Source organism: Nicotiana tabacum, chromosome 5 (assembly GCF_000715075.1).
Source record: "Nicotiana tabacum cultivar K326 chromosome 5, ASM71507v2, whole genome shotgun sequence".
Taxonomy (NCBI): Eukaryota; Viridiplantae; Streptophyta; class Magnoliopsida; order Solanales; family Solanaceae; genus Nicotiana; species Nicotiana tabacum.
The window spans coordinates 146,406,496-146,478,584 of record NC_134084.1 but is presented as its reverse complement, the minus strand read 5'-3'; the positions used below and the strand labels follow the sequence as shown (position 1 = coordinate 146,478,584).

The following is a 72,089-nucleotide window of genomic DNA, read 5'->3' as shown; positions in this document are numbered from 1 at the left end:
TAGAAGAAAATAGCTATTGGCCCAAAATATTCTATGTGGTCGCGTAAGGAAGGATGCGATCGCTAAGAGTAAAATTGGTGGACAGTATGTGATCGCGAACAAACCAATGCAATCGCATAGAAGGAAAATGTTGTTGTCCAAATTTGTGATATGCTAACAAATCAATGCAATCGCGTAGAAGGAAAATGTTGTTGTCCAAATTTGTGCTATGCGATCGTGAATGAGTCAATGCGATCGCATTAAAGGAAAAAATGGCAGGTTGACATTGTACTACGTGATCGCGGCTAAGCCTATGTGATCACATAGAAGGAAATACCAGATAGCAGAACAACAGTTCAAACATAGGTAAAAATGACCTGTAGCCCATCCGAAACACACCCGAGGCTCCCGAGACCCCGACTAATCACACAAACAAGCATATAACCTAATACGGACTCGCTCGAGGTTTCAAATCACATAAAACAATACCAAAACAACGAATCAAACTTATGAGTTTCCAAATCTTCAAATTTCAAAATCTCATGTTGAAGCCTATCAATTCAACTCGGAATAACGCCAAATTTTGCAGACAAGTCCAAAATAACATAATGGAGTTGCTTTAACTCTCGTAATCGCATTCTGACCCCGATATCACAAAAGTCAACTATGGGTCAAACTTCTCCATTTTCCAAACTTCAACTTTTCCAACTTACGCCGAAATGCCTCAATTTACCCTACAAACGTCCATATCTGAATCCGGGTGCGCCTAAATCCAAAATCACCATACGAAGCTGTTGAGATCATCCACGACCCATTCCGGGGCCGTTTACCTAAGAGTCTAATTCCGGTCAAATTTTCACCGTTTAAACTTCCAAATCTAGTTTCCTTCTTCCAATTTGACTCTGAATCATCCGTTAACTGAATTCAATCATGCGCGCAAGTCAATACATATATTATGAAGCTACTCGAGACCTCAAACTACCAAACTGGGCACAATTGCTCAAAACGGCCAGTCGGGTCGTTACATCCTCCTCCACTTAAACATACGTTCGTCCTCGAACATGCCCGGAGTCGTTCCAAAACCATTGAACCACTGCATAAGCTCACCATTCATACACTTGAGGGTGTTTCCCCATCATCCAACCTATGAAGAACTGACAATGCCACTTAACGGAAGGTCTCATCTCCTCTTTAGTCCATAACCTTAGAAAAGAACCCAACCCTCAACATCTGAAATTCCTCATAGGACCCGAATTCCACATCATCACACTGAGCACACCCAAACAAGATGAATCGAGCCAAAAATTCCAATCCCGAATGCAATCACATGCTGCTCGACACAACTTAATGCTCGAAGCAATAACCTCTGACCATCATAGTTGTTCAAATAACACCCTGGATGCCGGCAACACACCTCACATTGAATATAACCTTATTCCGGACCTCCACAACATTGTCCATGATAAAGAAACATGCGGGAACTCATAGCCTCCTATGAAGTCAACAAGTCAAGAAACCCTTTCGTCAGCCAGGGCCATTATCCAAATCTTAGCAGAAATACCTACATACTTCCAAACACTCCTCACCCCCAATACCATAGTACCACTCTCAGGTATAAGAACCACATCTCGACCAATACAAGCAGCCTAACGGATGACTCATCATGGAAATACACAAATTCTCACACTACACAGTTCGTACACTGAACCAGCAATACTCAATTACGTAACACAAATAAGGAAAAGTAAAGTAGAAAAATTTTCTAACAAGTGTAACATGTGCAACAACAAAAATATAGTTTTCAACAAATTGTTCCACAGAGGAAAAGTAGAACCCCAAATAAACACAAGGAAAGGGTATCTCATATAACATCTGATGCGGCGCGTAGCCCGCTCCCAAATACTCATCAAGCCAAGATACTCGGGTCCACTGATCATATGAATACTGATATCAAGCACAACATTGTGCTCAAGTATAACTGTGGGAACAATGAATAGGAGTAATAAAATAGGAGAGAAGGAAGCACATATAAGGTGCAATGAGCAAATCAACATCACGAGGGTTATCTCACCTGTATCTCCATAAGGCCTGAACAAAATTATAACATGCGAGGGAAATAATCATACAACCTCACTGCCTAACACAGTATAGAAGAGTAGCACATAACATAGACTAGGGGCGCAAACAGTATTCACTCTGCCTGATAACATAACCATGATGACAATTCACAGGAACACACAAACTCGAATACAAATTACATATTCTCGCTGATCTTCCAAATAGGCCCAAACCAAATCCTGATCTTTCCCAATTAGGTAAATATTCTTCAAAAATCAAAAAATAACCTATCGATAATACATGCTATTAGTTACCCCATTCTCAACATTCCTTCACAATCCACTAACAAAAAATAGCCCACATACGGGTACACCTAGTCCCAAAACCTCAGGAATACTAAAAATTCCATACCCGAACTCAACTATGTAGATCAAATGGTTGATACATCACTCACCTTCCATCATCCTGTCTAAGCACCCCTATAAGATTCCTGCCGCGCAACAAAACATGAATCCTCGAAAACTTCAGAAACGAGTAATCACCATGTTACCAGCCACGCACTGCAAACTAAAACACAAGGTCCTTTCCAAAAATTCACACTCTTCACATATGGTAGCCAACAATGCCAACACTCTATTAGCTTCAGATACCGATTCAGGAGAAACTGCAATGTACCACATATTCTTTATGCCCATAGTAGATACCCAACTCAAGCCGTAGTCAAACCATCGAGATCCGCCCGCATGCAACTAAGCCATCAGAATTGCACCACTCCAACTCAAGTGAGTCGCACAAACCGTCCAATCCAATAGTGCTGCCATAATGCTAGTAGATAATTCCCATTCAAAAGGACCATTTACTTCCATTGTTATGCTGATCCAACACTACTGAACTGACTCATTTCTTTGGATAGTCGATATACAATAATCCCAATCAAAGTCCCAAATACAGATAATCCCAACATGAACCACGTAGCCAGAAGCTCATAAACCACTGAATTCCTCTGAAGCACCCCGTCCTGCCGCAACTATGGCACCCACACTGAATAGACCTTCTATGAATCTGAAGTTGTCCCTCTGACTCCCCTTGATGCTGAAATATAGATCCATTATTGACGTAGAAATATTGCAAGCCCCAATATCATCTCATGCAAAATCTCGATCCTTGGTCAAATGCAAAATCCGAGAATCTACCAATATTACATGTATACATGCCTCCAGCCAAACTGATATAAGTCTTACTCTGCAATCTGAATGCCGCTATTGGACTCCTCCACTTGGTGCAAAGCCATGGAAAACAACATTTGATAATCCACAAAACTACTCTTCACAGCTCGCACAACACAAATCACAAGGTACTCCAATATTGCCAACTACTCCCAATCAACACCCACCTCATGACCTTGCCAAAAATTGTGACTACTAGTCAACCAATTAAATCTTCCCAGCTCGCACTCATCAACCAGATATCGAAAACCGTTGCGTCTCTATACGAACAACTAAATAGTCTCTCAATACCTCTGGGTCTTCAGTCTGAACAACATATTGAGACAATGTCTGAGTATCCCTGACTCCTTCGCAGTCCGTTTGTAGCATTACGAACCACCGGCGTATGGAGAACGCTAAGAGCATAATATTATACACGAGTGGATGTAAAGGAACATAAGTTATATACTTCGAGCTGAATCAATATCGCATGATAAGGAATGAAAGAAGGGGAATTTCCTAACAGTTCTGTAGCCTCTCGAAGATAAGTACAGACGTCTCCGTACCGATCTGCAAGACTCTACTAAACCTACTTGTGAATCGTAGCACCCATGAACCTAGAGCTCTGATATCAACTTGTGACGACCCAAAATTCCCTCCGAAGGAGTTATGATGGCACCTAGTCTCTAAACTAGGTAAGCCTATCATAAACTGAAATAACATTGATACTCACTAACTTTAAATTAACCAACCCAGAATAAATCAAAATTCCCAAAACCGGTGGTAAAAGTCATAAGCCTATCTGAGATAAATTACACAAAATAATACATCACTGCCCCGAAACAAAGGAACAAATAGAAATAAATATAAATGAAGGTGACTCCGAGACCTGCGAACGCTGTAGTAGGTTTACCTCGAGTCTCCACCGCGATGACCCGCACAGCTACTATCAATCCACCTAGATCTATACACAAAAAATATACAAAAGTATAGTATGAGCACACCACGGCGGTGCCCAGTAAGTATCAAGACTAACCTCGGTGGGGTAGTGACGAGGAACAGTCAGGACACCTACTGGTCAAATGAAATGATCAGGATATGGTAATGAAACATCAAGATAAAGATAACGAAGTAATATAAACTGCAAAGAAAAAATCCAAGTACAAACAGTATAACTAATAAAGGGAAAACAAGAATAGTAAAGAATGGAAACCAAGTAAATCAGATAACCCAAGCAATTCAACACTGACATAACAGGGACGGAGACAAGTAAGAATGTATCCAAATAAAGAAAACAATGCCAACTCAATCAATCACATCATGTTTTATACACTATCCCGATCATTTCAATCCTCGATTTCTCATATCATAATCTCATCTTTCGAACTTTCAGCACATATGGTACCTTGAGCCCACATATTTTTCCATCTCACCCTTAACAACCAAATTCACATGATATACAATACAAAATGTCCTTACAAATGCACTTAAGATGTTCAAGAAGTCCTATTTACATAATATAAATTAAATTACAATTTCTAAATAAATTTGGAAAAATCGGCGTGAAAAGAATAAGTTGTTCTTAGAAATCATTCGAGTAAGAAAGTACCCCTTTCAATTTAAAATACAATATCGGAAGAATTGTTACCTTTAACAGGGGAGTTAATAACTTAAAACTTAATAGAAATTCCTTTTTAAGAAAAATTCAACCTCAGACTGTTTAAGGGGATATAATTGAGAAAACTAATTGAATTAAGGATGTAACAATTATTGAAGTTTGAAGTATTGGAACGTATAAATAAATATATATAAATACGGTGAGGTATTAAAAACATTGTGGGTTCTAACACAAAGCATCACAACAATAAAGTAGTTAAGCAGTTTAAACATTTGAATTGATAACAACAAATAAACATAGCAGCAGAAAGTGCACGACACCAAAATACAATTACTAACAAGGATAAGGAAAACAAACACAGAATTTCACTTTCATTTCATATCTCGTTGCAGGCATGCAACCCGATCCCATTTCATATATCTCGTTGCAGGCGTGCAACCTGCTCCCATTTTATTTATCTTGTTGCAGGCGTGCAACCCGCTCCCATTTTATATTTCTTGTTGCAAGCGTGCAACCCGCTCCCATTTCATATACCTCGTTGCAGGCGTGCAACCCGCTCCCATTTCATATATCTTGTTGCAGGCGTGCAACCCGCTCCCATTTCATATACCTTGTTGTAGGCGTGTAACCCACTCCCATTTCATATATCTCGTTGTAGGAGTGCAACTCGATCCCATTTCATATATCATCATCAATCGTAAAAGAATCCCGACAAGGGAACAAGAGTATAACAACAACATCCTGCAAGGGAGAAAATATCATAAACAATAACATCCTGCCAAGGGAGACAATATCATAAACAATAACATCCCGGTAAGGGAGACAATATCATAAACAATCACATCCCGGCAAGGGAATCAACAAGTACATAATAAGGGTCATGAGAAAACCAAGAAGCACGATAACCTCAACAAAACAACAAGACATAATAAGCACGTGATAACTACACCGGTAACCACAATAATTGGACATGTTACATATTCGCACGAAGTCATAGAGGAACTCACAATCAAGAAGTATCAAAACAATAAGGAAGGCAATCACCTCAGTTGAGACAATTAAGGATCAATGTAACACGTAAGAACTAAAGGAAAGCTAACAACGTCATATGGAGCATATAGAGGCAAGTGAAGCAATTAGGAAACCCAATCATAACGGGATACTTTCCACATAAGGACCTAAGAACCCTAGAGGTAAATTTCCCGGAAATAAGTCCGAGCACACACTCGTCACCTCGCATGCATGGACTACAATTAGCATAGAAGACTTAATTCCTAGGGGGAAGTCCACCACACAAGGTTAGACAAGATACTTACCTCAAAGACGACAACTCGATACTCTATAATGGACTTCTCGGGCGAAAAGACCTTTGGACAGCTCAATTCCAACTATAACAACTCCAAAACACACTTAAATCGAATTAGTAACTATTCCGAATAATAAAGTTTCAATCTTTACAAAAATATATAACTCGACCCAAAAGTCGACCCCCGGGCCCGCACCTCGGAACCTGTCAAATTTTACAAAATCCGATCACCCATTCCAAAATGAGTTCAACCATATAAAATTTATCCAATTCCGATACCATTTGGTCCTTCCAATCATGATTTTTCATTTTGAATTTTTTCTTCAAAAACCAACTCTTTCCCAACCCAAAACACAGTTTAAATGATAAAAATAAAGACAAATTCATGGAATATATTTAATTCTAGTTGAAGAACACTTACCCAATAGAATTTCGTGAAAACCCCACCAAAAATTGCCAAGAACCAAGCTCTAGAAGTCAAAATATGATGAAAATGGTGTAACTCTCGATTTTGGAGTACATTCTGTCTGCCCAGGTGTTTGTCATCGCGATCGCGGGAGAAGTGATGCGATCAAGTAGAAGAAAATAGCTACTGGCCCAAAATGTTCTATGCGGTCGCATAAGGAAGGATGCAATCGTGAACAAACCAATGCAATCGCATAGAAGTAAAATGTTGTTGTCCAAATTTGTTTTATGCTATTGCGAACAAATCAATGCAATCGCATAGAAGGAAAATGCTGCTATCCAAATTTGTGTTATGCGATCGCGAACGAGTCAATGTGATCGCATAGAAGGAAAATATGGCAGGTTGACATTATACTACGCGATCGCAGCTACGCCTATGCGATTGCATAGAAAGAAATACCAGATAGCAGAACAACAGTTCAAACATAGGGAAAAATGACTCGTAGCCCATCCGAAACACACCCGAGGCTCCCGTGACCCCATCTAATAACACAAACAAGTCATATAACCTAACACGGACTCGCTCGAGGTTTCAAATCACATAAAACAACACCAAAACAACGAATCAAACCAAAAATCAAACTTATGATTTTCCAAATCTTCAAATTTCAAATCTCATGCTGAAACCTATCAATTCAACTTGGAATAACGCCAAATTTTGCAGACAAGTCCAAAATTACATAATGGATCTGCTCTAACTCTAGGAATTGCATTCCGACCCCGATATCACAAAAGTCAACTATGGGTCAAACTTCTCCATTTTCCAAACTCAACTTTTCCAACTTTCGCCGATATGCCTCAATTTACCCTATGGACCTCCAAATCCGAATCTAGATGCACGCCTAAGACCCAAATCACAATATGAAGCTATTGAGATCACCCAAAACCCATTCCGAAGACATTTACGTCCAATTCTGGTCAAATCCTCACCGCTTAAGCTTCCAAAACTAGATTCCTTCTCCCATTTCTACTGTGAATTAACCGTTAACTAAATTCAACCGTGCACGCAAGTCAATACACATATCACGAAGCTACTCGAGACCTCAAACTGCCAAGCCGGGCACAATTGCTCAAAACGACCAGTCAAGTCGTTACACATATGATGCAAACAAACGTTCCTACTGGGGATCCGACATGAGGCTGAGTTATTCTAGGTTTTAAAACCTGGGTATATTATTCTAGACTTGGTGCACCCGAGTGGACAACTCGAGCCGAGGGGGGCTACGTACCAGGAACCAAAAGGTCATCCGGTTTTGTAACTTGTCCGAGCCTTTTTCTAATTTAAGGTATGACACTAATAGAAAGAGGAGTCACGCCAGCATGCACATCCCCGAAGATGAGAAGAGAAGGGTTTCGTAATAGTTTATATACAGTTCAAATAATATCAAAGTGCTAAAAAGCGACATTAAGCACATTAGGCCCAAACATGCAATAAAAATCAGATAATACATAAAAGCCAATTATAACAGTTATTCTAAGCTCGAATTCTTGAACCCTGAACCAGAGATTCTGGGTTCAATCCCCAATAGAGTCGCCAGAGCTGTCACACCTCCTTTTTACCACCCGAGGGTATATGGGAGTTTTTCCAATTAAAGTGGCATTATTCGAAATGAGATTATTTAATTTAATTTATCAGAGTCGCCACTTGGGATAATTTATTTGGTGTCCCAAGTCACCTGTTTATTTTTAAATCCCAAATCGAGGAAATTTTGACTTTTATTTAAAAGTTTGCGAACCAAAAATTCTAAATAAGGAATTCTGTTAACTCGGGAGAAGGTGTTAGACATTCCTGGGTTCCGTGGTTCTAGCACGGTCGCTTAAACTATTAATATTTGGCCTATTATCTGATATACTACATGTTTTAAACCTACTGTGTGTTTTTAACTTTATAACCACTTTTTAATTATTTTATAGAATTATTCAGGAACAAGTCACGATTGTCGTACACTTGTTTGTTTGATACACATTATGAATCATGTCATGGGAACCGTACCCACGATCTACAACATGTTTAATTTATTAAAGTTATTATAAATTGTGGTGGGGTCTCATAAATATACCCCCGAATTTGGAAATTAGGTATCACAGCTACGTCACGGGAACCGTACCCGTAGTTATGATGATTTTATTATAAACACACCTAAAGCATTTCTATGAATATTTAAAAGTGTTTTTACACTAGTTACGATATTGATGTGAGGGCCATGGGTTATGGGTTTCATTTGTGGATGACACACCTAAATTTATTTTAAAAGGTTTGTGTTCAAATTAAAGAGAACAACGGATATTCATACTTAAAACTATTTTGAGATTAAGTATCATAACTACACCACGGGAACCGTACCTGTAGTATGATGATTTTATTACGTGCCTAAGGCGAAGCTACGAATGTTCATGGTTTGATCATCTCCTACGCTTGAGATTATTGCAAGGGCACGCAGTTATGAAGCTCATTTTTTTGGTTGAACTTCAGTGAAAAGTAGACTAAGAATGAAGATAATCAGTTTCCTAGATAATCGTATAAAATCAGATCCTTAAATATTGTTCGTAATTGAAAAAATCGAATATTATTCTTCCTAAAACTCCAGATTTCATCGCTCTTTCACACAATAAAAAATAAAAATATTTTACCAACACAATCACTTTAAAAATAGAGAAAAAACACAATTCAAAAGGAAACCTCTTATTCTATCATCCATGAAAACTACTCTATTCTTGAAAACGACTACAGTAACGATGAAAACAATTCGAGCAAACAAATACTAATCTTCATAGATATGATACAGGGGAAGTCATAAACTATTTTAGGTAGAATCGTATTGAGGGTCTAAGTTCAGAAAAATTTTAACACCGGGAAAGCTTGATATGAACTTCAAATAATAAATTATTACCAATAGTGTCAACATAAATCTCATTTAAAACAGCATATCTACATTGGGGAAAATAGTACCTTGATTGCCAAAGGAAAACAAATGATTTCACAGAACAATGGAGAAAGAGAATGCGTGGAGCTCAGCTAACAGTACGAGTCAATAATCAACAAAATCAAACAGCCCCCAAACAGTTCACTTTTTTTTCTTTTTTGAACTCAATCAAACCCCATTCTTTAAGAGCCAGCGGTCACAAAAAATTACAGAAATTTTCTTGTAATCTTCTGATTTCTTTGGAATAAAAACTCGAAAGAAGAACACAAACTCACCTTTTTTTGTTTTCTGAAGAAGGTAGACTAAAACTTGAGGTGTAACGACTCGACCAGTCATTTTGAGCTTTAGTGCGTTCTTCGGCAGTTTGAGGTCATGAGCAGCTTTATTTCAGGTATTACGACTTGTACGCATGGTCGGAATTAAATTTCGGGAAATTCGGAGTTGATTTGGAAAGAGAATTCTCATTTCGGAAGCTTTAAGTTGGAAGAATTGACTAAGGTTGGATTTTTGAGTAAACGACCTCGGAGTAGGGATTCAAAGGCTCCAGCAGGTTCGTATGGCGATTTTGGACTTGGGCGTATGTCCGGATCGGATTTTGGAAGACCCGGGAATGTTTCGGCACCTATTGTGAAAGTTAGCATTTTTGAAGGAATTTTATAAGTTTGGGTTGAAGTGCATTTCAGTGTTATCGATGTCTGTTTGGGATTCCGAGTCTAGGAATAGCTCCGTATGGTAATTCTAGAGTTAGGAGCGCGATCGGAAGTGAATTCGGAGGTCCGTATGTCATTTTGGAGTCATTTGGCTAAAGATAGAAATTTGAAAATTGTTGAGAAGTTTGATCGGAAGTGGACTTTTTGATATCGGGGTCAGAATCCAATTCCGAAAGTTGGAGTAGGTCCATAATGTTGAATATGACTTGTGTGCAAAATTTGAAGTCAATCGGATGTGATTTGACGGGTTTCGGCATCGAAAGTAGAAGTTTGAAATTCTAAAGTTCATAAAGCTTGGATTGGAGGTAGATTCGTGGTTTTAGCGTGGTTTGATATGATTTGAGGCCTTGAGCAAGTCCGTAATGTGTTTTGGGACTTGTTGGTATGATTAGTTTGGGTCGGGGGCCTCGGGTGGATTCCGGGTGGTTATCGGAACGAAAATGGAATTTGGAGAAGTGCTAAAGCATCTGCTTCTGTCATAACCGCACCTGCGGTTGGTCGACTGCAGGTGCGAGACCGCAGAAGCGGTCGTAGCCTAGTAGATGCGGCCTAGAGCTAGCCAGGACAAACCGCAGAAGAAGCTTCGTAGATGCGGCTTCAAGACCGCAGAAGCAGCCCCACCCCTTTTAGCTAATTCTGCAGATGCGGCCTCCCTTTGAAGATGTGGGACCGCAGATGCGAAAACTGCTGAAGTAGTCAGCTTCATTTATGTCGAGCTCCAACCATTTTTGACCATTTGGCACTCGGGTATTGAGCGATTCTGGAGCTCTTGAGAAGGGATTTCAACATAGCATTGTGAGATAAGTTCATCCCCTTATTTCTAAGTTTAACACTCGAGTTTTGGGTAGATTAACACCTAAAGATTTGAAAAAATCTAGGGGTTAGAGCGAGACCTAGGGTTTTAATAAAACTTAGATTTTACCATGAAATTGGTTATGAAATGGATTAGAAATCATATATTATTGATCCTTAAGTTATAGAGAATAATTTCCTTCGGAAAATTTCGGAATCCGAGCACATGGGCCCGGGGATGAATTTTAGGAACCTTGCATTTAGGGTTGGGAAATTGGTTTAATAATTAGAATATGAACTTTTGAACATGTATTGACTAGTTCTTACCCCATTTGAATAGTTTTGGATCGTTCGGCTCCAAATTAGAGGTTTCAGCGCGTTCTTGAATCAGAATATAGGCTTCGGAGCGAGGTGAGTCTCATTTCTACCCTTGTAAGAGGGAATTATCCCCATAGGAGAAATAATTAAATATGTGCTTCTAATTGTGGGGGCTACGTACGCACAAGGTGATGAGAGTCCATGCGTAGCTACTATTATGTTTAAGTCCGGGTAGTCTAGGACTCAAAAGCATGCTATACTTGGATTATTTGTAATCTTATTGATAGTTTGAATTGCTTAAATCACATCGAATTAGTAAATGAATTTCTAAAAATATTTAAACTTCTTTTTCTTAAATTGTTAAAAGCGAATTAGTTTTCTTTGGATAATTGTTCCCTGATGACTTCTTGATTGACTATCTGTGTGTGTTTAAATTCTGGAATGGGCCGAACGCCTCGGTAGATTAAATAGATATATCTATAGTTCGCTCCATTCGACCCTCTAGCAGTGCACAGTTTAAATATTGTAGGATCGGGTTGTACGTCCTCGGCATGATTTGCGCATGTTTATATTGCTTGCCTTGAAACTTATTTGAAGTTATTGTTGCCTCTTCCCGGCTTGAGAATATTTGTAAAAATGATGAAAAGGAATTTGGAAATTTCCTATAAAAGAAAGAATTGCTTACTTGCTTCATTTCATTGAATTACAATCATGTTTATAAAAATCCCCGATTTACTATACTATTGAGATAACATTATTGGACCACTAGTAAGTATCGAAGTCGACCTCTCGTTTCTACTTCTTCGATATTAGACGGGATACTCATTGGGTACACGTTGTTTTCGTACTCATACTATACTTGTTGTGCTTTTTGTTTCACATGCACATGCATCACTAGTGGCCTGGAGGGCGTAGCAGCATGGTTGATGCGGAGACTTAGGTGAGCTGAACTTCTCGAGATGACCCACAGCCAGGAGAGTCTCTTCCAGATTATTGTATTTATTTTCTGTCCAATTTGTATTCCAGATGGTTGTTGTATTGTATTGTTTCCTAGAAATAGCTCATGCACTTGAGACATTCTGGGATAGTTATGGGGTATTTTGTATTGACTTCTTGAGTTGTATATTTAATTTGAACTGAGTATCTTTTACTAGTAAAAATTGAAGAAAAACCAGTGTTTTTCACAATTATTAAATGAGAATTTAATTAAGTATTTATGGTTGGCTTGCCTGACAGCGGTGTCTGGTGCCATCACGACCCTTAGTGGATTTTGGGTTGTGAAAACATGGTATCAGAGCACTAGGTTCCCTTAGGTCTCACGAGTCTTGAGAAAGTCTAGTAGAGTCTCGGGATTGGTACAGAGACGTCTGTACTTATCTTCGGGAGGATATAGGGCTGTTAGGAGTACTTCCATTCTTGATTCCTCGTTGTGTGGTTTGATTCCTTTGAGACTTATGCCTTCACTTCCTTTCCATTCAATCTTATACGATGTGAAGCGCTGATCACGGATCGTCGAGTAAGAAAATTGTAGCGGTAACTACGAAGGTGGTGCGGGGCGTTTCTCCCTGCGGGGTTTTTTGAGCTATTGCCATCGCCCTGTGGAAGGAAGTTCTGTCGTTTCAACTTAGTAGCGGTACTTCTGAGAGCTTTAAGGCTAGGCACAAGTTGCCATGATACTTATGAACGGTTGTTCTGCAGTATTGATATGATGGTAGGATGTTTGCCTACGTGACGGGGCAATGAATGACTTGAAGGGAGGTTTACTTAGTGCGTGATTCAGAGATTCAGTATTTTATTTCCGGCAAAGGAAAGGCAATCAGACTAAGAATGTTCATATTTGGGTTGATGGAGTAACGAGACTTGGTATTTGCGAGCGTGGTGGGATTTTCTTCTATGATGAGGTGTCGTTTTCCTTGTTGAATGAACTAAGTTCGTCGGTGTTATGATCTTCTACAATTCGCCTCTAGAGCAGGATAGTGTGAAATAATATTGTAGAAACGATTGTCAGAGATCGCAGGGTGCGGTGGTTCAGGATTGAAGGTGTATTCCTAATACTGACGGCTCGAGAAAGATGATCTTCAGAAAGGTTTAAAAGTGAGTAGCGGTTTATTGGTTCAAACGCTACCAAGATAAATTTCGATCTAAGGCAATAGCTGAGCAGCAAAGAATGAGGAAGTACATGTAGGAAATGTCAAGCGGTGGTTAAAATTTCTAGAAGGCCAGGTATAAGGAGCGAAGGTCGAGTAGTCGACTAAAGGGATGAGTTTCTCCAAAGTGGGAGAGTGGCGGAGTTGCATATGGGTCTGGTGGTAGGATGGCTACACACCTTAAGGAGAGTTTGGAGTGATTTGGGAATTTTAGTGATTGGTGATTAGGGCCTACAGATTAATTTGAAGTGTGGACTATTATGCGGCAGAAGACTTGATATAACGGGAAAGAGCTGCATGAAATGAAGAAGGATACAACCTAACTTTGAATTGGAAGGATGTTGCCGCACATTTAATTGATGTCCATGAGGAGTGAATGAACTGGTGCAGCTAAGAGTAAGCTCGGACTCAGGATGGATCATTGATGTCGCAGTAATTGCACCCCGTGCAGCAACATTAGAAGATGTCAGAGAGTAATTTCCACAGGGTGTTATTCCATGTGAGCAGGTTAGCAGTCACGTGGTTGGCGAAGCTTCTGCGAAGAATTCTATTGGTTATACCGCAAAGAGATCGGTCGTGCAAATATGGTTGATGATTCAGAGTATAAAAAGGGGGTTTTACAGAAAGATTCTGAGAATTTTTGCGGTTGATTGTGCATGGTTATGTCAATAAGAGATAAGGAATATTGGTGAATTTCAGAGTTGTGTAATAGTGGCTTCAAGCTAAGTGGGAGAGTCCCACCACCTACAATTGGGTTGTATGGTTATCATCTTGTGAGATTTCGGGTTATCGGCGTATTGGTAAGTTATTTCAGCTATGGGAAAAGAACATAAGTGATAACTTGAGCAAAGGAATTGTTAAAGGTATGCTATGGTTGGCCTTATTGGCTCATGTTCAGACTTGGGAAGGATTTAAGATTTATGCCTTATATAGATGCAGGTTTCAAGGGAAGTGATTCTGTCGGGTGCTTCGTCGAGAGGGTATTCATGTGCTAGAAGATTCATGGAGTTGATTATATTCTGGGCCAAGTCGGAGCGGATGGATCTCAACAACGGTCCTAGTGGATTCAAAGGGGCAAAGCGTGGTGCCTAATGATTTCGAGCCTATAGGTACGGTTAAAAATCAAGCTTTGTAGCAGCTTATGAGAAGAGGCCCAGAATGTTCTATGATGTTTGAACTTGCAGTGTAGCATTTGGGAAATATGAAGTGGTTCATGGGATTTGAGGCAACATGATCTCGTGATTCAACGTAACTCGGGATGAGTGCGGATGGACTGTGTTATGTATTGAATGGAGTTATTATTATTTAAAGGCAATCAAGGATAGATTGAAAGAAGATAGATTGGTTAGCCATAGTTGAATTGGCATATTGGTGGTAGTGATCAGTTCCTTCAGCATGATCAGGTTATGCAAGTGATTTGTGAAGGTATGTGTGAGGCTTGTCGGCCGCCGTAATTGATGTTATTCAGAAGCATCCTACTATTATGGCCTGTTATATGGAGGCGAATCCTGGAAGGGCTATGGTGGCCTAGACCACTAATTAGAGATTTGCATATTCTACGGTTATGAGAATTCACTTGTGTGTTGATATGGTTCTCCTGAAGTGAGTTAAGTGAAAAGTTTTTATATAATGAAGTGTTAATCTATTAGTGGTTCCAGAGTTATGATGAAAATCATGTTCTATCGTATATTGGCATGTTGGGTGCAGTGGATGGTATGGAATTTGAAGTGAGGATCAAGGTTGCAGTTCGGTGCTGACAAGGATGTCACGAGCTCGGATGAGTAGGAAAGGGGTTTCAATGTGTAAAGTAAGTGGGTATTGTCTTCAGCGTCACCTGAGATCGGTGTTTTATGAAAAAGGCTTTGCATCCTGGTCAAGGATTCTTGATAGCTTTTCAGCGTTAGTACGGCCGGTGGTTCGGATGTACAGACTTGTTATATGTTACAGAAAATTATGGGAGCGTGCCCTACGGGAAAGTTGTATAAGTGTGGCATGTAGTCACTTGATTGATTGAAGAGTTAAACCAAGTATGAAGATCATAGCGATGCCATAAAATTGAGAATTGATGCCTAAAGGGCACTCGGTTTATTGGATTGTCCACTGTGGATGATTACTCCGGTTATGTTGGCTGTTCTTGTATGTTATGAGAAAAAGGGTGATTATGGACCTTTGAAAGGTTATTATCCTGGTTCAGTGCGATCAGAATTAGCTCAAGGTCTATGGATGGATTTAAATGTGAATATGGGCCCTATATCAGGCCAGGTGTGTTCATTTCAGTAATGCACTGCTTATGGAAGAGTAGTCAGGGTGGTATTTTATCGTCAGTTATTTCATGTAATGATATATTGCACTGTGTGAGTTGTGAGACGGCTTGATGAATTGCTTATGTGTTGAGGTTCCGCGTAGAGATGATGTTATATGAGCAAAATGGCTCTTGAGATTCAGATAGTATATCGCACCTCAGTTGTGCTTGAGTTTTGTAGCTTATAGTGCTATATGTCCCCTCAGGGATGGTATTATACACTTAGCATGCTTGTGACCGAAATTTGGTATTTTGTTGTAATGAGCAATTTAGCTCGATGTGCATCTCCTTAGGTGAGTGTTATATGTGGATTGGGTGGCACGCCGCCATGGGTATATTATTTGGATCGGGTTGCGCGCCGCAACAGTGTGATGTTGAATACAGTTTTCATACTTCATCTTATGTGTGTTTGTTTCCCATTTTCTGAGGAAAGTTCATATTAGTTGCGCGAGTTGAGTAGTTCCTTCTAGAGTTCGTTTCCCTTTGTATCCCGTTCGAATTGGTGGCCTATTGGCACACTGTGGCATCATATGAGACTTTTGATCATGTCCGGGGTAGCTTATTGCCTGAGCAGTTCGTACTGGGTGAAACGAGATCATTGGATTTAGGATCAGTGCAATCTGATTATATGAAGTATATTAAGGAGAAACGACCATTACTTGGTTCAGAATGAGGTGACGGTTCTTGTCAGGAGTATAGACCCAATGATTTGTTGATTCAGAAGTTGGTTATAAGTTTCCACATACCTCTTCCGTCGTGGCGGGGTTGCAAGAGTGGAACAGGACTTATATGTGTCATGAGGTGTGTTGTGAGCGTCAAATTCGTAGAATTTTGTCGGCTATTATGATCAGAGAATGTTATTATGGTCATGTGAATATTGCGGTGCATGGTGTGAATTTGGCAAAGGTATGCAGTTGTGTTCTAGTACATCGTGTGGGGATTGATACAGTGTTCGTATGTTGGAAGCAGGCCTGACAGAGAATTTCGGATGTTGAAATTTGGCTCTAAGGCTTATTTGCCTAAATGAAAGACAATACCTTCAGATTTGATCGAGCTAATGTGTTCAACTGAGTTGTGGTAGCACGAGTAGGTGCACGAGGTGTTAAACAGTGATTTCGGACAACTCATGCGCAGTTCTTAGCACGTTCGGGGACGAAGGTATGTTTAAGTGGGAGAGAATGTAACGACCCGACCAGTTGTTTTGAGCTTTAGTGAATTCTTCAGCGGGTTGAGGCTATGAGCAGCTTCATTTTAGGTATTATGACTTGTACGCATGGTCGGAATTGAATTTCGGGAAGTTCGGAGTTGATTTGAAAAGAGAATTCTCATTTCGGAAGCTTTAAGTTGGAAGAATTAACTAAGGTTGGATTTTTGAGTAAACGACCTTGGAATTGGGATTGGAGGCTCCAACAGGTTCGTATGATGATTTCGGACTTGGGCGTATGTCCAGATCGGGTTTTGGAAGACCCGGGAACATTTCGGCACCTATTGTGGAAGTTAGCATTGTTGAAGGAACTTCATAAGTTTGGGTTGAAGTGCATTTCAGTGTTATCGATGTTCGTTTGAGATTCCGAGTCTGGGAATAGCTTTGTATGGTGATTCTAGACTTGGGAGCGCGATCAAAAGTGAATTCGGAGGTTCTTAGGTCATTTTGAAGTCATTTGGCTAAAGATAGAAATTTGAAGGTTGTTAAGAAGTTTGACCGGAAGTGAAATTTTTGATATAGGGGTCGGAATCCAATTCCGAAAGTTGGAGTGGGTTCGTAATGTTGAATATGACTTGTGTGCAAAATTTGAGGTCAATCGAACGTGATTTGACGGGTTTCGGCATCGAAAGTAGAAGTTTGAAATTCTAAAGTTCATAAAGTTTGGATTGGAGGTCGATTCGTGGTTTTAGAGTGGTTTGATATGATTTGAGGCCTTGATCAAATTCGTAATGTGTTTTGGGACTGGTTGGTATGATTGGTTGGGGTCCCGGGGGCCTCGGGTGGATTTCGGGTGGTTAATGGAATGAAAATGGAATTTGGAGAAGTGTTGAAGCATCTATTTCTGTCATAATCGCACCTGCGGTTGGTCGACCACAGGTGCGAAACCGCAAAAGCGGTCGTAGCCTCGTAGATGCAGCCTAGAACTGGCCAGGCTAAACCGCAGAAGCGGCTTCGCATATGCGGCTTCAAGACTACAGAAACGGCCCAACCCCTTTTAGCCATTTCCGCAGAAGCGGTCCCTTGACCGCAGATGCAGAAACTGCTGAAGCAGTCAACTTCATTTAAGTCGAGCTCCAGCCATTTTTGACCATTTGGCACTCAGGTATTGAGCGATTCTGGAGCTCTTGAGAAGGGATTTCCACATAGCATCGTGAGGTAAGTTCATCCCCCTTATTTCTAAGTTTAACACTCGAGTTTTGGGTAGATTAACACCTAAAGATTTGGAGAAATCAAGGGGGTTAGAGCTAGACCTAGGGTTTTAATAAAACTTAGATTTTACCACGAAATTGGTTATGAAATGGATTAGAAATCAGATATTATGATCCTTAGGTTATAGAGAACAATTTCCTTTGGAAAATTTCGGAATTCGAGCACGTGGGCCCGGGGATGAATTTTAAGAACCTTGCATTTAGGGTTGGGAAATTGGTTTAATAATTAGAATATGAACTTTTGAGCATGTATTGACAAGTTCTTACCCTATTTGAATAGTTTTGGATCGTTCGGCTCCAAATTGGAGGTTTGAGCACGTTCTTGAATCGGAATATAGGCTTCGGAGAGAGGTGAGTCTCCTTTCTAACCTTGTAAGAGGGAATTGTCCCCATAGGAGAAATAATTAAATATGTGCTTCTAATTGTGGGGGCTACGTACGCACGAGGTGATGAGAGTCCGTGCGTAGTTACTATTATGTTTAAGTCTGGGTAGTCTAGGACCCAAAAGCATGCTATACTTGGATTATTTGTAATCTTATTGACAGTTTGAATTGCTTAAATCACATCGAATTAGTAAATGAATTTCTAAAAAGATTTAAACTTCTTTTCCTTAAATTGTTAAAAGAGAATTGGTTTTCTTTGGATAATTGTTTTCTGATGACTTCTTGATTGATTGTCTGTGTGTGTTTAAATTCTGGAACAGGCCGAACGTCTCGGTAGATTAAATAGATGCATCTATGGTTCGCGTCATTCGACCCTCTGGCAATGCACAGTTTAAATATTATAGGATCGGGCTGTACGACCTCAGCATGATTTGCGCATGCTTGTATTGCTTGCCTTGAAACTTTTTGAAGTTGTTATTGCCTCTTCCCGGCTTGAGAATATTTGTAAAAATGATGAAAAGGAATTTGAAAATTTCCTATAAAAGAAAGAATTGCTTACTTGCTTCATTTCATTGAATTACAATCATGTTTATAAAAATCCCCGATTTACTATACTATTGAGATAACATTATTGGTCCACTAGTAAGTGTCGAAGTCGACCTCTCGTATCTACTTTTTCGAGATTAGACGGGATACTCATTGGGCACTCGTTATTTTCGTATTCATACTACACTTGTTGTGCATTTTGTTGCACAGGCACATGCATCACTAGTGGCCTGGTGGGCGTAGCAGCATGGCTGATGTGGAGACTTAGGTGAGCTGCACTTCTCGAGATGACCCGCAGCCAGCAGAGTCTCTTCCAGATTATTGTATTTATTTTCTGTCCAATTTGTATTACGGACGGTTGTTGTATTGTATTGTTTCCTAGAAATAGCTCATGCACTTGTGACACCGGGTTCTGGGATAGTTATGGGGTATTTTGTATTGACTTCTTAACTTGTATATTTAATTTGAACTGAGTATCTTTTACTAGTAAAAATTGAAGAAAAATCAGAGTTTTTCACAATTGTTAAATGAGAATTAAATTAAGTATTTGTGGTTGGCTTGCATAACAGCGGTGTCCGGCGCCATCACGACCCTTAGTGGATTTTGGGTCATGACATGAGGAATAAAAACAAAGCTCAAGAACCCTAGAAATTTTACTCTACTGATTTTCTAGAAAAAAATATTTCTCTGCCCCCCTAAACAAGAAAATCTTACCTTATATATAAACCTCAAAAAATCTTGAAGCTTCTGCCAAGAGTACAATCAACGTGCAAATCCGGAGGGAATATTCTTGTTTCTGTCAGAAATCCATTAGTATTAGAGTGACGTGGAGAGATGGAACCCATGTGTGAGTGAACTCTCCTGAGTTTCAGGCCGGTTGGGAATGATTCGGGTGAAGGGGATGATGAACAGGGAATGGGCGCCGTTTATTTGATCTCTAGGTTTAGGGTTTGATTTGGGTGAAAATGTTATAAGGAGTTTATATATTAAAAGGGAAATGGGCGGATCAGAGGCGGGTTTCGGTCAGGGGTCATGGGCTGGGGCGGTTAATTGGTATTTGGGATGGGGGAAGTTGGGTCAATTTAAATTCTCAGCCCAATTGAACTAACCCTTTTCAATTTCGTTTCTTTTTTTTCTTTTTTTTCTTTTCTTTAATTAATGAAATCCTAAAATTAAAATTCTAAATTATCTAAATTGTAAAATTAAACTAATTATCTAACTACAAAGATTATAAAAATTACTCAATCCTAAATTAAAAGAGAAAAAATCAATAATCTAAAATTTAAAAGGTAAAAATGTAAAATGGGCCATTTTTTGATGTTTATTTTTAAATAAAACAAATAATTTACTAATTAATCCTAAAAAATATAAAACTAAACCTAAATGCAATGCATGGTATTTTTGGCATTTTTTATGATTTTAATAAAAATTAAACGTGCACAAAAATGCAAACAATTAATAAAATCCTACAAAATTCATATAAAATGGCAAATAATTGGAAAAATCTATTTTCTTGGATTTTATAGGAGTAATTCATATAGGGAGAAAATCACATTCAGGTTAAGCAATCCAAAATTGATATGCTTACTACTGAGTATGAGCCTTTTGAGATGAAGGAGGATGAGTCTATTCAAGATATGCACACACGTTTCACCTCCATTATCAATGAGCTTCACTCCTTTGGTGAGTCATCCCAAGAAACAAGCTGGTCCGGAAAATACTTAGTATTTTACCAGGTTCTTGGGAAAGTAAAGTGAATGCTATCACTGAAGCCAAGGATTTGCAGAACCTAACCATTGATGAACTCATTGGAAATCTCAAAACTTATGAGATGAAGAGAAAGAAGGATCTTAAAAAAAGAGAGCCCAAGAAGGAGAAGAACATGGTTCTCAAGGTTGCCAACAAAGACTCAAGTAGTGATGAATCCGACATGGAGTATCTCACTCTAAGATTCCAAAAGATGATTCGAAAAAATGGTGGGATTCCAAAGAAAAGAAGTTCCAGCAGGAATTTCGACAAGGAGTATCTCAAGGTTGCCAACAAAGACTCAAGTAGTGATAAATCCGACATGGAGTATCTCACTCGAAGATTCCAAAAGAAGAAAATGATTGCTGCCATAAGTGTGGAAAGTTTGTACACTTCATTAAAGACCGTCCTCTTTATAAGCAGGATCATTACAAAACCAACACTAAAAAGGCCACTAAAAGGAACCAGGTCCATGATAGAAAGTTCAAAAGAAGAGATGTTGCTGACAACATGGTGAAGCAAGCCCTGGTTGATTGGGAAAATTCCTCTAGTGAATCTGAAGGTGAAAATATGATGGTTGCTGACAATGGATCTTCAGAATATGAGTCAATCTTTGCACTCATGGCCAAATCTGATGATGATGAGGACAATGAGGAAGATGAGGTAAGTTTTCTTGATGTTCAAAGAAATTTGAAAACTTACTCTAAGAAAAAATTGATGCCCTTAGAAAATGTGTTCATTGATGCCTATCATAGCCTCATTAATGAGAAAAATTCTTTAGTAGAAGAAATTGGTGGCATTGAACAAGAGAGGGATTACATGGTAGCTTCCATTATAAACTTAGAGGAAACCATTGAGAGTCTGAAGAAAGAAAAAGAGGTTTTAACTAAGAGTAATGCTAACATTGAGCATGAGAGAGATGACCTATTAGTGGTAGTTGTAAACTTAAAGGAAACAATTGGGGAACTTAAAATGAAAAGTAGGCCTGAGAATTCTCAAAAGGGAAAGGAAGTTGCAAGTGAGACACACATTAAGCTTGAAAGTGAGTTAAATTCAGTGAAGTCTAGTCTGTGTGCTGAGCTTGATAAAAACAAACAACTTCAGGAAGAACTAGGAAGAGTGAAAAGTGATCTTGAAAAATCACTTAAGTGGACCTGGTCCTCTGATGCTATCACTGCCTTGTACACAAACAATGGGAGGAATAGGCAGGGAATCGGGTTCCAAAGGGAAAAGACTCCCTACAACCCTTATAGCAAGTACGTTATTGTACCTGACAATTGGCTTTGCACTCACTGTGGCAACACTGGGCACTTTAAGAAAAATTGTAAGGCTAGAATTCAGTCTCAACAGAAAAACAAAGTTTTTGCTGAAAAAGTAACTGTTGCTACGGAACCTGGTCCTCCACATAAAAATGTATAATGCCTGCTTGGACCAAAAGAGCCCTCATTCACCCCTTTCCTCATTACAAGGAACCCAAACTCATTTGGGTTCCTAAGTCTAACTCCTGATTTTCTTGTACAGGGAACAATGAAAGAGAGCAGCCTACAATGGTACATGGATAGCAGCTACTCAAAGCATATGACTGGAAGTACAAATGATTTCCTTTCACATAAGGCCCTGCAAGAAGAGAGTGTCTTTGGAAATAGCTAAAAGGGGTACACTCTAGGAGTAGGAAGGATTGGGAAGTCACTCACTCACTCAATTGAGAACAAGTACTATGTCAATGTCCTGAAGTACAGTTTCTTGAGTGTTTCTCAGATATGTGACAAGGGAAATAAAGTGGAATTCTTGTCCAAGATATGGACAGTCACAAATCTTGTGACTAGTGAGGTGGTGCTTGTGGCCAAAAGATAAAAGAATGTTTACATTGCTGATTTTAAGTCCTTGCATGGTGGTAATCTAACATGCCTAAGTGTCATTGATGATGATGCTGAGTTATGGCGAAGATGATTGGCATGTGAGTTTCTACTTGTTGAACAAGTTGGTTATGGAGGACTTGGTTCATGGGCTGAAGCAGTCAACACTGCTTGCTACTTGATTAACAAGTATATGATCAGGTCCCTTCTCGAGAAGTCTCTCTATGAACTGCTCAATGGGAGAAAAGCCAAGTTGACTTACCCGAGAGCCTTTGGATGCAAAATGTTTTGTTCTCAACAATGGTGAAAAAGGGTCACATAACAAAGAATATGAAGATGGAGAATTCACAAATGCTCCTGGTAAAGCTATAGATATTGCAAATGGAAAGACTGATTTGATGAGTCAAGTCAAGCAGAAGGATGAAGGAGATGCAGTAGAATCTCCAAAAGGCATAGAGGATCCTGGTCCCTTTATCACCTCGACTTAAACTGAACATAGGGTTGTTGATGCAACGTTAGGTACTCCTGATGCAGAATAAAATAGTAGAAGTCATAATTCTATTGATGTAAATGATGATTCACATATGGAAGAATCTGGTCCTTCAAATTCTGAAGTTCAAGTATCCAACTAGAAGCAAAAGAGTTCACATCCCTTCAAAATGTAATGACATCCTTAGACTCTGGTATTTAACCTAGTTCTAAGGTAAGGAACATGTTTTCCCTCCTAGTGTTCTTGTCTTAAATCGAGCCTAAGAACATCAAAGAAGCATTGAAAAAATGCTAACTGGATAGCTGTTATGCAAGAAGAACTCCATCAGTTAAGAGGAACCAAGTGTGGCCCTTAGTCCCTAGGACTTCATATAGAATAGTGATTGGAACGTGGCCCAAAACATTCTCCCTTGAAGGGTGCCAAGGGAAGTTTGAGGTATCCTAAAGGAATGCAGGACCTGGTCCTCGTCTATTGTTCAGGAGATTCTTTTGATTTGGTTGGATATGTTGATGCTGATTATGTTGAATATCTAGTGGACAAAAATAGCATTTTTGGAACGGCACATTTTCTGGGGTCATACTTTATCTCATGGGGTACAAAGAAACAAACTGTGTGGCTCTTTCTACTGTTGAAGCTGATTTGCGATCAGTACTTCGCATTTGCGAAGGTTGACTGCCTGTATGAAGTTCTGGAAGACGGAGGACCATGTAGCATACATCTTCACCAAGGCACTGATCAGGGAACAATTTGAAAGAAATCGTCTGGAGTTGGGGTTGATCAAGCTCAACTAAGGACCTGGTCTCTCGATGATTGGCTATGTTAAGAAGAAAAGGTACAATGCTAAAAAGTGTTTTTGGCGACATCTAACTCAAATCTATACTGTTACAGGTATACATATATGGCAGTTTCACGACAAAAAAACAAGTAAGAGTGACATTGCACTTCTAGGAGTCTTTGTTGAAAATTTTCAAAAACCGTCAAGGAACCTAGTTCCTGTGACTCAGGTTAGTAGTCTCTCCAATAATTATATGCCTTTTTAAGCTGCTGAAGTGTCATGTCATTAATTTATTTCTTCCTTTCTCCTGCCTCTCCTCCTAACTTTTGAAGTCCAAAATGTTAAACCTTTTCTGAACTGACCCGTTGCCCCAAAAAGGCATGTCTTTATCTTACACCCAACTAAAAACGATTCTTTTCTTCAAAACCAAAATCAACCTTGTCACAAAAGAATCCTTCTTTCCAAATATACCAGAAGTGAACCCAACTCTCTCACTTTCAAAAATCCTAACTCTATCAATATCAAAACCCTAAGAAGTCTTTGGTAGATTTTGATGGAAGTTTAACTGAAAGAAAACAAGGTAGATCTAATATTCTAGAGCGTGAGGCTAAAGTTGTTGTTGGATTTGTGGAAGTCTTGAAGGATGGAGAAATTGGTAAATGTGAGGACTGAATGAGGGACCTGATCCCTCAAGTCCTTCTCATGAAGTCAATTTTAATGATGATCTTTTTCTCTTTGAAGTTCTATGTTTAAGCGAACTTTCGATCCAGTAAAAAAGATTGATGAAAAGTAGGTTGATTGATGATGAAGTGGTGTGACCTGCTGATGTGATTGTGAAAGAGAGAATGAAGTAATAAAAGAAAAAAGGGGGGAGACATGGCTGCTCAGGGATAGAAAGGGTAGTGTAAGTGAGGAACCTAGTTCCTTATAGAAGCAAAAGGTTGAGTTATCAGGTTTGGAGAGATAGAATACTCTGAAGTCTCAAAAAGTGTTATTAGGCAAAGTGTTGACTCTGATATTGCTGAAAATGGAGGAACTTCTTGACATTGTTGAGTTCGAAAAATAGAATCACCTCTTTGTTCCTCCAAGTCCCAACGTTTATGAAGAAGAAGTAAAAACTTCTATGTTTTGTGTGCATGGGAATGAGTTTGTTCATGATGAGAAGAAGCTTGGAGAGATTCTTGGTGATCTAATTGATGGTTCAGCCTACTCAGATAGGTTGAGCACCAGGTCCTCATAGACCCTTGGCAGAATAGAATACTAACTTGAAGGGTGAGAATGAAAGATTGAGGAAACGTGTGGAGGAACTAAAAGAGCAGAAGATCATTGATAAAAGGAGAGTAAATGACTGAATGGACAAGCTCATCAAGGCCTTAGCCCCTTACTTTTCCTCTTGCCCAGTGATCCATGTCTTTCACTCCTTCCAAATTCCCTTGAATTCGTATCTTCTTTTGATCCCTATATTTGATGACATTGGTACTTTAGTTGTTTAAATTGTCATATTATGTATTGTTGAAACTACTGTTCTTTTACTATAATTACTCTACTATGGGAAATCACTCTATTTTGTGCAATGATATTCACTTGTTGTTCTTGTTATTATTTATGCTGTGCTGCCCAAGTGGCATGAGTTAATGTTGTTGAACTTCTTTTTGGTTGTACTTCTTCTGTTATTCTTTTCGACAATGCCAAAAGGGAGAAGTTATAGAGGTGTCAACATAGGTGAGGAACAGAATCAAATTGATATGTTGTGTTATGCATGAAAGATAGCTCTGCTTCGCAGGGGGAAAGTTGCTGATAATATGTTGATTATAGGTTAGATCCGTAGGGAAACATGTGAGGAATCTGGTTCTCAACTGCAGAAAGTGACTGCCTACAACTGTACACGTGACAGTACAATAGACAGTGCAGTAGTCACTTCCTATTAGGAAGAGGCATGTACTAACCAAGAATTGACATCACCATGGTGATGTCTTTTGTAGTATAAACCTGGTGCAAGGCACAAGGCATTCTTCTCAATACTTGCAAAATTAAAAGAAGATATTCTCTCAAGTGCTTGCTACAACCTCTCTCAAGAACAAAGTTGTTGCAACCTCAAGGACCGGGTCCAAGATTGAAGATATCTTAAGTCCTTAAGTTTGTTAAGTCTTTGTTATTTGTTCTTCATTTGTAAATCCTATCTTGCTTTCTTAGAAGCTGTGTTTTAGGAAACCAAAAATCACAAACCCTCTAAATTTGTGTCTTGGCTAGAGTTAGTCGAGTTGTGAAGCCTTTGTAATAGAGTTATTACAAAGTGGCTTGTAATAGTGTTATTACAAGTTAGAGTGATTGAAGTCTTTGTAATAGAGTTATTAATAAGTGGCTTGTAATAGTGTTATTACAAGTTCGAGTGATTGAAGTCTTTGTAACTAGAGAGTGACAAAGTGGTTTGTGGTAAGAGTATCACAAGTTAGTTGAGTTGAAGTCTTTGTAATGGAGTAATTACAAAGTGGCTTGTAATAGGTGTTTACAAGTTAGTAAAGTTGAAAGCCTACAAGTGTATGTCATGGTTTTTGTCATTATTAACTTATATGAGTCCACCAAACTGTAGAGCACCTGATCCTTTATGAGTTTCTACTGAGAATACTTAAGAAGCAGTAAGTAAAAGAGACAGCGGATTTTTACGTGGAAAAATCCCACCCAGGTGGACAAAAACCATGACCTACACTTGTAGATTTTCAACTTTACTAACTTGTAATGTAACTATTACAAGCCACTTTGTAATAACTCTATTACAAAGTATTCAACTCAACTAACTTGTGGTACTCTCACCACAAGCTACTTGTGACTCTCTAGTTATAAAGAGTTTAAACTTATGACTAATCCTAGTCACAACATAAACTCAGAAATTTTATGGATTTTGGGTTTCCTAAAACATAGCTTCTAAGAAAGCAATATAGGAGTTACAATGAAGAATAAATAACAAGATTACAACACAACTACGGATACACATAGACTCATTGTGAAACTGATCCTTTAGTGGAGTTGTCTTCTTGTCTTGACACACCAGTGACTTCAACACCGGATGAACACTTTAATGCTTGAGAGAATATCACAAAATGCACACGTGAAAATGTTGTGCCTTGCACTAGGTTGTTATACTATAAAAGGCATCACAATGGTGATGTCAAATCTTGCTACACGCTTCTTCCCAATGAGAAGTGACTGCTGCACTGTCTGCTACATTGTTGCATGTACAGTTGTGGATCGTCACTTTCTGCATTTGCATTCAAACTATATAGTTGACTTGTACTTCTGTTAGAAAACCCTAAGGGACCAGGTTCCTATTGTGTTCCTCTTTGTAACAGTTGCGGATAGTCACTTTCTGTGTTACGTTCCAGCTGTACAGTTGACTTGTACTTCTGTCGGAGAACCCTAAGGGACCAGGTCCCTGTTGTGTTCTTCCTTGTGGTTGTTCACTCACTTGCTGGAGATCAGTTTGAACATTGTTCATTTGAAATGTACACCAGTTGGGTCAGGTTCTTTATCTGGTTCTTGACAATACGTTTGTTAGATCATCAAAACATAAGAAGCATAAGGCAAAGACATTGAAAACCCATCAATTGGTATCAGAGCGGGTTCTTTCTAAAAGGTTAACACCTAGAAAGGATCTAAATGGCTACTCCACCTAACTTTGAGGAAGGACAATCAACCAATGGACCTCCTAGATTCAACGGTCAGTACTACGGCTGGTGGAAGACTCATATGCATGATTTTATAATGGCTGAAGATTCAGAACTGTGGGACATCATCTGCGATGGTCCATATGTTCCTATGAAAAAGTTTGAAGAAACTGGACCAATGGTGCCGAAAGATAGAAAGGAGTACAGTGATATTGACAGAAAAGCTATAGAAAAGAACTATCGCGCTAAGAAAATCTTGGTACGTGGTATAGGACCCGATGAGTACAACAGAGTCTCAGCTTGTGATACTACCAAAGAAATATGGGAAGCATTGCAAACCGCACACGAAGGAAATACTCAGGTTAAACAGTCCAAGATTGACATGTTCACTATAGGAAATACACCAGATTCACATCCATTATAAATGAGCTTCATTCACTTGGAGATGTTATTCCCAAAAACAAGCTTGTAAGGAAAATCTTCAGTGTTCTACCTAGTTCTTGGGAAAGTAAGGTAAATGTCATCACTGAAGCTAAAGATCTACAAACTCTAACCATGGATGAGTTGATTGGTAATCTAAAGACATACGAGATGAAAAGAAAGAAAGACAGTGAAAGGAGAGATCCAAAGAAGGAAACAACTGGTACTCAAGGCTGAAAGTAGTGACTCAAGTGAAGAAGATAGTGATATGGCCTATCTTACTAAAAGATCTCAAAAGATGGTTCGAAGGAATGGTGGTATACCAAAGAGGGCTAGTTCAAGTAAGGGAAGGAACAATGATCTCTGTCACAGGTGCGGAAAGCCAGGGCATTTCATCAAAGACTGTCCACTTGTGAAACAGGAGTAATACAAACAAAACCTTGACAAAGCAGCAAAAAGGAACCTGGTTCCAAACAAACGATTCAATCGAAAAAGTGCAGGTAATAATATTGTGAAGCAGGCTCTTGTTGCTTGGGGAGACTCTTCCAATGAATCAGAAAGGGAACTAGATACAGAAAACAACTCCATGATGGCAGTGGAAACTGAACCAACGAAGTATGACTCACTGTTCGTGCTGATGGCTCAGTCTGATGATGATGAGGTAAATTTCAAGGATGTTCAGAGAAATCTGAAATCCTACTCTTCTAAGAAGTTAAGGTCATTAGCAAATGTTCTAATTGATGCTTATTATAGCCTTGATAATGATAAGAACATCCTGACCATAGAACTACGAGAAGTTGAACAATCTAGAGATGATCTGGTGGTCTGTGTAGTGGACCTAAATGAGACCATAGCTAACCTTGAAAAAGAAATGGAAGCTTTGAATGATAAAATAACCAGTGTAGAAAATGAGAGAGATGACCTGATGGTAGTGGTTGTTGACTTAAAGGAACAAGAAGGTCTTAGCAATGAGAAACACATTCTTGAAGAAAAAATTGCAACTACTGAGCAAGAGAGGGATGATTATTTAGTGATAATCACTGACTTAGAGGAAACTATTGAGGGACTCAATAGAGAACATAGGACTGTGAGTCTTGGGAAAGGTAAGAAAGTAGCTAGTGAGACACACATCAAGCTTGAAAAGGAATTAAATAATGTAAAAACTAGTCTATGTGGTGAACTTGAGAAAAATCGGCAACTTCAAGCTGAATTGGAGAAAGTAAAAAATTGATCTTGAGAAATCTCTGAAGTGGACCTGGTCCTCAGATGCTGTCACTACCATGTATTTGAAAAATAGTGGAAACAGACAGGGAATCGGGTTCCAAAGGGAGAAAACTCCTTACAACCCTCACAACAAGCATGTCACTATTCTTGATAACTGGTTGTGTACCCACTGTGGGAACAATGGGCAATTCAAAGAATATTGCCAGGCCAGGGTTCAATCTGTTCAGAAAAACAAAGTGTTTACTGACAAAGTGACTACTAACAAGGGACCAGGTACCGCTCGCAAGAAATGAATATTGACTGTATGGACTAGAAAAGCCCTTCTCCATCCCTTTTATCATAATAAGGGACCCAAACTAGTTTGGGTTCCTAAATCTAACCCATAATTTGCATGTGCAGGGAATAGTGAGAGGAAACGGACTACATGAACCATGGGCAGTGGATGCTCAAAGCACGTGACTGGAAGCACCATGGATTTCTTCTCACTGAAAGCCCTGCAGGAATGGAATGTATCCCTTGAAAAATGAGGGGGTACATTCTCAGTGCTGGAAAAGTTGGAAAATCTCTTTGACACTCAATTAACAACGTGTACTATGTGGATGGCCTGAAGTACAGTCTCCTGAGTGTTTCTCAAATCTGTGTGCCACGACCCCAAACTGAACACGGTCGTGATGGCGCCTCTCGTGAAGACAAGGCCAGCCGACACAATCCCCAAGTTCATTTCAAAAGTTTTAATAAGTCAATTTAAGCCTTTTAGTTAATCAAGTATTGCATAATGTAAGTTTAAAAGAATAGTGCGGAAATAGATACAACCCGACATCGAGGTGTCACAAGTCACGAGCATCTACTAAGGTCTAAAATACAACTAAATTTCTGTAAATGTAATAAATACAGACTAATGACATCAAAGGGAGAAAAACAGTGATGCGGATGTCGGGCAGCTACCTTGCTAAACTCCAAAGACTCTGCCTCTGATCAACCAATACCCGTTACTGGGTGCAGAAATACCTGAATCTCCACATAAGGTGCAGAGAATAAAGTGAGTACTCCAATTCAGTGAGTAATAATCATAACTAAAGACTGAGTGATAGGAAATCACGAAAAGTATATCAACATGTTGTATAAAGTAGTACAAAACCAATTAGAAAGCAATGAAGCTGTGAAATCTCTTAAAGCATCTTTGCTCAGTTTTAAACTTCTTCAAAAAATGGTTTTTTAATAGTTAAGCAATTGAATGCAAAGCAATTAGAACAGATAGGCACAGAAAATCCGCCCCTCGGGCACAAATACACAATTAAACAGGTAAATAACAGACAAATAAGACAGATAAGCACATAAAGGATTGCCCCTCTGGCACAATGTCAACAATACCAGCCCCTCAGGCTATATCTCACATCACAATGGGTACCCGCGCTCACTGGGTGTGCAGACTCCTGGAGGGGCCCCTTACGGCCCAAGCACAATATCAAGTCATCTCGTGGCATCATCACTAGGCTCTCGGCTTCATATCAACAAGCCACCTCGTGGCGTACAAATATCAGGCCCTCGGACTCATAATAATAATCAGTGTGTCACCGCTGCAGCATGTAGCCCGACCCAAATTTATCCTCACAACACAGGCCCTCAGCCTTACTCAGTCAAAATCACATAAGTCATTCGGGAAACGGTAAAACATGATGCTCAACCCAAAATATTATTTGAAATATCATTTAATATGTTAAAACAGAGTAAACATGGGTGAGTTATGAAAATTGTAGATTATAGCATGACTGAGTACAAGTATAAAGTCAAAACAGTGAGAAAATATCAATAACAGTCCCCTAAGGGTTCAAATAATTGGCACGAGGCCCAAATATGGCATTCAACCCAAACATGATGATAACAAATAGTTTTCAATCAAATACGCGGTAATATAGTCATTCGGGACGGAGTAAGTCACAATGCACGACCCCACACTCGTCATCAAATATGTGTGTCACCTCAATATAGCACAATAATGTGCAAATCCGGGGTTTCATACCCTCAGGACATCATTTAAAATCATTACTCACCTCAAACCGGTCAAATCTCTAGCCCGTGATGCCTTTACCCCTTGAATCAACCTCCACTCGCGTCGAATCCATCCAAAATCAGAATAACGGCATCAAAATATGCTAAGGGAACGAAGCCCAAGCAAAAATAATCAATTTACAACATAAATCCCGAAATTACCAAAACACGACCCCCAGGCCCACGTCTCAGAATTTGATAATTTTTATATCAATAGATTCCTTATCTCCCCACGAGTTCATACATATCAAAAGTACCAAAATCCGACCACAAATGATCCTTCAATCCTCAATCAAAGGTCTAAGTTTCCAAGCCCTAGTTTCTCTAACCTTTGATCCTTAAATTCCATTAATTACAAGCCTAATTCGTGAAATAATACCATAGAAACGAGTTTTAGGTCCAAAATCCTTACCTCAATGAAGTTCCCTTGAAATCCTCCTTCAAAATCGTCCAAAAAGCTCCAAAGCCGACTTAAAAATGGTGGAATGACTCAAAAATTGCGAAGGAAACAATTTATACTTTCTGGCCCAGGCATTTTCGCATCTACGGTCAGTCCACCACATCTGTGGTACCGCTTTTTCGGTCCAAGAGCCACTTCTGCGGTTTCTCACTTAAACGCTCACTTCCCCTTCTGCGATGCACTAGCCGCATCTGTGTCTTCGCAGGTGTGGTCCCACAACCGCATCTGTGGTTCCTGCCTTACCAGGCATTTTTCGCTTCTGCGGCCCCCTTCACGCATCTGCGACATCGCACCTGCGGTCCCAAATCTGCAGGTGCGGAAATACCAGAAGTAGAAAATTTGTAGCTCACCAAAATTCCAAACTTCTCCGTCAACCATCTGAAATCACCCCGAGGCCCCCGAGACCTCAACCAAAAGTACAAACATATCCTATAACCTTATTAAAACTTATACAAATCTTCAAAACACCTCAAACAACATCGAATCAACCAAAACACATCGGATTCAAGCCTAAGTTTCCAAATTCTTCTGAATTACGCTTTTGATAAAAAAACCCAACCAAACCACGTCCGAATGACCTGGAATTTTGTACAAGCATCCCAAATGATGCAACGGAACTACTGCAACTCTCGGAATTCCATTTTGACCCCTATATCAAAATTTCACCTACCAACCAGAAAATGCCAAAATCTCAATTTTGCCAATTCAAGTCTAAACCTTCCACGGACTTCCAAAATGCATTCTAATCACGCTCCTAAGTCCCAAATCACCTAACGGATCTAACCAAATCATAAAAATTTTGATCCGCGATCATATACAAACAAGTCAAACCTTTCAAATTTCAAGCTTCAAACTGAGAACTGTTCTTCCAAATTCACTCTAATTACCCTGAAAACCAAAACCGACGATTTACATAAGTAATAATACAGCACATGGGGCAAGTCATGCTGGAGAACTAGCGAGCAAAGTGCAAAAACTCAAAACGATCGGTCAAGTCGTTACATTATGATAAAGGAAACAAAGTAGAGTTCTTATCAAAAGTGTACACAATTACCAATCTAGTAACTGGCAAAGTGGTCTTAATGGCCAAAAGAAACAAAAACATCTACGTTGCTGACTTTGAATCTCTGCAAGTTGGTGATATGAGATGCTTGAAGTCAGTTGATGATGACGCAAAACTTTAGCATGGAAGATTGGGGCATGCAAGCTTCTCAGTTCTGAGTATATTAATTTAGAAGGACCTGGTTCGTGGTCTGTCAAAGTCAAGATTCACTTGGAGAATGGTTCTTAGAACAAAGAATGAGACTTTCGAGGTGTTTATGGCCTTTGTCAAGAAAATCCAAGTGAAGATAATATTGAAGGTAGTATGCATCAGATCTGACCACGGGACAGAATTTGACAACGCCAAATTTGATGAGCTTGTAACAAAAATGGAATCACACACAACTTCTCAGCACCAAGGACTCCACAATGAAATGGTGTTGCTGAAAAAAAGAACAAAACTCTGGAAGACATGGCATCGACAATGCTCATCGACAGTGGAATCGCCAAAAATTTCTGGGCAAAAGCAATAAACACTACTTGCTACTTGGTGAACAAGTGTATGATCAGGTCCCTCCTGAACAAAACCCACTATAAGCTGCCAAATAGAAGAAAACCAAAGACAATTTATCTGAGAATCTTTTTAAATAAAAATGCCATGTTTTCAACAACGGAAAGGACCAGCTTAGGAAGTTTAATGCAAAAGGCGATGAAGGAATCCTTCTAGGATACTCCCCATAAAACAAAGGCCACAAAGTCTACAACAAAAGGGAACATTGGGTGGAAGGAAGTGTTTGTGTGCTATTCAACGAGACACCTTCTTCTAACAAATGAGGAAACAATGATGATCAATATAATGAACCATCTCTGGCCCCTGGGAAATATCTGAGGTTTCAAATGGAAAGGCGGATATGATTAGTAAGATGAAGGAGATAGGGGAAAGACAATGCAACATCCTCTTCCACTTCTCATAAGGAACCTGGTACTTCAATTACTACCACTGAAGCTGAAGAAAGAGTGGAGATGCAGTGCAAGGCACTCCACAAGTAACAGAACAAGGAGTGCAGGGAAATCCAATTAACCTACCAAGTTCCTCTACCAATCAAACCTCAGACCCAAACTGGAAACACAAAAGCTCCCATCTACCTGATAACATAATCGCTCCCCTTCATTCTAGTTTTAGACAAGAATAAAAAATTCAAAAAAAATCTTTCTTAGTCCCTTCTGTATTTCCACTCCAAAATAGAATCCAAAGTCAAGTTCCAAGGAATCCCACTTGAAGGCTGCTAAAAGAAGTTTGAGATACCTTAAGGAAACTCAGGACCTAGTCCTGTATTACCTCTCAGTTGACAGTTTTAATCTTATTGGGTATACTGATGTTAACTATGCAGGTAATCTTGTGAACAGGAAAAGCACTTCTGGAATGGTTTACTTGCCATGATCATGTCTCATCTCTTGGGGCACAAGGAAGCAAAACTCAATGGCTTCGTCAACAACTAAAGCAGAATGTGTAGCGGCAACATCCTACTGTGCTCAAACCCTATGAATTAAGTAGCAACTGGAAGATTTTGGGGTATTTTCTGATGGTATACCATCTCTATCCAGTTCAAAACAAGAGGACCAAGCACATTGAGGTGTAGCATTATCTTTTGAGGGTAAATATGGAGAAAATAGTTGATCGGTGAAAAGTCCTGCAGCACAAAAGACCAAATTCCAGATATCTTCACCAAAGCCTTGAGTAGGGAACATTTTTGAAGAAACAAAGTGAAGCTGGGGTTATTGAAATCTAATGGAGAACCTAATTCTCCATCAGTTGGCTATGAAAAACACCTTAAGGTAAAATTAGCTAAAGTGTTTTCTAGCCAAGCCTAACTCACATCGATACAGGTGCAGGTAAACACGCATGACGATCATAGAAGCTAAATGTACAGTTATGAACTGCGAAAAAAGAGCTGCTAAAATATTTTTCAAAAATGTTCAGGCATCAAGTTCCTGTACCACAGCTTAGTAGTAATGTGCTTGTTCTGCATGCCTTCTAAAAAATGTTAATCAAAATTTACTCAACTGCCACATCATCCAACTTTTCAAAATCTGCATGTCATGTCTTGTCTTTCAAATCGCTTCATCCCCTCTGCATGATAACACTTTCCCACAAACCTACCGCCGTTTTCAGAACTATTTAGAACCTGTTTCTCTCTCTTCTCATCATTAGCCCTTCTTCCAATAAAATTTTCTTTCTCCGTCACAGCAAGTCATGAACCTTCATCTCTTCTGTATATCTGTGATCCTCTCTTCATCTCTCTCTCTCTCTCTCTCTCACTCTACTTGTCTACCAAATACTCATATAATGGCAATCGAACGATCTCTTTCTTCTCCCACTATTAACACCACTCCTACTTCCCTATCATCCTTAAAATCATCCCCAAAAATTCACTATTCCACTCTTTCCAATACTAGTATATCCACATCCGGTTCCTCCTATTTTCCTATAGTGTCTCCTTTTCTAACAAACCCTATTTTCCTTCCATGTATTGAAAACCCTATGTCTCATCATTCCTCTGATCTCATCAAAGAACACTCAGGAGGTTTTACTTCTCAAGTGTCAGAGGTCTCTAAGGATGATCCTGATCAGTATTTGAACTCCTCCATTTTGGACTTAGTGACTCTCACAGAGTCACCAGAAAAGGAAGCAGTGCATAACATCATGGCTATCGCTGCTAAGAGTCTGATGAATGAATGAGCATATCTCTTGTCAGAGTATCAGGGGGAAGAAACTCCTCCTAGGTGATGTAAGAACTATAGTACTCCTCGAGTATTTGTCTCATGAGACGTTCCCAGAAAAACCTACTGAAGAACCTGATTCTCTTCCAGGAAACCCACTTTTGCACCTCCTGATCATCCTAAGCTCTTAGAATTCTCCTCCGAGTCACCCACTAGCAGGTCGTAATAGAAAGAGGTCTTTGAGTCTACATTGCATAAAAGTAGGAGGAGTGTAAAGAAAAGGAAAAAGAGGTTGATGAATCAAGGGAAATTTGTTACTACCACGAGCATTCCAGTAAGTTGTGTTGACAAAAATGCTCCAAATGAACCTGGTTCCTTAGTGAAACAATCTATAAAAGCTCAAAAGTCTGTGGATGAAGCTTCCGATGAAACTATTGAGAAACAATATGGTGCATCCGTGAAGGGCAGCAACAAGTCTAAGAAGAGTCTAGTTGAGCAAGCCATGTCTGAAGATGATGTTGTGGGGCTAGTAAGTTGGAAAGGAAAGTCTGTTGAAGGATCTAGCAAATGAAAACAGGAAACTGTAAAGGAACCTGGTCTTCTGAGGACCATGCCCAGTGATAGTGGTCTTTGGCAAGAGAGATTAAGAACTCAGAAAGTTTTGTGGGGTTGTACATTTGACCCAGCAATTTCAGAGATGGCCGGTATGAGATAAATTCTAGAGATAGTGGAATTTCAGCAATGGATCACTTGTTTCAGGGGAGCATGCCTCTGGTGTATGAAGATGCGGTACAAAATCTCTACACATCTCTCTTCACTATTGAGGGGGATCACATTTGTGGGCTAGTAAATGGAGTAGACATTGTACTCGACGCTTCAGCATTGGGAAAGGTTCTCAAAATTCCATGTGAAGGAATGTCCTCGGTCAAAGGTGTTTATGGTGTAAACTTTAGGAGAGCTATCATGAAAGAGCAAGCTATTCAGTAGGGGGAACAGGTGCATAAGAAGGTATTACTTCCTGAGTATCAGCTTCTTTTTGAACTGGTCAATAAGGTGCTTTTACCTCGTTATGAGAGGCGGTCTATTGCTACAAATTCGAATATGGTCTTAATGGAGGCGCTTGATGAGTTTGTCCTAATCAATCTGTCAGCAATCATGATAGATCATATGCAAAAGGTGGCAAACTTTAAAGGTGGGAATCATGGGCTACCATATGGCTTTCTCCTCACTCAAGTGTTCAGATTTTACAAGGTTCCCTTAGGTAATCCCAGAGTGGGCACACACAAGCAAACCTTCTCTAAAACTACTCTGGAAGAATGTGAGTGCGTAGAACGAGTTGGTGGAAGCCTCTCGACCATTTCTCAGCTGATCAATGCTTAAAATGTAGCGTCTGAAGAGATCAGAAGGTTGAGGGCTCAAAATGCCATACTGAAAACTCAGCTCAGTTAAGCAGTTAAAGGATCTGATTCCGTTAATGAAGAAGTTGCCCGACTGACAAAGAAAAATGATAAGTTTCGTGCAAAACTGCTTGAAGAACAACTGTCTGCAAATGCCCGACTGGAACTGGTTCTCAAAAACATTGTTGCCTCCTCTTCCAAGCCTCCCTCTTTTAGTGTCCCTTAGGATCCTCTTAGTGACCAGCTAATTTTTGATCTAATGTTTTGTGGCTGTTTTTTTCCTTTTGTTTGTCTTTTTTGTGATAGGCATGATGGATTTCACCACTACTACTCCTATTTTGCTTAGTCCATTGTTAATATTAATGAAATAACTCCTCTTTTTACATGTACAATGTTGTTTTCCTCTGGCTTCTCTCTTCTGTCATGATGTGTGCACATATGTGGCATGAGTTGGCTGTGTTAGACTACTTTATGTTGATTGCCTGCTTGTGTATCTTTTTTATGATGCCAAAAGGGGGAAAAGGTCAGGGATTCAGGACTTGTGCAGAAAGGGTCAGGGGTAACTTGTGTAGAAACTTGCTGCAAATATAAGGGATCTGATTAAGGGGGAATCAAAAGCAAAAGGTTAGGGGGAACTCGTGTAGTTTCTGGTACCTTAGCTAGTCATTTTTGCTCTAAACAAATACTATCACTGCCTAAGTTTGTCATTATCAAAAAGGGGGAAATTGATGGGTTTTCAATATCTTTGCCTTATGTTTCTTATGTTTTGATGATCTAACAAACTTATTGTCAAGAACCAGATAAAGAACCTGACCCAACTGGTGTACATTTCAAATGAACAATGTTCAGTCTGATCTCCAGCAAGTGAGTGAACAACCACAACGAAGAACACAACAGGGACCTGGTCCCTTAGGGTTCTCCGACAGAAGTACAAGTCAATTATACAGCTGGAACGTAATAGCAGAAAGTGAATATTTGCAACTTTTACAAAGAGGAACACAACAGGGACCTGGTCCCTTAGGGTTCTCTGACAGAAGTACAAGTCATCTATACAACTGAAACAAAACTACAGAAAGTGACTATCCGCAACTGTACACGCTACAGTGCAGCAGACAGTGTAGCAGTCACTTCTCATTGGGAAGAAGCGTGTACCAAGATTTGACATCACCATTGTGATGGCTTTTGTAGTATAACAACCTGGTGCAAGGCACAAAATTTTCACATGTGCATTTAGTGATATTCTCTCAAGCATCAAAGTGTGCATCCGACATTGAAGTCACTGGTGTGTCAAGAATAAGAAGACAACTCCACTAAAGGATCAGTTTCACAATGAGTCTATGTGTATCCGTAGTTGAGTTGTAATCTTGTTATTTGTTCTTCATTGTAACTCTTATCTTGCTTTCATATAAGCTATGTTTTAGGAAACCCAAAATCCGTAAACTTTCTGAGTTATGTTGTGACTAGGATTAGTCATAAGTTTAAAATCTTTGTAACTAGACAGTCACAAAGTGGCTTGTGGTGAGAGTACCACAAGTTAGTTGAGTTAAATCCTTTGTAGTAGAGTTTATTACAAAGTGGCTTGTAATAATGAGATTACAAGTTGGTAAAGTTGAAAGCCTACAAATGTAGGTCGTGGTTTTTGTCCCCTTGTATGGGATTTTTTCACGTAAAAATCCCTTGTCTCTTTTAGTTATTGCTTCTTAAGTATTTTCAATAGAAACTCATAAAGGATCAGGTGCTCTACAGTTTGGTGGACTCATATAAGTTAATAATAATTGATAAGTTATGGTACTTTGAGTTTTGATGATTTGCCAAACAGTCTTGAGGAACCAGTTGTGATCAACTCCTTAGGTTTGGTTCTCATGAGAAATATGGCTAATTCGTTCGGGGAACAATGTGGAGATCTGGTTCTCATGGGGAATATCAATTCTATGTTTGTCATCATCAAAAAGGGGGAAATTGATAGGTTACAAGTACCTTGGGCATAAGTACTTTACTTTGAGTTTTGATGATCTAACGAACTTACTATCCAAAACCAGATAAGGAACCTGTTACACATTTACAAGACCTTGATATCACAAAGTTCCAGGTTGGGATCCAGCGTGGGATATAACTCAACTCTTCAGAGTGGAAGGAACAGCTGAGGGAACAGGTCCCTACCAGTTCCCGAAGAGACTGTATGAAGTCAACTCTCCAGTAGGAAAGTTGCTGCTTGCACACGCTATTATACAGGAATAGTGCAATAGTCAACTTTCTGTGGAAGGATTCTTACCTACCTTGCTTACATCATTGTAAGTGACGTCACACACGTATAAATGCAATCAAGGAAGGTAAAATAACTTACTTCATGAGAGAACCAGATAAAGGACTTGAAGCATGCCTGGTACAATCATTCAAGTTAATCGAGTCAAGATAATCTGGGCAGTGCTTTTGGATTCACAAGAACTAGATTAGGGACCTGATCCCTTGGTGTTCCCCTGACAAAAGTATAAGTCAACTATACAACTGGAAAATAACTGCAAAAGTGACTGTCTACAACTGTACACGTGACAGTGTAGCAAATAGTGCATCAGTCACTTCCCATTAGGAAGAGGCATGTACTAACCAAGAATTGGCATCACCGTAGTGATATCTTTTGTAGTATAAACCTGGTGCAAGGCATAAGACATTCTTCTCAACACTTGTAAAATTAAAAGAAGATATTCTCTCAAGTGCTTGCTACAACCTCTCTCAAGAACAAAGGTGCTGCAACCTCAAAGACCAGATCCAAGAATGAAGATATCTTAAAGTCCTTAGGTTTGTTGAGTCTTTGTTATTTGTTCTTCATTTGTAACTCCTATCTTGCTTTCTTAGAAGCTGTGTTTTAGGAAACCCAAAATCGCAAACCCTCTAAGTTTGTATCTTGGCTAGAGTTAGTCGAGTTGTGAAGCCTTTGCAATAGAGTTATTACAAAGTGGCTTATAATAGTGTTATTACAAGTTAGAGTGATTGAATTCTTTGTAATAGAGTTATTACAAAGTGGCTTGTAATAGTGTTATTACAAGTTAGAGTGATTGAAGTCTTTGTAAAATAGAGAGTGACAAAGTAGCTTGTGGTAAGCGTATCACAAGTTAGTTGAGTTGAAATCTTTGTAATGGAGTCATTACAAAGTGGCTTGTAATAGGTGTTTACAAGTTAGTGAAGTTAAAAGCCTACAAGTATAGGTCGTGGTTTTTATCCCCTTAAGTTGGGATTTTTCCATGTAAAAATCCTCTGCGTTCTTTACTTACTGTCAAGCTACTGTGGGAACAATTAGAGAACCTAATTCCCTATACTGGTTGGTTGTACATTCTGTTGCTTACAGTGGGAACTGATAGAGAATTTGGTTCTCTATACAGTCTGGTGGACGCTTAGTTTCTAACATCAATATCAAACTCACTCATTTCGATAGCCCATTTAGCCAACTGGCTTAACAATTCAAGCTTGTGAAGAACATTTTGTAAAAGGAATGTAGTCACAACAGCTATAAGGAGGCATTGAAAATAAGGCCTAAGCTTTCGAGAAGCGACTACGAGAGTTGGGGCCAGATTTTTGAGGTGCGAATAACGAGTCTCCGCTCCTGACAAAATTTTGATAACATAATAGACAGGATATTGCGTACTTTTGTCTGTCCGAACTAGCACAACACTTATCGCTTCCTCTAGGACTGCTAAGTATATTAATAGTTGATCACCTTCCCCCATCTTTGATAATAGCTGGGGGCTTGATAGATAATGTTTCAGGTCTTTTAAGGCCTATTGACATTCTGGAGTCCATTCAAAATTGTTCTTCTTCTTCTTCTTCGGAAGAGAGAAGAAGTGATGACATTTTCTCGAGGATCGAGAGATAAACTTGCTTAGAGCGGCCAATCTTTCGGTTAACCTTTGTACTTCCTTTATGCTTGTCAGCTGGTCTGGGATTTTCTTGATGATTTGATCTTATCAGGATTTAGCTCTATCACCCTTTGTGAGACCAAGAAACCCAATAATTTACCGAAGCTTATCCTAAACGCGCATCTTTTCGGGTTGAGCTTCATGTTGAGCTTCCTCAAGATATCAAAGTTTTCCTGGAGGTGTTTTAAATGATCACCTAAATTCAAACACTTGACCAATGTTTCATCTATGTATACTTCTATTATTTTACCTATTTATTTCTCTAACATCTTTTTCACAAGCCTCTGATAAGTGGATGTGACGTTTTTAAGCCCGAAGGGTATCACATTATAATAATATATGCAGAAGTTCATTATGAATGAAGTTTTTTTTCTGATCCTCCAGGTTCATCTCAATTTGGTTGTGCCGGAATAGGCATCTAGAAAACTCATTAACTAGTGCTCCGTCATTGCATCAATTATTTGATTGATGTTTGGCAGTGGGAACAAGTCTGTAGGGCACGCCTTATTCAAGTCTTTATAATTTACGCACATTCGAATTTTGTTATTCCTTTTTGGAACTACAACTACCTTAGCTAACCATTCGGGATACTTTGCCTCCCAGATTGAACCGATATCAAGTAGTTGAGTTACCTATTCTTTAACAAACTTGTTTCTCACCTCAGCTATCAGGTGATTCTTTTGCCTCATCGGAGGGACGCTTGGGTCCATGCTTAGCTTATGCACGACCACCTCTAGTGGGATACCTGTCATATCCGAGTGCGACCATGTAAAACAATCAACATTAGCTTTAAGAAAATTAATAAAACCTGACCCGAGTTCGGGATTGAGTCCTATTCCCAAGTGAAATTTTTTCTCCAAAATTTATTCAAACAAATCCACTTGTTCGAGTTCTTCTACCGTGGTCTTGGTGGCATCTGTCTCTTCTAGTACTTGAAAGTATCTTGGTACCTGGTGGAATTCCAATGACTCCTCGCCTTTATCATCTTCACTCGGCTCGGGGGCAGGCGTTAGTTCTTGTAACTACTATTTGTTGGGTTCCTTCCTTTTACTGCTGGAAATTGACACTGCATTCATTTCTCTCATTATCGGTTGATCTCTTCTTATTTATTTGATTCCTTCTAGGGTCAGAAATTTCAGTGTTGATGATATGTTGATGGTACAACCTCCATCTCATGTAACCATGGTCTACCGAGAATTATGTTTTAGCCCATGTCGCCGCCCACTACTTCAAATAGGGTGGTCTTCGTGACCCCTTCGGGGTTCGTGGGCAGAAGGATCTTTTCTCGGGTTGTCACACTTGCCAAGTTGATCCCGGCAATGAGTTTTGTTGCCAAAATGATACTTCCGATTAATTTGTCTTGATCCATAACTCTCCATTGAATGATGTTGGTTGAGCCTTAGGGGTTAACCAAAATACATTTAATCTTGAAATCTAGAAATTACCATGGCATCGTTATGTGGCAGAAAAAGTCCATCGACGAGGGGGAAGGCGTACGGACCACTCCATTCGAAGTGTCACAAAAGGCTGTTGTGTCTTTCTTCGTGAAGGTGATGTCACCTTTGGTGATTTCTAAGAGTCTCTTGCTGCGAGTCACCGATACTTTTATCTTCTTGACCGCCGAGAAGGTTACACCATTCATTTTATTCCCTCCAAAAATTATGTTGATAGTCAACCGATAAGGATCTTCCCATAGTTTGAGGTCTTTGCGTTGTCCAGGCTGCAGGCGTAATTATATTTGGCTCGGTCACTCAAGAACTCCCTAAGATGGTCATTATTTAATAGCATTTCCACCTTATCGTGTAGATATTGATAGTCTCCGATCTTGTGACCGCGCATCACATGATATTCACACCATAAGTTAGGATCCCTCTGGCTGGGATTAGATCTGATTGGCCTCGGCAATCGCATATCTTTTATATTCCTCATCGTCGATACCAACTTCATGACACTGGTGTTGAAAATTAATCTGACTACCCGGGATAAGTGGAATCCCGAGTCCTCGATACCTCTTTGCCTTGTAACAATCTATTATTTCGGCCACAGTCAGTTCTTCTTTGGGGAGCGAATCTATCCGCAGATCGGAACCCTTTGATGTCGCGTCCCTCGGTGCTCTCATAGGGCAAAAATCGGCCTTTAAAATATCACCAATCTGCATCAAAATCATCCTTGACCTTATACCGACTTTTGTCTAGGTCCTGCCCTTTGGTTGATGTCTGGAACTCGAGATGATCATCTTCTATCCTTTTTTTCAATTCATAATGATTATGGTCATTCGCCTATGTGGTCTCTTGAAATTCTAGCATGATTTCCTTCAACTTTTGGGAGGCGTCAAAGCTCATTGGGTTCAAACCCTTAGTGAATGCCTCCGCTGCCCATTCGTCTGTGATAGCCGGTAATAACATTTTTTCTTTCTAGAATCTGATCACGAATTTCTATAGCAATTTAGACTCTCCTTGTGCAATTTTGAGTATGTCCGTATTCTAGGCTTGGACCTTCCTAGCCCCTACATTGGTGTTAATGAAAGAATCTGTGAGCATTTTAAAAGAATCTACTGAGTGCTCGGGTAGGAGTGAATACCATGTTAAGGCCCATTTCGTGAGGGTTTCTCCAAAGCTCTTCAATAGAACTGACACAATCTCATGTTAGGCCAAGTCATTTCCTTTCACCATCGTTGTATAAGTTGTGATGTGCTCTTGAGGATCTGAAGTCTCATCGTACTTTAGTATGTCAGGGATCTTAAACCATTTTGGGATCAATTTAAGTGTTGCGCTCGGTTTAAACAACAATTGTGTGTACTTCTTCGAATTCGGACCCTTCAACACTGGTGGTGCACCTGAAATCTGGTCCATTCGGGCGTGGAACTTCTTCGCGTTCTGATCCATCCGCTCGTTCATCTCTCTTATGAATCTCATCATTACCGTTATCGTTACCAGATCTGTTACCGATTCCCCAGGCTCCGTCGAAACCGCCCTCACCCCTCGAGGTGTTGTTATCAACTTTTTGGGCTGTTTGATTTGCAGGAGCACCGGGAGGAACTGGCCTCTTCCATTTGCGTTGTTGGAAGCACATGATAATGCCTGCTTCGATTTTGTCATGATGTAGTCCTGCCTTGAGATATGGCCCAAAATGTCTTTCTATTGTTCCCTCAAGATCCTTACCATTTCTGCAATGTATTCGTCCTTCGCATCATCGAGAGTTAGTTCCCACACATGTCGAGGGTATTGTCTGCCATGGACCGGAGTTGCCACATCCCCCTCGTTTTGGGTATCACTGATCGAATCCTCATGATGAGGCATATTTTCATACGCCTCAAAGTTGTGTGCGATGTTGACATCGTTAGCTGCCATTTTCGATTTTTGCTATGAAACAAAGAATCAAACGAGCTAGGAATAGATGCAAGGATCAACTCAATTACGCAATTGTCTAAGCCCCACGGTGGGTGCCAAATTGTTTACCTGTAAAACGGTATAGTTGAATTTGTTACGTGGTTTATAGACAAGTGAACTGATTTGATCCAAAGTGATAAACAAATTAGATAAGAAATCAGACTTAGCATTAAAATCGAAGGGAATGACGGGCCTGGCTCCGGGAGCTATGCTTCCAAAGACAGAAATAAAGCAGTTTAAAATAGAAAGTAAAATTATATTATTGAGCTTGAGAATATAATGTAGCATAAGTTTTGCTAGAGATTTCGTGTCCTTACAATGATTGTTGAAGCTACTATTTATAGCTATACCTAGGAAACAAGATCCTAGGATCGAGCCCTTCTTAAATGATAATAAAGGGTGTCATTGATGAATGTGCAATAGCAGTCCATGAATGTCAAAATACTCTGCAATGGCTGACTATTTAATACTAGGGAATATTCTTTATTAAATGCTATCTGGTGACAAATATCCAATCTACTTCCGTTGATTATGCTCCCTTTAGGGTCTATCCAATTCCAACTGCAGCTATTGTCCCTGGTCTTAGTTCTTACTCGATTTGTCTTTCGCCTCTTCACGTGTCAAGCGACCATTTTTACCATACACAATCACAAGTTTATTTGGAGGTTTGACGAGTATGTTAACTCTTGGATTGTAGAAGAATGGTAAGAAAACATGTTCTTTGGCCGAATTAGTGATCACATTATGCTCTCCATTTTTGTACATTGCATTACTTAATAAATGTGGTCATTATTAAAGCTACATCCATAAAAATTATTACTACTAGAGGTATCAAATGAGTGGGTTGAGTTGATTTTGGGCGGATCAAAATGAGTTGAGTCAATAAATAAGGGGTTATAGACCCACCCAAAAATAACTTGGGCTGAGATGAGTTAGGTCAAAATGAACTGAGTTAATTAATGTGTATTATTTTCTTATGAATTGTTTAATTATCAAATAAGACTTTTTTTATTTTGTTATTGTTATAATATTATCAAATAAACAAAATATTTTAAAGATATCTTAGCAAAGTTACTCATGAATTATTGGGCTAAAAATCAGCTCAACTTTAGATGAGTTGAAATGATTGGGTCAAGATGGACTTAATTCAATAAATGGTCGGGTCAATGACTAGCCCAACCTTGTGTGAGTTGGACGGGTCAAATAGATTTGGACTCAAATTGTCATCGTTAATTATGACATAAAAATAGGCTATCATATTCATAATTAAGTGATAAAAAGTTATAAACAGTCACATGATGTAGAATTTTGGAATGTATTTTAGTAATAATTATACATTTTTTATGATAAAGATAGGTGTTGGAAAAAACAAATTATATTCTTTAATGGGTACTGGCTAGTACGGCTCACAATCCCAAATGCGGAGAACACGTGTGATAGTTAACCTCCTCCCTCTATCTTGCATAACAAGTCATTTAATAAAAATCTTACTTTACAATTTTACTACTTTATGCACCTACATTGTTTTTACGAGTCAAATAAGTATTCCATCATTTATTTATTACTCCCATCACACAAATATGGTGTAGACATGTGGGAAAGCTGGATACAGCTGGCATCCACTAGCTTTAGCACATGGGATCTACCATTGAGATTGTTCCATGTGTATAAGGTTAAAAGGGGTAGTTCGGGCATAGGGGTTTTAAGGGGCTAGTTTTTATTTTGACAGTCTATATAAAGCAGACAAGATATCTCCAAATTCATTTCCCTCCCAAATATCTCCCAAAATTTCATATTTTCACTTTCCCGCTTTTTTGAATTCCCCTCTCCCTCTCTCTCTCAAAATGGTGATAACTGACGAAGAACTCTTTCCATTTACGAGACACAGCCAAATGATACAATGGAGATCAGGCAGGCTCGTAGAGATTTTATCGAAAAGGAAATTGAGTTCAACAACTATATGAAGACAGCTACACTTGACCTGGAGACTGTGAGGAACCTCTACTATGCAAAAGGTCTTAGTAGCCGCTTGTACGATCTGTTGATGAAGAATGCAAAGTATAATCCATATACAGGTAGTTTTAAATTTTTTTTGATATGCAAGTAGTTGCCTTTCCCACATTATCTAAAAATTTGATTCGAAAATTTGATATAGGCATTGAAGGACTGGCAGACACAATTTTCAGCGATCTAAACTCTGATACAACTCTGGAGATGAAGGAAGGCACTAATCTGAAAGCTGATGGTAAGATCTCAACATTCTCGGCTTTGTTTGTTGAAATACATGCTATATTAGATCTGATAATTTCACTGTTGAATTTGTGTTTAATCTTATTTAAGTTGAAGTTCTATTAAATACAGATATTGTGTTATTAGATAATTTAATAATGTGATCCTTAAAGCATACTTAAAATTTAATTGATAAATATCTCAACTGAATTGTATGTAGTAGAAAATGAATATCTATGAGAAATTGCGATCCTTAACATTGTATTGGGAAAAAACTGAGTTTGAATATTAAAGATTACGTGTCATGACACGTGAATTGGTCAAAAGGTCAAAACGCAATAAATAGTGAAGAGGTACGGGCGACAACAGATATGGGGAGAAGAAAGCAACATAGGTGTGGACCATTACTCAAATGGCACGAGTCTCGTACCTATTCGAGTCATTTAAAGACCGAAGATCGGAAGAAGTTGAAGATATGAATCTGATGACGTAAAAGAGTCTAAATACAGCATTAAATATCAAATACGTTAGAAAATTTGAATTAAATAGAAATGATTGTGTAACGTTTCTTCTAATGTCATTTATTGCTCATAATTGTCTTAAGATAAAGGCATTACACCTTCTCCTAGAATCAACTATAAAAGGAGAAGGACTCAACATCTGTAGGGATACGAAATATTATTGAGATTACACTGAAATATAAAACTACTTATTACTTTATTATTCTCAGAATTTTTCTATTATTTTCGTCTCCAGATTATCAGTAACCCAAATTTCTCTTTATTTCTAGCTTTGACCAAAGACTTAGATTTTTGGTTAAACAAATTGTTCCGTTACCGGGAATCTGATAATCTATTCTTTTTACGTTACATCCTACCTGTTGTTATCATCATGTCAAACAACAATGAAAACATTCATGAAAATCAAGCACATCAAGTGGATGGAGATCAACGTGATGATCTTTCCCCTCAAGGTTCTCCACGTGGATCTCATGAGGGCACTCCTAATGATCAATCTGAGCATGTTGATGGAAGAGATGAGGTTTTACAAAAAATAATTGACGCACAGGTTGACAAAGCTTTAGAAGCTCTAATCCGTCGATTACCTGCTGCACCATCAACACCAAATGACAACACGTTGGAAAATCCCCGTTTTGGGCTGATTAATTCGGGTAATGGAGCAACCCCCAGTGATTCACAAGTGGGGGAACCAGGTAATTCAACTACTTCTCATTGGCAAAATTTAGTACTAACCTTGCAGAAACAGCTTAAGGAACAAAACGAACGCATAGAGCAAATCCCCGGAGTTCCACCTGTGATTAGAGGAGTGGATATGGACAAATATTCACAATAACCTTGGAAGCCAAGTGTTGTTCCCCTTCCAATTCCTAAAAAGTTCAAAATGCCCGGCATCCCAAAATACGATGGTACAACAGATCCATGTGACCACGTGACTGCATTTACAACAGGCGTGAAAGGCAATGACTTGACCAAACAAGAAATTGAATCAGTACTGGTCAAGAAATTTGGAGAAACACTCACCAAGGGCGCATTAACCTAGTATTTTCTTTTACCTGAAAATTCTATAAATTCTTTTGTTGAGCTTGCAGATTCTTTTATTAAAGCACACTCGGGAGCTCAAAATGTTGAGAAAAGAATGGAGGATATTTTCAAAATCAAACAAGGGGACTCCGAGTTGCTCAGGGATTTTGTTGATAGATTCCAACGTGAAAGAATGACTTTGCCTCGCATTCCTGATAATTGGGCTGCAATAGCTTTTGCAAGCAACTTAAATGACAAAAGTTCAGAAGCCACGAGAAGGCTTAAGGAAAATCTTTGTGAATTTCCTGCAACTACTTAGAATGATGTTTATAACAGGTACAGTACGAAGCTGTGAATCGAGGAAGATACCATTCCCCAATTTCATCATGAAGAAAGGAGTAGTTCAAGGAGATCAGAGATCGAAAAGAGATCAGGTAAGAATATGTATGATCCATATATGGGACATGCAGGGAAAGACTCACGGTCAAAGCATGATAGTCAACGATATGATTAAAAATCAAGGAACAGGGAATCTGGTTCTTCATCAACGTTCAGAAATGACCGAAACAGACAAGAGTCGCGAGATGATGACATAAGTTTAAAGGCAAGGTTTGGTGGATATAACTTTAATGTCACTACTTCTGAGCTCGTAGCTGTTTTGAGAAGCATGAGAGATAAGGTACGATGGCCAAAAAAGATGCGGTCAAATCCAAATAGACGCAATCCAGACATTGGTGCGAATTACACAATGATCACGGGCATAAAACTTCAGAATGTAGATTCTTATAAAGTGAAGTGGATCATCTATTGAAACAAGGGTATCTCACTGAGTTATTTAGTAAGAAAGGTAAGCAAACCTATATGAAAAATAGACAAGAGCCATCAAAGCCCCTTCACCCAAGAGAACCGTGAATGTTATAAGTGGGGGAGAAGATATTTACGGTGTAACATATACGGTTTCCAACAAGGTTTTTAAAGTAACGATAACACACGGGAAACAGGTACGACAGGATTTAGAAAACGAAAGTATTTCTTTCGATGATGCAGATACCGAAGGAGTAATGACCCCACATAACGACGCACTGGTAATATATTTACTTGTACATGATACTAATGTAAAACAAGTTTTGATTGATCCAGGAAGTTCCGTAAATATTATACTATTAAGGGTATTACGTGAAATGCAAGCTGAAGACAAAATGATACCTAAGGTGCATACCTTGTCCGGGTTCGACAATTCAAGTGTGGTAACAAAAGGAGAGGTAATTCTAACAACTTTTGCTACAGGTGTTGTTAAAGAAACTAAATTTCAGATAGTAGATATGGAAATGGCTTACAATATGATCATGGGGAGACCTTGGATCCATGATATGGATGTTGTCCCATCAACTCTACATCAAGTTATTAAATTCCCATCACCGTGGGGAATTTGCCAAATTCATGAGGATCAGTAGACAGTTGGGAGTATCAACGCTGTAACAGATACGAGCACCATAAATAAAGAAAAATAGCAATTACAGGAAACAGTTGAAGGTATCAAGGATCAAACCTCAACTGAACAAGAAAAGACAGATTTAGACTCGAGACCTGGTACAATTCAAGAACCTGAAGAGAATAAAAATATCAAAACAACAATCGAAGAGCTCGAGGCTGTGATATTATTTGAGCAATGGCCTGAACGGAAGGTTTATGTTGGAGCCAATTTAAGCTCAGACATGCGAGATATGTTGATTGAATTTTTAAAAGCTAATGTGGATTGTGTTGCTTGGTCTCATGCTGATATGACATGGATACCACTAGATGTGATGAATCACAAACTAAATGAAGACCTATCCTTCACACCAGTAAAGCAAAAGAAAAGAAAGCAAGGAGCTTTCAAAAATCAGGTGATTCAAGATGAGGTCCAAAAGCTATTGAAAATTGGGTCAATCCGCGAGGTAAAGTATCCTAATTGGTTAGCAAACACAGTTGTTGTACCTAAGAAAAACGGTAAGTGGCGGGTTTGCGTGGATTATACAGATCTTAACAAAGCCTGCCCAAAAGATTCTTTCCCTTTACCGCATATAGATCAGTTAATTGATGCAACTGCAGGACATGAACTTTTGAGTTTTTTAGATGCATATTCGGGGTACAACCAAATTAAAATGGACCCCAGTGATGAAGAAAAAACTTCTTTCATCACAGACAGGGGGACTTACTATTATAAAGTAATGCCCTTTGGTCTCAAAAATGCTGGAGCAACCTATTAAAGGTTGGTCACTAATATGTTCCAAGAACATTTAGGAAAAACCATGGAGGTATATATAGACGATATGCTCGTCAAAACCCAGCATTCTCATGATCATATTTCTCATTTATCTGTTACATTTGAAATTTTACGAAAATTTAATATGAAACTCAATCCAAAAAAATGTGCATTTGGGGTTACCTCAGGCAAATTTTTGGGTTTTCTCATTTCTAACCGTGATATTGAGGTAAATCCTTCTCAGATCAAAGCAATAAAGGAGATCCCTAATATCCTTACGAGTAAAAAAGAAGTCCAAAGGCTAACGGGAAGAATTGCAGCCTTGGGGAGATTTTTTCCCAAATCTTCAGAAAAATGTTTTAAATTTTTCTCCGCACTCAAAAAGCAAGATTATTTTGAATGGAACGAAGATTGCCAACAAGCCCTTAAAAATTTAAAAGCTTACTTATCAAATCCACCACTATTGGCAAAACCAAAGGAAGGAGAAAAGCTACTCATCTATTTGGCCGTGTCAGGAGTTGTGGTAAGTGTTGTCTTAGTCCGTGAGGACCAAGGTAAACAATCTCATATCTATTATGTAAGCAAGTCTTTACTAGATGATGAAACACGATATCCACAACTAGAAAATTAGCATTAGCTTTGATCATGACATCTAGAAAATTAAAACCTTATTTTCAATGTCATCCCATTGTTGTAGTTACTGCTTTTCCATTACGAAACATTTTGCATAAACATGAATTGTCATGAAGGTTAGCAAAATGGGCTATAGAATTAAGTGAATACGAAATCATTTATCAAACTAGGACTGATATAAAATCTCAAGTATTAGCCGATTTTGTAGCTGATTTTAGCCAGGGGATGCATTTAGAAGCAGAAAAAGAATTACAAGTTTTTAATGGTGCAAACCCAGGGACTTGGATTTTATTCATTGATGGTTCGTCTAATGTAAAAGGAGCAGGCCTAGGAATAGTTCTCATACCACCTACGGGTGAGACTATTAGACAGGCTATAAAATGTCATTCTATAACTAACAATGAAGTGGAGTATGATGCTGTAATTGCAGGTCTAGAATTGGCACGAGAACTCGGCATAACACAGATTATAATCAAAAGTGATTCTCAACTCGTGGTCAATCAAATGCTGGGGACTTATACAGCCAGGGAGACACGAATGCAAGAACATCTCGAAAAGGTACATGAACTAATAAAGCAATTCCAAACTTGGAAGGTAATGCAGATCCCAAGAGATGAGAATGTGGAGGCAGAACCTTGCCATCCAATGTGAGGGTAGAACCTTGCCATCCATTGTCTCCAACTCGTATGCTCCTTTTCCCGCAATGTCACGAACTCTGTAGGGTCCTTCCCATGTTGGACTTAGCTTTCCTGAATTAGCAGCTTTTGTAGATTGGAACACCTTTTAAGCATGAAGTCCCCAATTTTAAAGAATCTGAGGCGTGCTTTCCTGTTATAATACCGTTCAATTACTTGCTTTTGTGCTGCCATCCTTATTAATGCAGCTTCTCTTCTTCCTTCGAGCAAATCAAGGTTCACCTGCATCTCTTCATCATTTGATTCCTCTGTTGCTTGAACGTACTGTGTGCTCGGTTATCCTATTTCAACTGGAATTAAGGCCTCCGCACCATAAACCATTGAAAATGGTGTTTCTCCCGTGGTTGTTTTTGTCGTTGTACGATAAGCCCATAATACTCCAGGTAATACCTCAGGCCAATTACCTTTTGAATCCTGTAACCTTTTCTTCAAGTTGTTGATAATGACCTTGTTTGTGGATTTCGCTTGTCTATTACCCACTGGATGGTATGGCGCAGATGTTATCCTTTTAATTTTCCAACTTTGAAAAAATTCTGTGATTTGAGCTCTTATGAATTGCGGACCATTATCACGCACGATTTCCTTTGGTACTCCAAAGCGGCATATTATATTCCTCCAAATGAAGTTTTTAACTTCTTTCTCTCGTACCTGTTTAAATGCTTCTGCTTCTACCCATTTAGTGAAATAATCAGTAAGTACAAGTAGAAACTTCACCTGACCTTTTGCTTGTGGTAATGGACCTACGATATCCATTCCCCATTTCATGAAGGGCCACGGAGCTATGACAGGATGCAGTAGCTCAGCTGGTCTATGCATATTATTGTCGTATCTTTGACATTTATCACACTTGGACACGAAACCGTTTGCTTCTTCTTCCATTTTAGGCAATAATACCCGGCTCGAATCAGCGTTTTTACCAGCGACCTTCCTCTTGTGTGATTTCCACAATGTCCTTCATGTACTTCCCTCATCACATATTCTATTTGGGAAGGTCCGAGACACCTTGCTAATGGTCCACCGAACATCTTTCGATAAAGATTTCCTTGATGTAAATAATAACGAGCAGCTTTTTTGCGAAGTGCATAAGCTTTTCTTTTATCATCAGGCACGGTTTCGCGCTGTAAAAAAACAATAATTTCGTTTCTCCAATCACATATTAAATGATTAAAATTTACCTCGTTCTTATCAGGTTCGAGAACGGAATGAAATAAATGTACGACTGAAGCATTTGCGTCGTTTGCTACGTCTGCTGCAGATGCGAGATTAGCTAAAGCATCTGCCTCCACATTCTCATCTCTTGGGATCTGCATTACCTTCCAAGTTTGGAATTGCTTTATTAGTTCCCGTACCTTTTCGAGATATTCTTGCATTCGTGTCTCCCTGGCTGTATAAGTCCCCAGCATTTGATTGACCACGAGTTGAGAATCACTCTTGATTATAATCTGTGTTATGCCGAGTTCTCGTGCCAATTCTAGACCTGCAATTACAGCCTCATACTCTGCTTCATTGTTAGTTATAGAATGACATTTTATAGCCTGTCTAATAGTCTCACCCGTAGGTGGTATGAGAACTATCCCTAGGCCTGCTCCTTTTACATTAGACGAACCATCAGTGAATAAAATCCAAGTCCTTGGGTTTGCACCATTAAAAACTTGTAATTCTTTTTCTGCTTCTAAATGCTTCCCCTGGCTAAAATCAGCTACGAAATCGGCTAATACTTGAGATTTTATATCAGTCCTAGGTTGATAAATGATTTCGTATTCACTTAATTCTATAGCCCATTTTGCTAACCTTCCTGACAATTCATGTTTATGCAAAATGTTTCGTAATGGAAAAACATTAACTACAACAATGGGATGACATTGAAAATAAGGTCTTAATTTTCTAGATGTCATGATCAAAGCTAATGCTAATTTTTCTAGTTGTGTATATCGTGTTTCAGCATCTAGTAAAGATTTGCTTACATAATAGATATGAGATTGTTTACCTTGGTCCTCACGGACTAAGACAGCACTTGCTGCAACTCCTGACACGGCCAAATAGATGAGTAGGTTTTCTCCTTCCTTTGGTTTTGGCAATAGTGGTGGATTTGACAAGTAAGCTTTTAAATTTCTAAGGGTTTGTTGGCAATCTTCATTCCATTCAAAATGATCTTGCTTTTTGAGTGCGGAGAAAAATTTAAAACATTTTTCTGAAGATTTGGAAAATAATCTCCCCAAGGCTGCAATTCTTCCCGTTAGCCTTTGGACTTCTTTTTTACTCGTAAGGATATCAGATATCTCCTTTATTGCTTTGATCTGAGAAGGATTTACCTCAATACCACGGTTAGAAATGAAAAAACCCAAAAATTTGCTTGAGGCAACCCCAAATGCACATTTTTCTGGATTGAGTTTCATATTAAATTTTCATAAAATTTCAAATGTAACAGATAAATGAGAAATATGGTCATGAGAATGCTGGGTTTTGACGAGCATATCGTCTATATATACCTCCATCATTTTTCCTAAATGTTCTTGGAACATATTGGTGACCAACCTTTGATAGGTTGCTCCAGCATTTTTGAGACCAAAGAGCATTACTTTATAATAGTAAGTCCCCCTGTCTGTGATGAAAGAAGTTTTTTCTTCATCACTGGGGTCCATTTTAATTTGGTTGTACCCCGAATATGCATCTAAAAAACTTAAAAGTTCATGTCCTGCAGTTGCATCAATTAACTGATCTATATGCGGTAAAGGGAAAGAATCTTTTGGGCAGGCTTTGTTAAGATCTGTATAATCCACGCAAACCCGCCACTTACCGTTTTTCTTAGGTATAACAATTGTGTTTTCTAACCAATTAGGATACTTTACCTCGCGGATTAACCCAATTTTCAATAGCTTTTGGACCTCATATTGAATCACCTGATTTTTGAAAGCTCATTGCTTTCTTTTCTTTTGCTTTACTGGTGTGAATGATGGGTCTTCATTTAGTTTGTGAGTCATCACATCCGGTGGTATCCCTGTCATATCAGCATGGGACCAAGCAAAACAGTCCACGTTAGCTTTTAAAAATTCAATCAACATACCTCGCATGTCTGAGCTTAAATTGGCTCCAACATAAACCATCTGTTCAGGCCATTGCTCAAATAATATCACAGCCTCGAGCTCTTCGATTGTTGTTTTGATATTTTCATTCTCTTCAGGTTCTTGAATTGTATCAGGTCTCGAGTCTAAATCTATCTTTTCTTGTTCAATTGAGGTTTGATCCTTGATACCTTCAACTGTTTCCTGTAATTGCTATTTTTCTTTATTTACGGTGCTCGTATCTGTTACAGCGTTGATACTCCCGGCTGTCTGCTGATCCCCATGAATTTGGCAAATTCCCCACAGTGATGAGAATTTAATAACTTGATGTAGAGTTAATGGGACAACATCCATATCATGGATCCAAGGTCTCCCCATGATCATATTGTAAGTCATTTCCATATCTACTACCTGAAATTTAGTTTCTTTAACAACACCTGCAACAAAAGTTGTTAGAATTACCTCTCCTTTTGTTACCACACTTGAATTGTCGAACCCGGACAAGGTATGCGCCTTAGGTATCATTTTGTCTTCAGCTTGCATTTCACGTAATACCCTTAATAGTATAATATTTACGGAACTTCCTGGATCAATCAAAACTCGCTTTACATTAGTATCATGTACAAGTAAAGATATTACCAGTGCGTCGTTATGTGGGGTCATTACTCCTTCAGTATCTGCATCATCGAAAGAAATACTTTCGTTTTCTAAATCCTGCCGTACCCGTTTCCCGTGTGTTATCGTTACTTTAAAAACCTTGTTGGAAGCCGTATATGTTACACCGTAAATATCTTCTCCCCCACTTATAACATTCACGGTTCTCTTGGGTGAAGGGGGCTTTGGTGGCTCTTGTCTATTTTTCATATAGGTTTGCTTACCTTTCTCACTAAATAACTCAGTGAGATACCCTTGTTTCAATAGATGATCCACTTCACTTTGTAAGAATCTACATTCTGAAGTTTTATGCCCGTGATCATTGTGGAATTCGCACCAATGGTCTGGATTGCGTCTATTTGGATTTGACCGCATCTCTTTTGGCCATCTTACCTTATCTCCCATGCTCCTCAAAACAGCTACGAGCTCGGAGGTAGTGACATTAAAGTTATATCCACCAAACCTTGCCTTTAAACTTCTGTCATCATCTCGTGACTCTTGTCTGTTTCGGTCATTTCTGAACGTTGATGAAGAACCAGATTCCATGTTCCTCGATTTTTGATCATATCGTTGACTATCCTGCTTTGACCGTGAGTCTTTCCCTGCAGGTCCCATATATGGATCATACTTATTCTTACCTGATCTCTGATCTCCTGGAACTGCTCCTTTCTTCATGATGAAATTGGGGAACGGTATCTTCCTTGATTCGCAGCTTCGTCCTGTACCTGTTATAAATATCATTCCAAGTAGTTGCAGGAAATTCACGAAGACTTTCCTTAAGCCTTCTCGTGGCTTCTGAACTTTTGTCATTTAAGTTGCTTGCAAAAGCTATTGCAGCCCAATTATCAGGAACACGAGGCAAAGTCATTCTTTCACGTTGGAATCTATCAACAAAATCCCTGAGCAACTCGGAGTCCCCTTGTTTGATTTTGAAAATATCCTCCATTCTTTTCTCAACCTTTTGAGCTCCCGAGTGTGCTCTAATAAAAGAATCTGCAAGCTCAGCAAAAGAATTTATAGCATTTTCAGGTGAAAGAGAATACCAGGTTAATGCGCTCTTGGTGAGTGTTTCTCCAAATTTCTTGACCAGTACTGATTCAATTTCTTGTTTGGTCAAGTCATTGCCTTTCACGCCTGTTGTAAATGCAGTCACGTGGTCACGTGGATCTGCTGTACCATCGTATTTTGGGATGTCGAGCATTTTGAACTTTTTAGGAATTGGAAGGGAACAACACTTGGCTTCCAAGGTTATTGTGAATATTTGTCCATATCCACTCCTCTACTCACAGGTGGAACTCCGGGGATTTGCTCTATGCGTTCGTTTTGTTCCTTAAGCTGTTTCTGCAAGGTTAGTACTAAATTTTGCCAATGAGAAGTAGTTGAATTACCTGGTTCCCCCTCCTGTGAATCACTGGGGGTTGCTCCATTACCCGAATTAATCAGCCTAGAACGGGGATTTTCCAACGTGTTGTCATTTGGTGTTGACGGTGCAGCAGGTAATCGACGGATTAGAGATTCTAAAGCTTTGTCAACCCGTGCGTCAATTATTTTCTGTAAAACCTCATCTCTTCCATCAACATGCTCAGATTGATCATTAGGAGTGCCCTCACGAGATCCACGTGGAGAACCTTGAGGGGAAAGATCATCACGTTGATCTCCATCCACTTGATGTGCTTGATTTTCATGAATGTTTTCGTTGTTGTTTGACATGATGATAACAACAGGTAGTATGTAACGTAAAAAGAATAGATTATCAGATTCCCGGTAACGGAACCAATTTGTTTAACCAAAAATCTAAGTTTTTGGTCAAAGCTAGAAATAAAGAGAAATTTGGGTTACTGATAATCTGGAGACGAAAATAATAGAAGATTTCTGAGAATAATAAAGTAATAAGTAGTTTTGTATTTTAGTGTAATCTCAATAATATTTCGTGTCCCTACAGATGTTGAGTCCTTCTCCTTTTCTAGTTGATTCTAGGAGAAGGTGTAATGCCTTTATCTTAATGAGGCAATTATGAGCAATAAATGACATTAGAAGAAACGTTACACAATCATTTCTATTTAATTCAAATTTTCTAACGTATTTGATATTTAATGTTGTATTTAGACTCTTTTACGTCATCAGATTCGTATCTTCAACTTCTTCCGATCTTCGGTCTTTAAATGACTTGAATAGGTACGAGACTCGTGCCATTTGAGTAACGGTCCACACCTATGTTGCTTTCTTCTCCCCATATCTGTTGTCGTCCGTGTCTCTTGGCTATTTATTGCGTTTTGACCTTTTGACCAGTCCACGTGTCATGACACGTCATCTTCAATATTCAGACTCAGTTTTTTCCCAATATACAACTGTGAGAAATTCCGATCCTTAACATAAAAATGAACAAAGCGTACAAATTATCCTAAAAGTGATCTTTAAAGCACACATAGAATTGAATTGGTAAATATCCCAACTGAATAGTTTGTAACTATAGTAGAAAATCAATGTCAACATCGGTGATAAATTGCGATCCTTAAACCACACATAAAATTGAACCGAGCGGAAACATTATCTCACATAAAGTTGATCGGCTTGTCTGTTGATTCTGTGGAAATTGCCTGTGAAAGATTTATAAATTATATGACGGCTGATTATCTTAATTTGTTAAACTTAGATATTCTTACTTTATGTGTTGTGGTGAGTATATTGAGTAGAACGACGATAAAATCAAGGAATTTTTTTAATTGAATTCTTAATTTGTATGTCCTATTTTTCTCCTTTTCTTTTTCACTTGATGAAGCACGTCGTGAGATCTCTACATCTAAAAAATGTGTTCATCAAGAAGATCAGTAATCTATTTAAGCTCTACTATATTTTTTCTCAACTTTTCTTGCCATGCTTGTTGGAAGCTGGTCCTCTGAACTATCTTAAGACTCAGAAATTAGTTCCATAGAAGTAATGTCATTCATATCTGTTTTTTTTTTCCGTTCATGGGAAAAGAAGTGGGGATTTGACTATTGTAAAACATATATATTCTATACTTTTTCTCGTATCATTGTTCCTATAAATCTTCCAGCCCAAAGTCCTATATTTAAATTTGAACTAGAGTATTGAAACAAATTATTTTCTGTGAAAACAACATTTTATTTAATGCTCTTGAGTTAAGATGCTATGGAATATGAAGGAACCTCAAAATTGGCTGTTATTGAAAGCTGATATTTTGAGTTTACTTTTGATTGTTGAAATCCAAAGTAAATGTTGATTGAAACAATTGGATAGTGAAAATTTTAAATCTCGGCTTATTAGTTCCTTGGATGTCTGTACGTCAAAAATTCTTGTTCATATCTGATAAAGAATGTAACTTTAGAAGGTTACTAATATTTGGATGTGTAATTAATAAAGTAATATTAATGATACTAATTAGACCTTTAAAAATTATCGAGGACCAATGTCCTTCATTTGGTATTTTTATTAATGAAGGTTCTTTTACAATTTTTAGAGAAACGACTATTTCAATCGAAATCAGTTCTTTACAATAATTTGTGGAGTAGTATTTAATCTTCCAAAGCTATGAACAAGAGGCATGGAAATTATGTATGATCTAGTTGTTTAATTATTCTGTGAAGTTATCTTATTGTTGTGTATCTAATTTTTAAGGTGAAGATGGTGATTCAAAGGGAGATCCAAAGGATACCTAGAGGCCTTGGCAGGAGGTGGACGCATTTTCAAAAGTCTTTGATATACTCAGTAATAAATAAAGACTTTTGAAAATAGTTTATATCAACATTTCGTACTCAACATTTAAGGAGATATAAACTGATATATTTGCGATATGTAAATAGTTAATTGCGGTAAATACTTAGTAATGTGATTGAGATTGAAAAAAGAAATTTCTCTACTGTTTTTGTTCGCGTCACTGTAGGAGTTTGGTATGTGAATCTATGGTTAAGCAATTTGGATACGAAAGTTGGTTGTTATTGATAGCTGGTTTTTGAATTTGCTTCTTATTGTTGATATTCAAAGTAAATGCGGAATTTGAAGCAATTGGATAGTGAAATTTTTAAATCTCGGCGAATTAGTTCCTTGGGTATCGAAAGCTAAAGTCTAAAATTTTCGTGGCAATGAACATTTGTTGAAGCAAACTGTTGGGTGTTGAGATTAACTCACTGATTTGTGCTTTGCAATGTTTTAGACTCTGATGACCCGTTACACAAGTATGACTAGTTGTGCAATGTAAAGTGGAGTAATATTTTAGAAACTTCTAAAATGGCCAAACAACACCAAAAACAAAATGTAAGTCATTTACGGGACAATAATTATGGTCAAAGTGCAATGCTGGCGTGGCATGTGCTATGCTGAGAAGTGAACAAGATCTTTAGTCACGTTAACTCTCTTTCCATACTTTTTGACTCTAAACACAGATTTATTAGAAAGGCATTAGAATATGGGATATGACAAAAGAAAAGACTATCTAGATGTTTAGACAGGGATAAGTAAATTATTAATGGTATAATTATTGATCAATTCTCCTGCCATACAAGGTCGTGAAGGGGTTAAATATCATTTTTCTGCAAAACACCTTGCGACAAAAATGAAGAAAGTAGGTTGCAGTTCCAAGAAAAACATGACCCAACCTTTCTTTCTCCTTTCCACTATTTAAAAACTACAAAACTTTTATTCTTTCAAACAAGTAATTCTCCAATCTAAAACCAAACATTCTTCACCATCATGTTCTTCTTGAACTATTTTTGCTCTATACCTCCCCAAGTGTTCACTATCAAAAACTAATAGTAACAACATTTCATCTGCTTCTAAAACTTCATATATACTGTGAAATTATTCTTGCAAAATCATTTATGGTTCAGTAAGTCAAGCCCTACAGAAGAAGGAGAAGGAATTAACCCTCTGAGAGATAATTTTACAATACGTGTGTTGTTACAAAGATGGATGTTGCTTTTATAAGTAAAAATTGTTATAGAGAGGTAAAATAAAATATAAAAAATCGATTTCGAGAAAAACTTGGCTATTTTAGTAAAGTGTTGTTACAAAATAATGATGTGATAGAGAGGTTTGACCGTAGTTAAAATGGATACAATTGAGTTTAATTGATTTAAAATTTTGAGCGAATTGCTAATGTAATATTACGCATAAAAGATACTAAATCACAAAAAAATTGTGATATATGGTCCATTTGCCCACTAGTGAAAAAATTCTAAACCGTTAACCCAACACCGATAACCCAATAAATAATTAACGGTTCGGGTTATCGATTTTACCCGATATATGCCCGGCCCTACTTTAAGCAGTACAAACCATATTCAGCCAAGAAAAGGTTTCAGTTAGCCGAAAGTATAAAGTTATCGGCCTATTGGTTATTTGGTTTTGGTTATAATGGTAAGACCGTAAGAGTCATATAATTTTATGTGCAACAATCTGAATTTTACATATCTCAAGGAGCTCATACACCAAACACACAGTCAATACCCAAACCAACTCCCGCCGGCCCTATTTGTCCCTTTTTCCTTGTGGCACATCTGGAACACTCGCAACCTGAACACGTTTAATGACACTCACCACACTATCAGTACTTCTTATATCATCAACCACGTTACCAAATTCCTTTTTTGTGCCCACCCTCTGAGATCTAAGAATACCCTCATTTCCATGCATGTAAAATGGGAACCTCCCAAACGAGGGTCTTATAAACTCAATTCAGATGGCGCCGCTTGCCCTACCATTGGAGTCTCAGGATATGGTGGAGTCATTCGAGATTCCAATGGGAACTGGATGGTGGGATACACTGGTAGCTCAAGGCACACATCCAGTTTACATATGGAACTAATGGGACTCTTACAGGGCCTTCTTATCGCACACCATCGTCAACTCACACCTTTGGAAGTGGCCATTGATGCACAAGAGGAGAGGTAAATACATATGCTACAGACCGATAATTTAATTTACTCACACATTCTTAATGATTGCAGGTCCGCTCTCCACCAGTTGGCTGATCCTGACGTTACTCATATATATCGGGAGCAAAATCGAGTGGCGGATGCCATGGCGAAGCATGGGATTAGGAATACTGTTGCCCAGTTATGCTAGTTTTTTATGACGCCCCTGCTTTTGTCTTGAAGATATTGCACGATGATAAACAAGGCTCAACACACCGGCGTCAAACAAATCAGACTGCAGTTCACAGCTCTTTTTTGTTAATTCCACATGTATCACAACCTCCTACTAGTAGTACTCCCCACCCTACCTTTTTGGCAGTGGACTCTCACCTAAATCCACCAAGGGATGGAAATGACTTTTTGTATACTGTAGTGGATCAGCCACCATAATTTGCTCCCGCTATGTAATGATCTTCGCTATATAATATATACTACTACTCTTCCATGACCCAAAAAAAAATGTGCAACAATAAGTTATGTGACTTTGGTACAAAAATAATATACTTTACTTACTATTTATGAAAGTGATTTTTTCTTTCCTATACCATATATGAAACCTTATTATCAAAAATGTGCATAGTTTTTAATTTACCCGCCCTGTTCATATTTTTTCTACAGTTATTATACCAATCATTAAATACTAATTAATAGTAGCTGAATATTCCTAATTTATCGAACTAAAATTGAGGAACAAAATATTCTAAAAAGATTTGGCGTAAATCAGATCAAATCATATTCTTCTAGATATTCCTATTTAGGTGCCCTACAATTATGGAAGTAAATATTCTTCCAGATATTTTCCACCATTGATAATCATTAAAAAGCTTGAAAGCTTTTAATTCAAATTTGGGTTTTCAAAAATCATTATTTGTTTGGATTGGGTGTTGTTGAAAATAATCGAGAATATAGTTTGGAGTTTATATCTCAATTTTGAGGGGTTTTGGTGAAGATTAGACTTGGTTTTGACTGAATTTTAGATTGAAACTCGAAGAAGAAGAAGACATATTGCAGAAATTGTAGATAAATTGTAGATTATTTGTATTTTGATGGTAGATGCTTTATTTTCTGTTTTCACAAATAAAAAGCGGCTAAAACTCCTACAAATCTTCTGAAAAAACGCAATTATGTCAAAAATCACAATTATGATACAATTGGATGGGAATTGGGATATAAAAATTCAATGTACCCAGTTTGTAGATATTTTGTAGATAAATTGTAGATTATTTGTATTCTGATTGTAGATGCTTTGTTTTCTGTTTTCACAAATAAAAAACGACTAAAACTTCTATAAATCTTCTGCAAAAAATGCAATTACGTCGAAAATGCCAATTATGCTACAATCGAATGGAAATTGGGATATTAAAATTCAATGTACCCAGTTTGTAGATATTTTATAGATAAATTGTAGATTATTTGTATTCTGATTGTAGATGCTTTGTTTTCTGTTTTCACAAATCAAAAACGCCTAAAACTTCTACAAATCTTCTGCAAAAAACAGTCTACAATTTATCTACAATTTTTCTACAATTGCTGCAATTCTTCTTCTTCTTCTTCGAGTTTCAATATGAAATTTAGCCAAAACCAAGTCTAAATCTTCACCAAAATTCCTCAAAATTGAGATATAAACTCCAAAACATATTCCCAATTATTTACAACAACACCCAATCAAAACAAATAATGATTTTTGAAAACCCAAATTTGAATTCAAAGCTTCAAAGCTTTTTAATGGCTGTTAATGGTGGAATTGCTGCTCTCTTGTCTCTTTGAAGGTTTGTTCTTCTTCATTGAGAAAATTTGAAGCTGAAGGTAAATGTGTGTATGAACTTTAAAGATTTGACTTCAATTTGATGAACTTTGTTGTTCTTCATTGATGAACTTCAATTGGAATAAATTGGGGAACCAACTTTGTTGAAGGGTTTCTTCAATTTTCTGTGAATTTAGAGGGAGAATTTGGTTTCAGAAGATGGAAACTGGTAAAAAGAACGTGGGTATGGATAAAACGTGGCTAGGACTGAGGGGTTAGGAGAGAGAAACATGCAGATTCCTTTATTAATGAGTAAAAAATGTACAATTAATTATGGTATAGAATTGATAATTTGGTATACTAAGTGTAATTAAGTCAAACCTTAAACAATGAGATTAATAAGGTTTCCTATGTAGCATAGGAATGTAAAAATTCCTTTATGAAATTAACCAAAAGTTTGAGATGCAATTAGAGTTTTATCAATAACTTGAGAATAATAAATCAATAATATAATAATAAACATCACAGGATTAGTATAAGGGAAAAATGACTTAGCATATATATATGAAACCTTTTTTGTTACTCCCTATTTGAGCAAACAAATGCTAAATCAATTAGTAATAAGTTAATGGGATGAATCTCAGTTGAACTTAATAAATCCTAGACCAAATAGAACAAAACCCTTATATAACGAGTAGAGTTTAGGAGCATTAAATAGAGAGATTAATATGTTATGATTGACAAAATATGTAATATCATAAATATGTAATAAATGCAAGAAATGACAAGGGTTGTAGTGTGAAGGAATTGTCACCCAATGATTGTGTGATTGGGTACTTCCTTTCTCTGACGACATGAAAAAGCAAGCAGTCAATATATGTATGGGATCTTGAGATTTATGAATAAAGGTTGAACAACATGTGCTTGAATAAAATGAATAAGACAACTCTTTCATATATTCTTCTCTCAACTTTACAATACCTCTTAGTTCTCAAAAAGGCAGATCCCCTGTTTGTTCACCATCTCCTCCTATTTATAAGGGACATTCCCCAAAAAATCCTAAAAATACAATATAAAGAATATCCAAAGGAATATTCTTTCTGAGTTTAAGTTACTATTATTATCCTATCTCAGCTGCCTGCTTCTAGTCATCGGCCTACATTTGGACGACCGTCAGTCGTTGTGTCATGGTCGACCCCGTCCTATGTCTTCCTTATCCGTTACTGTGGTTACCAAATCTAGACCTATACAGTTAGTCCCTCTGCTTGTTGAGGTCGTAGCCCTGCACGTCCTCGATAAGCGGAAATCATTCATTTCTATTGTGGGAGAATTTGGCTACTAAATTATGCCGGGTTGAATAAGATCGAGAAAACGACACAACCTGCAGAATCCTGATTGATGTGGTTATCAAGATGTGACGTCACTACCACGCTCGCCATCATTACGCATCTTCCCGAGACAGCGTCGGTGTGCTTGTCACTTTGGTTTTAGCGCCATTGATTGTCTTCTACTTCGATTCTCATGCCACTCAACCCTATACATTGGTGAGGGTTTCGTTTTTTAGAAATTTTTGCCATTTCTTTCCTTGTGTGTACATTATTCTTCTTTGATCATCTTTCTTAATTCTTATCTCTGTTTCTGTGATTCTGCTTCCCATATTCCCGTTCAATCACTGTTTCTCCCTTCAGGTTTACTAGCACGCCTTCTGTTATCGAGATGTCCCAAACCTTTCGTGCACACGATGAAGTTTCTGATGCTACTCCGTTGTCAGTGGCCCCTCATTCCGGTAGTGAGGATATTGCGGCTAATGAGGGTGATAGTTTCCCTACCGTAGAAGTGATACTCCCCAGAAACCCTTTGTTCCGGAATAATTTTCATAAGGAACATGCTCCTTCTCCCATTCTGGTGATCTCTGAAATCGGGCCATCTCAGATAGATGAACTCCGATCTACATACCATATTCCTCCTCACGTCGAGATGGTTCCTGCTGGGGGGAACATCGTAGAGGTCCACAGACCTGGATATTGTGCAGGTAGTGTCGTAGATTACGACACGTAATCATTCCCATAGATTACAACCTTTTGGCGAACTCCGAGCAGGTAGTGTCGGCATTTGCTCCTTTGTCGCTGCTTCCAGGAACACGGTGCTTCAGGCAATGAGTGATGCAGAGCTATCACGGAGTATTTCCGGCATGGCTTTGCGGGTAAGTATTTTCTCTCTTTTGTTTTGTTTTTGGATTTGTTTTGTATATGTAATCTACTTAAGTTGACTTTCTTTTCTTTGCATGTAAGACTCTCATAATAGATATTGAGCGCGATCGGAGGGATGAACGAAGGATGACTATTTCTGGGAAGGTGGCCTCTAAGTACAAAGAGTACCGCCACCAAGCACCGTGCATTGGCCAATGTCTTCGCTCAAGATAGCAATTTTCAGCTGTTTCGCGATGGACTTAAGCAGAAAGAGGAAGAGTTGGCATAGAAAGTTGAAGAGCTGAAAGAGCGGGATGAAGAGCTGATGAAGGCTATTGGCCGATGCAGTGAACTTGAGGCAGCTCTTAAGGCCAATGAGGATGAGTTCGAGATGAGCAAGGGGGTGATGGCCGAGAACGCAACCTTCAGGTACGGGTGGCCACCTTGACTACTGAGCTTGGGTGAAGAGAAGTGGAGGCTGTCGATCTGAGAGGTGAATTGAGCGTTAAGGCTGATGAATTGGTTCGTGCTGAAAAGGGCAGGTTGACTGCTGTATCTGAGGTAGAGGCTTTGGAAGACGCCATTTGTGTTTGCACGTCTGAGTGGGACAATGATTTGGAGATGTTGGTGCTCAAGGTAGCGAGGTTAGAGGAACAAATCTAAGATTTGGAGGCAGAGTTGTCTGTATTGAACGAACAGGTTGTTGCTTTAAAGGCGGAGGAGGTAAGACAGCAGTCGCAACCCACCACATCTCATACTTTAGTTGATCCTATTGTGTCGTGGGAGTTGTATGAGAGGTGCGTCCATGCAGAGGCTCAGCTTGATGTGTACAAGTCCATGCAGGCTATCGAGAAGGTTTTCGAGGCAGAACTCAAGGGTGTTCATGTTAAAGCACGTGCAGCTCATGAAACATGCGGTTATGATCCCGGTACGCCTGGCGGGGATGATGTCGATGATGATGATGCGGACATGCTCGCCTCTGAGTCTTGGTATAACGAGGAGTATGCCACAGGGGATGACGCGTCGTAGGGCTATTGTATTATTTCATTTGGTTTTGTTATTTTTGTGAGGGTGTCTTCAAGCCCTTTGTAAAACGTTTTTGTAATATAACAGTTGTAATGGAATGATTACCATTTTGTTGTGTCCTTCGTGATTGTTATTTATTTGTTGTGAGGGGGTCGACGGATTTTCCGCCGCTTGTGTATAATGTTTTGGTGTAGTTGATTGTCAGTCTTGGTAACTCGGGTGAGGTCAAATGTTAAATGATTCGAGTGAGGTCGAATGCTAAGTTATTCGAGTGAGATCGAATGTTAAGTGATTCGAGCGAGGTCGAATGTTAAGTGATTCGAGCGAGGTCGAATGTTAAGTGATTCGAGCGAAGTCGAATATTAAGTGATTCAAGCGATGTCGAATGATAAATGATTTGAGCGAGGTCGAATGTTAAGTGATTCGAGCGAGGTCGAGTGTTTTCTTTTAGAGATGGCCTTTGGCCGTAGGGGTGTTATTTCGAGTTAATGTCGAAATGTTAACCCGTTGTAATTCGAGCAAGGTCGATTGTTTTCTTTTGGCAATGGCCTTTGGCCGTAGAGGTGTTAATTCGAGTTAAGGTCAAAATGTTAATCTGTTATAATTCGAGCAAGGTCGAATGTTTTTTTTTGGAGATGGCTTTTGGTCGTAGGGGTGTTATTTCGAGTTAAGGTCAAAATGTTAACCCATTGTAATTCGATCGAGGTCGAATGTTTTCTTTTGGCAATGGCCTTTGGCCATAGGGGTGTTATTTTGAGTTAAGGTTGAAATGTTAACCCGTTGTAATTCGAGCAAGGTCGAACGTTTTCTTTTGGCAATGGCCTTTGGCCGTAGGGGTGTTATTTCGAGTTAAGGTTGAAATGTTAACCCATTGTAATTCGAGCGAGGTTGAATGTTAGATGCGAAAAAAATGATGGAGAGTAAAATGTTGCTTTATTTCACTTCGTTGGAGAATATCATGGCAGAGTACAAAATGCTTCTTTATTCCATTCACTGGATTATTATACATGTCTGTTTCATACATATATTGGAGAAGTTTTCATGTATCTAGTCCCTTCATCGTTCTTATCGGCACGCGAGGCGATGAATTATACTTTGAACTTCGAGACGTCCCCCTCATCGCCTCATTAAAAACCTCCTCGAGAAAACCCGATTGGGAGAAAACCCGGGTGAGGGAAAAAGAGTACGACTTGAGGGGCGTCCTTTTTCAGAAGTTGAAGTATTTGAGGTACGACATTCCAGTTGTTTTGTAGTAGTTTTCCTTCCATTGTTTCTAGTTGGAATGCTCCTTTCCTTTCTCCCGCTGTGATTTTGTACGGCCCATCCCAATTGGTTCCCACTTTGCCTTCTTTCGGGTCTTTGGTCGCTTGTGTTTTGGCCTTGAGAACATAGTCTCCGACTTTGAGTGGTCGTATTTTGGCCTTCTTATTGTAGTACATTTCTGCTTGTTGTTTTTGGGCTACCATCCGTACATAAGCCATATCTCTTCATTCTTCTGCCTCGCCGAGGTCTTGTTTTCTATTCTCGTCGTTGTTTGGTCCGCTTTCATCGGAGTATTTCAGGCTGGGCTCTCCGACCTCAACAGGTATCATGGTGTCAGTCCAGTAGACTAATGAATGTGGCATTTCGCCTGTGCTTATTTTTGGCGTGGTACGGTAGGCCCATAATACCTCTGGTAGCAACTCCGACCATAGCCCTTTTGGCATCCTCAAATTGTTTCTTTAAGATATTCAATATTATTTTGTTGGAGGATTTTCCTTGACCGTTACCAGCTGGATGATATGGCGTGTAGAGTATTCGCTTGATGCGCCATTTTTCGAAGAACTCGGACGTCTTTTTTCGGGTGAACTGGGGCCCATTATCGCAGCTGATTTCTTTAGGGATGCTGAAGCGGCATATGATGTTTTTCCATATGAATGTGATGACTTCATGTTCGTGTATTTGAGTGAACACACCTGCTTTCTCCCATTTGGGAAAAGTAGTCAGTTAAAACTAAAAGGAAACGTGTCTTACCTCGCCTCGCTGGGAGGGGTCCGACAATGTCCATTCCCCATTTGATGAACGGCCATGGAAAAGTGACAGAGTAGAGGAGTTCACCCGTTTGATGTATCATAGGCACGTACTTTTGGCACTGTCGCATCTCTTGATATAATCTGTGGCTTCCTTTTTCATAGTGGGCCAGTAATACCCTGCTCGAATGAGGCATCTGACGAGGGCTCGGTTGCCTGTATGGGCACCACAGTGACCTTCGTGTGCTTCTTTGAGCACGCGCCTTGTTTGACTTGGCCCTAGGCATTTTGCCAAGGGCCCCCCAGACGTTCTCTTGTATGGGTTGTGATTTATGAGGTTGTACCTGGCCACCTACATTCGAAGCTTTTTAGCTTCCTTTTTGTCTTGTGGGAGTGTTCCCTCCTACAAATATGTCACGGTGCGGTTGCGCCAATCCCAAGTCAAATTTATGGAATGTACCTCGAGTTGGTCTATTGACGAGTGGAGGAGGGTGACCACGTTTTCTTTGGTGATATTCTTGGTGGCGACTGCTAGTTTGGCGAGGTCATCCGCCTCGATGTTTTGACCTCGGGGTATCTGGTCGAGTCGACATTCATTGAATTCCGGCATTTGTTTGTGAATTTCTGCCTGGTACTTTTGTAGCCTTTGCTCTTTGATTTGGAAAGTCCCTGTAACTTGGTTGACGACGAGTTGTGAGTCGCATCTGAGGACGACTCGTCGTGCTCCTTATTTGAGAGCTAGCTTTAACCTTGCAATTATGGCCTCATACTCGGTCTCATTGTTATTCATATCGAGGCACCGTATGGATTAGCGAATAACTTCCCATGTTGGGACCTCGAGTACGACGCATTGGCTGCATCGTCGGTGTAAAGGAACCAGAGGTCGGGTTGCCTAGAGGAAGCTTCTTGCTCAACCTTGGGCATTATTTAGGCACTGAAATCAGCGACAAAGTCGGCGAGTATCTGTGATTTTATTGCTGTTAGCGATTGATAAGTTATATCATGCTCGCTTAGTTCTATGGCCCACTTGGCCAATCTTCCCGAATTCGGGTTTATGTAGGATGCTCCGTAGGGGGAAAGTTGTCACTACCGATATGGGGTGGCACCGAAAATAGGGTTTAAGCTTTCCTGAAGCTATAACCAATGCTAAGGCCAATTGTTCGAGGTGGGGGTACCTCGTTTCGGCGTGGACTAGGGTTTTGCTAATATAATAAATTGGGGATTGCGTACCTTTATTCTCACGGACTAGCACCACACTTACTGCGGCTTCTGAGACGGCCAAACATACTAGGAGACGCTCGTCGGGCTCCGATTTGGCAAGTAATGTGGGCGAGGATAGATATGCTTTTAGTTCTTTTAAGGAATTGATGCATTCTGAGTTCCACTGGAGCCCTTGTCATTTTTCAGCACATTGAAGAATTTGTGGTAACTGTCAGATGACCGCGAGATGAATCTTGACAGAGCGGCTATACGGCCAGCTAGTTTTTGCATCTGTTTCTTGCTGGTCAACACCTCAGGTATCCCTTTAATGGCTTTGATTTGATCTGGATTGACCTTGATGCCTCTTTGTGATACTAAGAAACCAAGAAATTTGCCCAAGGTTACGCGAAGGCACATTTTTCGGGGTTTAATATCATGTTGTACCGCCTCAGTATACCGAAGGCTTCCTTCAGGTGATCGATGTGGTCTTCTTTTCTTTTTTATTTAACCAACATGTCGTCAATGTAGACTTCCAATGTTTTGCCGAGTTGATCTTTAAACATCTTGGTGACCAACCTTTAGTACGTTGCCCCCGTATTCTTCAACCCGAACGACATGACTCTGTAGCAGTATGTTCCCTAATGAGTAAGGAAAGTAGTTTTCTCTTGGTCCTCTTCCTCCATGAGGATTTGGTTGTAACCCGAGTAGGCGTCCAAGAAGCTTAGCAACTCATGTTCTGTTGTTGCATCGGTGAGCTGGTCGATGTGCAGAAATGGGAAGGAGTCTTCTAGGCATGCCTTGTGTAGGTTTGTGAAATCTACGCACATACACCATTTTCCATTTTTCTTTTTTACCATGACCACGTTAGCGGCCCATTGGGGTATTTTGATTCTTGGATGGAACCGTTGGCGAGGAGCTTCTCCACTTCGTCACATACGGCCTCATTGATTGCAGTATTGAATTTCCATTTTATTTGTCGTACTGGCGGATAGAGTGGGTCGACATTCAACTTATGTGTGGCCACGTCTTTCGGGATACCCGGCATATCTGCATGGGAGAAAGCAAATAGATCGGCATTGTCAATTAAAAACTTGTGAAATTTACCTAGTTCTAAGAGTTTATGCCCGACGTAAGACTTTTTGTTATTGTCGATGTTGTTTAGTTGGACGGGATCGAGATCTTGTACCATTGATTCAGTCGCTTCTATGATGTTAGGGTCCCTGATAAAATCTGTTTGTACGTCAAGTCCAGTACCCGACTGTGGTAATTGCTATGCCTTTGCGTCTGTTCCCTTCATCTGTTGGGTGTACGTGCATTCTTGGGTGGTGCGTTGTTCACCTCGGATGCTGAATATTCCCCATGGAGTAGGGAACTTGATTACTTGGTAGAGGCTTGACGAGATGGCCATCATGTCGTGTATCCATGGCTGCCCTATGATGGCATTGTAAGCTGTGTCTTGGTTCATGACATGGAATATTGTTTCCAAGGTGATGCCTCCGGCCAGAACGGGTAGCGTTATCTCCCAAGAGGTTCGCTAGACTGCATTGTTAAAACCTGTTAGTGTTATGCAATACGGTATTATCTTATCCTCGAGTCTCATTTGTGCGAGGACTCAAGGGTGGATAATACACATGCTGCTTTTGTCGTCTACCATTATTCTTCTTACATCAGTGTCTAAAATACGTAAAGTAATAACAAAAGCATCGAAATGAGGGGAAGTCAAACCGTCGGTATCCGACTTATCGAAGATGATACTATCTCCGAAGTCGTTGTACCGTTCGTGGGTGATTGACCGTTTTAGTTTATGCGTGGTGATGAATTTCACATGGTTGATCGTTGCTTCATTGCCTCCACCAATGATCATTTGGATGGTGCAAGTGGGAGAAGGTGGCTTTGGAGGTCCCTGGTGTGGTTCGCGTCCGCGGGCAAAGTTGGCTCGCCCATAATCGCTCATCAGTTCCCTCAGGTGCCCTTGGTTTAACACTCTCACTACCTCTTGTCGCAGACCTATGCAATCCTCGATTTTGTGACCTCGTTCCTAGTAAAATTCATAGAGGACGTTTGACTTTCGAGTATTTGGGTCGGACTTCATCTTTTGTGGCCATTTCACCTTCATGTCGAGCTTCTCTAGTGCGTACACCATTTCTGAAGGGGAAGCAGAAAAACTATGAGCTGATAAGAGTGGAGGCATACCTCTTTCGTTTTGTTGAGTCCCTATGTGCGGCCTGGGCGGCCCTTCCGTATGTCGAGGAGGTGGTAGGATGGTTGTTCTAACGTATAGATGATGTCTTTCTCGGCTGAGACAGGGGCCCGACTGATCCATTTGATAATCGTTACAACGATCTTTCCTCTATTCTGCTTGAACTGATGTCAACCATTGGATCAGACAGTTAAGGTCGTCCTCATCGATTCTCACCTCGACATAATAGGCATTTTGGATTTCTTCTCGAGTGGTGGGAGGGTATTTCATGAGCCTGCTTAATAGTTTTCTGGTTGCTCTTGACCCGTTCCTGCTCAACCTGTTCTGGAAGGCCGCTACCGCCATCCCTTCTGATACATTTGGTAGGCTCATTCTCACCCTGTTAAACTAGACAAGGAAGTCCCTGAGTCCCTCGCCAGGCGA

The 72,089-nt window shown here is 39.2% G+C and overlaps 1 protein-coding gene across 2 annotated transcripts; it reads left to right on the top strand.

Moving 5' to 3' along the window:
• The first annotated feature begins 46,091 nt into the window (after positions 1–46,091).
• Positions 46,092–59,243, top strand: LOC107780232 (uncharacterized). Of its 2 annotated transcripts, none has more exons than XM_075254176.1 (3): positions 46,092–46,384; positions 46,465–46,554; positions 59,011–59,243. In XM_075254176.1, exons 1-3 carry the CDS (start codon positions 46,210–46,212, stop codon positions 59,043–59,045), a joined length of 300 nt encoding a protein of 99 aa, XP_075110277.1. In that variant the 5' UTR covers positions 46,092–46,209; the 3' UTR covers positions 59,046–59,243. The 2 variants fall into 2 exon arrangements, with proteins under 2 accessions (XP_075110277.1, XP_075110276.1); XM_075254175.1 differs by having other exon boundaries at positions 46,100–46,384; positions 59,005–59,243.
• The last annotated feature ends 12,846 nt before the right edge of the window (positions 59,244–72,089 follow it).

Excerpts from the sequence above, each read along its gene's own strand:
- LOC107780232 (XM_075254175.1), top strand. The coding sequence starts at position 46,210 with ATGGAGATCAGGCAGGCTCGTAGAGATTTTATCGAAAAGGAAATTGAG. Across the intron at positions 46,385-46,464 it reads AAAGTATAATCCATATACAG|GCATTGAAGGACTGGCAGAC; the intron begins GTAGTTTTAAAT and ends AATTTGATATAG. Across the intron at positions 46,555-59,004 it reads CACTAATCTGAAAGCTGATG|GTGAAGATGGTGATTCAAAG; the intron begins GTAAGATCTCAA and ends CTAATTTTTAAG.